This window comes from Chenopodium album, chromosome 4, assembly GCF_948465745.1.
Source record: "Chenopodium album chromosome 4, dcCheAlbu1.1, whole genome shotgun sequence".
Lineage (NCBI taxonomy): Eukaryota > Viridiplantae > Streptophyta > Magnoliopsida > Caryophyllales > Amaranthaceae > Chenopodium > Chenopodium album.
In genome coordinates, this window is record NC_137837.1 from 66,522,550 (window position 1) to 66,583,497 (window position 60,948).

Genomic DNA, 60,948 nt, shown 5'->3' on the forward strand with positions numbered 1-60,948 from the left:
TTGTTTTCGTCATTTTTTTTTAGGGGGGGTAAGTCAGATATTAATCCTCCAATAAATAATAGTACTTAATTTCCTTAAACACATGTACATTATTGCTCCCTAAAAATATACATACCTTTTTTTTTTCTTCTATTTAAATAAAAGCCATAAAGTCAAACTGATTCGAGTCAAGTAATTAAAACGCAAATTGGCTTAATCTACAGCGCGTGGTCAAGAAAGGAAGGACGATTAATCAAAGATAACCTCTTCGTACAAGTCCAACTTTTCGACAAACCGATAGCCCGCAAGAGGAAAGCAAGAGTTATAATGGTAACTCAGGAAGAGGTTAACGATCTCAAGAACCAATTAGCTACTATAACTGAGACACTAAAGCTTCTCGCACTTAAGATCGAGGATCCCGCGAAGCAACAACAGATGGACCTCATGCAAGAAAGCCTAAGCAAGTTGTCCAGTGACTACAAGTTTCAAGAACTCACATCCCAAGGGGTCTCGCTGGATAAGGATCTTCTTCCGCAGAAGTTCAGTGCCAACGACATCCCAAAGTTTAGGGCAATCGACAATCCCTACTTCCATCTAAGGGCATTTGAAACAATAATGAGTATCAAGGGTATCGATAAGAAAATTTTCCCTTCTCTGTTCTCGCTATCTCTCGAGACCGTTTGCCAACAATGGTTCTTTTCCCTTGAAAAAGAAAAGACCTCTACCTGGGAATCCATAGCAAACACTTTCGTTGATAGGTACAAGTGCAACGTTCAAGTCGAAACTGACCATAGAGAACTTGAAATGCTCAAGCAGAAGGAGAATGAAGGCTTCACATCTTTCTTTAACAAGTGGAGAGAAACCTCAGCTAAAATGATTGAGGTACCAAGTGAAAAAGAGTCCGTGAGATTGTTCATTAAAAATCTCCAAGAAAAATATTCAAAACATCTTAAATATCAAAATAACCTTCATACCTTTAAGGTTGTTTATGATATTGGGATTAATATTGAAGATGACTTAGCTAAATCAAAAGCTGCCAACAATAACTCCAACAGTGGCTGGAAAGGAAAGAAGAACGACAATCCTTCTTCTTCCAAAACCGCCCACTCAAATAATGTTAGCACCTTTAATCTAGGAGAAGTCCTTGCCATGAACAACCAAGGACAAAAGAAATTGTTTAGGAGAAACTTCACTCCTATTGGCATGAGTTATGACACCGCATTTGATCGACTAAATGCAAAAGGTCTTATAACTCCCATTGGACCATTTGGAGATCCACATGTCGAGAAAAGGTCGCCTAATTGGAACCCCAATGCACATTGCAAGTATCATCAAGGTAGGGGCCATTCTACCGAAAGCTGTTGGAAACTTAAGGAAGCTATCCAAGACTTGATTGACAGTAATAAACTGCCGTTGCCTCCTGCCAGTAAGAAACCGAGTATTGATAATGCACCTCTAGCTCACACATTGGCTATTTCCGATGAAGAAAGCGAAGTCGACCCCTCATCTCTCATTAAGCCTGTCAGAGTGACCGAAGAAGAAGAAGAGGAGATCTTTTTCGATGTCGAGGATAATCCTCCAGAACTAGCAAATGAGGCAGAGATACGAATACTCACACTATATCTGAGGGAGACATCACAACTGTTACATGAAACTCTCAAAATTTTGAATGAACTTCGCAAGGAATATGATCAGAAATCTAAGAGAGAATCCACACCAGTAAAAATGACTTATGAGGCAAAATGCTTTCCCTTACAAGTCACCGAAAGACCCAAGAAGAGCAATAAAATTTATACTCCAATTGGGATCCCGTATGCACAAATGTTTAAAATGCTCTCCGAGAGTGGCAAGGTCAAACCTCTCGAACCAAGACCATTTGAATCATTAAAAAGAACAGATAGATATTACTGTCAATACCATCAGTCAGGAGGACACACCATAGAAAACTGCTTCAAATTCAAGGATTTGGTGCAGAAAATGATTGATAGAAAGGAATTAGTCCAAGTTCAACAAGAAGAGGATATAAATGTTAATGGAGTATGGGATAGTGATGAAGAAGATGTCTATCTAAAAGACATATTAGAACCTTCACCTTCCATATCATACACCACAGACGATATTTGGGCTGAAGAAGATACATCAATAGATGTCCTCACAAGATCCGGGAGAATACAACCTCCTATTTCAACGCAACCCATGCCTACCGCACAACAAGTTCCCATACCTGTCATCGAGGACAATGACATTGTTAAACAATTCAAGAAGACAAAAGTCGAGATGAATGTATGGAAGCTTCTAGCAACATCTCGAGAACATAGGTTGGCTGTGATGAATGCCTTGGATAAAATTGGGATCGATTCTGATACCACTCCTGAGGGACTAGTTAACTTCCTCACGAGTGATCTCCCTAGTCCAATTAATCTAATCACCTTCTCTGATAAAGATTTACCCCCGGAAGGTGACAAGCACTACAAAGCGTTAAACCTCACAGTAGTCTGTAAAAGAATGAATGTTCCCATGACACTGGTAGACAATGGATCGGCTATTAACGTCTGTCCACTTAGGACTGCGAGGATGCTCGGCATAAAGAATGAGGATTTAACTCCGTCTACACAAGGAATAAGAGCTTACGATAATACTCGACGTCAAGCTCTTGGCAAAATAACCCTAAATGTGACGGCAGGAGCAATAGAACATGCTACTACTTTTCAAGTGGTAGACATCAAAGCCTCATTCAATCTGTTGTTAGGACGCCCTTGGCTCCATGATCTAAAGGCCGTCCCTTCATCTCTCCACCAACAAGTGAAAGCTATAGTTGGAGGAATCCCCATCACTATTGATGCTTCACCAATGAGGATCAAGTCAATAGAGAATCCAATCATCAACGTGGAGCACGACGAAGATGATGAAGACCTATGGGGCTTTAACGAAGAAGTCTCCTTAATCCAAGAGGATGAAAAGACATCTCTTTGCCACGACCCCCATTCCAACATGATTATCAACACTATGCTGAAAAAACAAGGACACTTCCCTAGGATGACCTTAGGAAAGAAGAAAGGGATAGAAAAATCAATAGAGTCACCTGGCCTCCCTAAACTAGATACTTTCGGACTTGGTTTCGAACCGACTCGGAAAGATCTCAAGCGAGCCCAGGACAAATTAAAAGCACGTAGGGACGCTCGCATTCAAAAGAAAGCAATTCCCATGGATCAATACCCTCTTACGCTTAATGGTCAGTTTATAAAGGAAGGAGAGGACTATCCATGCTATGAATTTCCCGAACCATTTGTTGTAAATGGCATACGACAACCAGGATTCAATATTTTCTTGGATTGCTATTTCACTGATGAAATCCCAATTCCCGTCCATAAGGAGAAAGCACCTCCATGTTTTGACTTTAACGTCATGGGATTAATGTTTGGGCGAGAAAAGAATGAATCAGTTTATGAGGAAGACAACTCCTCACTCATTCAAACGGTCCTACAAAGTGAAAACTTCGATCCCTCGAAGCTAATTACTCCAGCTGAAGGATTACTGCAAGGGTGGCGCAAGACTATCAAGGTGATTACTCCAAGTGGGAGGAAGATATCAATCACGACAGGACAAGGGCCAATGTTTGAAGAATCGTCAGGGTCAGAGTCAAAGTCTGAGTCAGAGTCTTTCCCTTTAGAATCTTCTAAGTCTTTAGTTATAACGCCTTCCCTTCCTGTTTCTTCTCCTAGGATAGTTAGTGATCCAGTCCCTGAGGACATATCACTCTTTGATGTAATGATCTCAGAGTATAATAATATCGCTCATTCTTCTTACTTCTCGTGTTCTTCCCTAACTCAAGATGACGAATATTGCTTAGCTAACGATGAAAAAGATAAAGAATTTATTAAAGCAATGGAAACACTTGAAAAGAAAACACCAGTAATTGAAGAGACTGAAACAGTTGACATCTCAAATGATTCAACTCATAAAAGAGAAGTTAAAATCGGACTAACATTGAATAAACAAGAAAGAACCGATTTAATTAATTTGCTTAAAGAATTTATCGATGTATTTGCTTGGTCATATGAAGATATGCCAGGCATTAACAGAGAAATAGCCCAACACACTATACCATTAATTCCAGGAATGAAACCTGTAAAACAAAAACTACGTCGAATGAAACCCGACGTAGCACTAAAAATAAAAGAAGAAGTTCAAAAACAAATAACTGCAGGTTTCATCAAGGTATCCAAATACCCCGAATGGGTCGCTAACGTCGTCCCAGTACCAAAGAAAGATGGAAGGGTAAGAATGTGTGTCGACTATCGAGATCTAAATAAGGCAAGTCCAAAGGACGACTTCCCTTTGCCACACATCGATATTCTGGTAGACAACACAGCAAATCACGCGCTCCTCTCATTCATGGGTGGATACGCAGGGTACAATCAGATTCTCATGGCGGAAGAAGAAATGGAGAAAACAACTTTTATCACACCATGGGGCACTTACTGTTACACGGTAATGCCATTTGGGTTGAAAAACGCAGGTGCTACTTACCAACGTGCAGCAACTGCCTTGCTCCATGACATGATGCACAAAGAAGTTGAGGTATATGTAGACGACATGATTGTAAAATCAAAAGACCGTCCAGGCCATCAAGTAGCCTTAAGGAAATTTTTCGAAAGGTTAAGAAAATATAATATGAGGTTAAATCCCTCAAAATGCGCTTTTGGAGTAACCTCAGGCAAGCTCTTGGGATACGTCATAAGCTCTAGAGGGATAGAGATAGATCCAACGAAGATTAAAGCAATCATGTCAATGCCACCGCCCAAGACCGAGAAACAGATTCGAGGATTCATTGGCCGGTTACAATACATAAGTAGGTTCATATCAAAATTAACAACAATATGTGAACCAATCTTCAAAAAGCTCAAGAAGAATGTACCAGTAATATGGGATGAAGAGTGTCAAAAAGCCTTTGACCGGATCAAAGTCTATCTCGCAAATCCTCCCGTATTAGCGCCAGCACTTCCTGGATTACCTCTTAGGTTATATTTGACGGTTACCAAAGAGACAATGGGAGCCATGCTAGCACAAGAGGTAGAAAACAAAGATAATGCAATCTATTACTTAAGTAAGAAGATGCTCGAATACGAAACCCGCTATACACCACTCGAGAAATTGTGCCTCGCTTTGGTGTGGGCCACAACTAAGTTGAGACATTACATGTTGGTGCATACCGTTTTCGTGGTATCTCGATTGGATCCACTCAAATACTTGTTCGAGAAATCAACACTCAATGGACGTATTTCAAGATGGATAGTCAACTTAGCCCAGTTCGATGTACGGTTTATGCCACAAAAAGCTATTAAAGGATCCGTGGTGTCAGACTTTCTGGCAGACTTTCCAATAGAAGACTCGACACCAATACAGGACAGTGAATTTCCAGATGAGGATTTGATGGTCACTGAAGATGATACTTGGACCTTGTACTTTGACGGAGCTTCAAACCAAAAGGGATGTGGTGTCGGAGTGCTACTAGTATCACCCAAAGAAGAACACGTCCCAATCTCAATAAAGCTTGATTTCGACGTTACCAACAATGCTGCTGAATATGAAGCATGTGTGGTAGGCCTTGAAACAGCCCTGGCATTGGGAGTAAAGAAGTTAAGGATATTCGGAGATTCCTCTCTAATCATCAATCAAATATCTAAAAGGTTGAAAGTTAGGAGCGAAAGCCTAGCTCCTTACCAAACTTATCTGGAAACTCTTACCGATCAGTTAGAGAAGGTAGAATACACATACCTACCAAGAGAAGAAAATCAATTTGCTGATGCCTTGGCAAGACTAGCCTCAATGGTTAGGATTCCTACGGATATCGAGCAAATGCCTCTAACTATCGAAAAAAGGCACAAACCAGCATATATATAGGCTATAGAAGACGATGACCCAATCCAAGACAAAGATGAAGAACGAGAAGAAGAACCATGGTACACAGACATCCTCAACTATGTCACCAATGGAGAATACCCTCCTCATGCTGATAAAAGAGCAAAACGAGCCTTGAGACTTTTGGCTTCTCAATATGTACTCATAGACAACGAGCTACATAAAAGGGTACCTAAAGGTCGAGCTCTCCTATGCGTAGGGAAGGTGGATGCACAAATAATAATGAGAATGATCCACGAAGGAATCTGTGGAACCCATATAAATGGCAAAATGTTAGTCCAGAAAATAATGCGAGAGGGGTATTATTGGACTACCATGAATAGGGATTGCCATCAATATGTAAAAAGATGCCCTAAGTGTCAAATTTATGCCAATTTACAGCACGTTCCTCCATCTTTGCTTTACACCTATACATCACCATGGCCATTCTCTACATGGGGAATTGGCATAATTGGAAAGATCGTTCCTCCAGGGACGGGAGGCCATGAATTTATTCTAGTAGCGATTGATTACTTTACGAAGTGGGTTGAAGCACAATCATATGCTAAACTCACCGCAAAACATGTAGCACTTTTTATCGAGAGAAATATCATTTGTCGATATGGAGTCCCACATGAAATGATAAGTGACAATGGAACTCACTTTCAAGCCGAATGTGAAGAATTGCTACATAAATATGGTATCCAACATCATCATTCGTCCCCTTATAGACCTCAAGCAAACGGAGCAGTCGAGGCAGCTAATAAAAATTTAAAAACTATCATCGAGAAAATGACAGAAAATTACAAGGATTGGCCTGACAAGCTTCACTTTGCATTGTGGGGTTATCGCACGTCAATCCGTACGTCAACAGGAAATACACCATTTTCTTTGGTTTATGGAATGGATGCCGTACAACCTGTCGAACTAGAAATGCCATCTCTACGTATTGCGCTAGAAAGTAAACTCGATGAAGTCGAATGGACTAGGGCACGATACGAAGAATTAATCCTACTCGACGAGAAACGACTAGAAGCTCTACATCACACTCAGTGTTATCAAACTCGTATGGCTAGACATTTTAATAAGAAGGTCAAGACAAGAAACATCAAAATAGGAGATTTGGTATTAAAAGCGCTAAGGAAAAATGTTTTAGATCCAAGGGGAAAGTTTAGACCTAATTGGTTTGGCCCCTACATTGTCAAAACAATCCTGTCAGGTGGTGCAGCAAAATTAATTGACATGGATGGCAATGAATTCTCAAACATGACCAATCTTGACCAACTTAAAAAATACTACCCATAATTACTTGAGTAGGACACCTAAGAGAGCTACGTTCGGTCTGATTCCTTAGGAAAGGATACGTAGGCAACCCATTACGGGTGCGGCCACTTTATTTTTCGACATCTCCGCATTCCAGCACCTACAAATAATCAACAAAAGTCGGAAAAGCAATTGGCGTCGCAGAACAGAGCCTGGCGCCAGTGAAAGGCCATTAGCGCCAGACGACAATATTGGCGCCTGGCGCCAGACCTCAATATCCGGCGCCAATTCGAAATTATTGACGCCAATTCAGTAATAAAATCTGGGCGAATTTCGGTGTTTTTCGGAAAATTTTCGGCTTTCGTACTCGACAAATTTCTGGAAAATCAATTCTTTCGGTTTTTCATTGCTTTAATAAAACAAATTTAAAGTAACAATTTAATTGAAAGCTGAAATTTCATTAATAAAATAAAACTGCATTGTTAATGGAATTTAAATAAAGCTGAAATAAATTAACTTTAAATAAAAGCTAAGAATCTAATAAATCGAAAGCTAAGCAATATTCTAATCTTTCTTCTCCTTCTTTGCTCTTTTCCAATTCTTTTCTGTCTCCTCCTCTTCATCCATTACTTTGGCTAATCGGCATCCTTTAGAGGACCTACATTCAATCTTAGAATGGATTCCATGCTTCTTTTCCACCCAAACCTTTTTGTCTGCAGTGGTAGCTTTCCTCTTCCCCTTGTCTTTAGTAGAATTCTTCTTCTTAGGCATTATAAGTGTCTCGAACTCAATTCTTGCACCTAAGCGTTCCTTGGCCGGTGTCACCCTGTCACCTAGACGATTTTTCACATCAGTCCTACCCTGATCAATTGAAGACTTCTTTAGCAACCACTTCTTTACATCATTAGGCAAAGAAGGGGGAACCTTTTGGGTAATCACTTCCCATAAAGGTCTAGCACTCCAGTACGTGTCAAATTTATCTACTTCTTGAGATATGGGATACTCATAGGGAGGACGAAGATCCCCGGAAGGAATATTTTGAAGCAAGCCATATTGTCTCTTTACTCTGCAGGGATAATAATATGTCATGAGAGACAAGCTTGGAAGACGGCAGAAAGGTTGCTTGTTAACACCAACCATCCTTTTTATTTTCCACCATGGGATGACCCACTTGATAGCAAAGTCACGTGATTCAAAGACTTTCTTCCACCCATGGCGCCCAATTTTAGGGATTCGTTTCTTTCTTCTTACAAAGCAAGTGGGCGTGTAACTTTCAATGTCGTCCGGAGGGCTAATTAATCCTAATCTTTCCATTAGCCACATCTAAAAAAAAAAAAAAAAAAAAATTAAAAAGAGTTAGGAATGCAAATTAATTAATATTACAATACAAAAATATGTTTTTAATTTCTGTAATTAAAAATATTATTTTTCTACCTGTAATAAAATTGGAGAACCGCGAAGAGGTGCTTTTGGGTCCCTTTTCAATTCAGCTAGACCAATCATAGTCTCTCCAACTATTAAAGGCATCGGATTTCTCCCTGATTCAATTTGTTCTAGCACAGTGGTTATAATTGATCGACCCTCGTTAATTTTACCACTACTAAGACAATATTGATTAAGCATGCAGAATAAGAACGCCCTTCTTCTATATATGTGAAGAGATTCAGAAAGCGGTTTATCAAAGTAATAGCGTGCGAATTCCTTTAAATTCACCACGTTGCCATTCACTATCCTTGATAAATCCCTTTCCTTCAAATTAAAGAAGCGCTCAAAATCCTTATAGTAATATGCATCTACTCTAGGGATCACCACCAGGTCTATTGCAGGGAAGCCTAAAATAGCACCAAATTCCTCTGGCAAAGGGCTAATTTCATCATACCCTATTCTAAAACAATGTGTGTCAATGTTCCAATATTCTAAAGCGGTATGAATGAAGTCTATGTCTAGATCTACCCCTTTAATGCCATATATTCCCCCCAAGTGGAATAAATCCAATTCTTTTCTTTCTCTAGCATTGAGAGATCGACACCACTCATGAGAATATTGGGTGAAGGTTTTAGTGGCTAAAGACATGATTACTATTTTTTCTAAAGAGAAGAATAACCTTTTTTTCGCTGGAATTATGTGAAGAATCGGCTGAGCAAGGGGCTATTTATGCACAAATTGCGAGGAATTTCAACCTGACTGAGATACGTAGTCAGCGTCAATTGGCGTCACACTCCTAGAAATGGCGCCTCGCGCCACGCGCCACAGGTTGACGCCAGCTGGCGCCAAGTTAGCAGGACAGCCGCATGTCCTCAGCTTGCGTTTTGATATTAAATTGGAGTCGGTTAATGACTTTATGGCCCCGTTTTATTCTAAATATCTTTCTATCCTTTTCTTAATTAATTAAATATAGCAAATTATTTTTTTGATTTTTATATTAATTTTCAAAAATCAGCTTTTTTCTCCATTTTTTTTTTTCCTTTTTATTTTTCTTTTTGGGGGAGAGAGTCGGATAATACCCTCCATCAATAATAAAATGACGGAATTTTTTCGCAAAATTGTTATCACATTTGCACACACTAACATACACTAAACATAATAATAATACATAATAGTAGATTTACAGAACAAAGTGTCTAAATAACAAGTCAAAGGCAAAGTTCTATAAAAAGTCAAAATAAAATGCATATACAGAAATAAACTACGGCGCCGGAGGACGTAGGCCCATCATGCCATAAAACTGCGCTATTCGAGGAGTCACCTCTCCACCAGCTCCAGCCCCAGCACCAGTTCCAGTCTCCGTAGGAGGAGGGAAACTCAAAACAGGACCGCTCCAGTCAAGGCCAACCTGAGGCTGAGATCGCGGAAGCTGCTGCGATGACGAGCCAACCTCGTACATCCCACCACCTCTGAAAGCTGAGGTAGCCTCTCCTAACGGCGCAGCCGGAACCTCCTCAGAAGAAGACTCTGAGCCTTCAGCAACGTCGGCTCGAGCAGCCTCAGAACGGCCACCTCTACCTCCTGACGAAGTGCGACGACGTCTCGAGCTAGACCTCGCCGGCTCTCTTCGCCCCTCAGGCCTCGTACGGGTGTGAGAAGCAATTGGCTGACCCTGCAAAAAGAAATAAAACAGAAACAAGGTGAAAACTGAAGCATAAGTGCAGAAATAATAAGTAAAGAAAAAGTTACCTCTCGGACGGCGTCGTCTCGACGACAGGTAGCTGCGTTCCTCATCCGGACGAGTTGGCTCCGGAAGGCATCAATGCATCGTGCCATAGCCGAAACCACCTCGCGTGAGAACTGTCAAGGAAAGTTAAGTCAGTAAAAATGCATGATAACTAAATACAAAATTCTGGATTAGAGCTAGACTTACTCTGGTCTGATGACGAGGAATCGACCGCTCCACGAAGCGCTCGCTCTCAGGAGCCGGAGGAATCATCTCCTCGATCGGCCCGTACATCCCCTGGTAATGGATGGACATACGGGGTGGCACAAACTCAGTGGGACCATCCTGATATAACAAAAGAAAAAATCAGTAAGGTATTACTTGGGGGCTACTCAGTGCCAAACAAAAGCTAAGAATCTTACCCTCACGTCCTCGGCCGGCACGGGGGCTGGAGCTAACAAAGGAAGTAGCTCCTCAGCATAACTCCGCCCAAGGATCAGATGGGATCGCCAAAGAGAACCAGGCTCCTCAGCCATGCTCGACAACTCTCTCTCGTCGAACATGTGGCGTGGTGGAGGAGCAGGAACGACAAAGACATCGGAAGAGTGCTTTCTAGCAACTCTCTCTCCTAAATACGTAACTGCTCCGTAGGTCCCCAGAAAATAACGGCGCTCAGCAGAGTACTGTGCGGCTAATCCAGGGACTGTCCAACCACCCCATGGCCGGTATGCTACCTCAGGTCCCTATAAAAATACCAATCGGGTAAGAACATGTGTGAAACATCGCAGAAGAGCAAGATAAGCACCAAGAATCATACCGAGATGATCCGACTCCGGACACGTGCAGTAGACAGGTCCACATGGTGGCCGCCCCAAGAGGCGCTCACCGGATACCCCCTCGGCGATGGTCTCGCCGGCGCAATGGAAGGAAAGTATTCATAGAACCAGATCTACAAAAGGCTAAATCATGAGTAAATGCTAATTAGACATATAAGTCTAAATGTTATAGGGAATAACGCTTACCTCTACAACTTTCCAGAAAGCGGACAAAGCGACATTCGTCCTAAGAGACCGGTGGCGACACGAGTCCCTCAGTGCGCGAACGAAGTTAGTATAGGCCAAGCTGGCCCAGTCATAAGTCCCGATCCGCCGGAGATCGCGAACAGCAGGAAGATAGTAAAGCAATGCCCTACTACCCCTATCAGGGGAGAATGTCCCTGACAATAACATCAGCACGAAGATACGCACCCGCTGCTCTCGGGTGGTCGCATCGTCATCAAGAGCCGCTGCAAGCGTCGAGCGGCGAATCCCTCTAGCACTAAACTGAGTCGTCTCGACCTCAGCTCGGGCCCGAACAGCAATCGGTCCCAGTAGTTCCTCGATCTCTGGAGCAAAGACGTCGATACTGCCGTCGAATGGCAGCGGCACAGAAGAAAACTCCAGTCCTGTGATGAGACTGAAGTCTGTAGGAGTGACCATCATCTCACCCCATGGAAAATGAAATGTGTTGGTGGTGTCCCAAAAGAATTCCACCAAAGCGCGTACTACGTGGTGACCCCCGCTGGAAGCGACCATAGCCTCGGAGGTCTCAAACAGGGCAACCAACCCGTAAGACTCCCATAGGAGTCTCGTCTCTCGATCTCTGGCGATATGCATCCTATACAAATCACCGAGACCATCGCAGCCAGAGCCGTGATGTCGTGTCCTTCCGGGCTTAGTACCCCGTCTCACCCTCTCAGAAATCTGGTGGACAGGGGCAAAGAACAAAGTCTGCTCGTCCCATTCTGGAAGCCGACCAAGCGAAGTGGACGGCGTGGCGTCGTCCTCCACGGGCTCATGCTCCCTTCTAGTGTTTCGGGACCGTGAACCCGAACGTCGTTGTCTAGCCATGCTACATTGTGCAGAATCATCATAAATCAAGGTTCTATAGTATCTAAAGGTTTGCCTAACCGCATGATGCTATGTTCGCAAAAACAGAGTACGTAGTACTAAAACAGAGCACAAATTCGAATTGAGCATGACAAGCATTTTTCAAGCAATCAAACAATTCTTGCAACACTGTGGTGATTATTGAACAAGAATTTCTAGCAAAAATCATCAAGAACGAGCCACATTGTTCTTCACGACCTTAGGAGGCCCAACAATGGCGGATTGCTCATTTGTTCGCCAAATTGAGTCAAACCAGTCTCAAATTACTCCCAAAGCAATATACAAACATAAACAAGCAATTTCATGGCATAAAATTTGATAAATAGAGCAAATTAAGCATTATAAATTTCGAATTTTCATGAAATTCGTGAATATACATGCCAAGAATTCATAAAAACCGGTGTGAGTTTGAGGAAAACTTACATAGATCGGGAATATAGGTGAAAAGAGCTTTGATTTGCAACAAATTTGAGCGAATTCGGTTGAGAAACGAGTGAGCAACGATCAATTGAAGTTTTCGGACTTCTCTCGGGCAGTTTCGCGACGAACCGAGCAAGAAATGAACGAAAAATGGAATTTAAAGAAGATTCCCGTTCTGGCGCCAGCCCCTAGGCATTGGCGTCACGTTCTGTGCTTGGCGCCTAACGCCAATTCCAGCGCCTGGCGCTAATGCCATATGGCTTGCGCTGATTGATTTTCAGCGACGTCAAAGCAGCCAGCCACCTGTTGGGGTTGTACTAGCCTTCTGCAATATATTTTGGGTTCCTTGGTACGCCAGTTAGCCCTTTGAGCAATTTGACATGATTAAGTAATCGGCTTGATTACATGAAGTGATCGACCTGATGAAAAGATCGTCTCACTAAGCTTAAAGCGCCTAAGCATTGGCTCATTAGCAAAAAGCACCGACATACAGGTTCATTAGCAAAAGGCACCGATATACAGGTTCATTAACAAAAGGGCACCGACATATAGGTTCAAGAGCAAAGAGCGCCGACGTACAGGCATAGTAAAAAGCAAAGTTCAGGCGAACTTTTAAAGATCGACGGGCGTGGATCTTCGGTATTTTCCTTTGGGATATTATCGCATCAAATGAGGATGACTTCAAGAGAAGATATCTTCGGCATCATTCCCTAGCTTGCGGAAAGTTGTCACAAACAACTGAAGGTAATTTCGGGTGAAATTGCTTTCGATCATAGTTCCTAAGGCATGGAATGTGATCATAATGCGGATGAGAATTATTTCAAGAGAAATAATTTTCGATGATATTCCCTTGGACGTGGAATATTATCAAAGCGGAGAGGATCGTTTCGGGCAAAGCAATCTTCTAATTTGGAAGCAGTTACAAGGCGTAGCGGTTTTCAAGCGGGATGACATTCTCTAGCTTGCAGGAGGTCATCAAAACAAATCGGTTACTTTCAGAGACGTGTGCTCGACGGTGCAAGATACACGTTTCTTAATTCTTTTATCTGTTTAACTAACATTTTTTTGCAGGTATTGGCGTTATAAGATTGATTTAGGATCGCAGAACGTTCTGAATCATTCTCCGTCCCTATCGATACTTTGGCTTTCGTTTTCGAAACTTGCGTTTCTCCAAACTCAGTCAAAGTGGGGGCTTCTGTAGACACCCATTTGTGTCTCCCCAAAACCAAACCCAGTGATGAGTACCTTTCACGTCGAATCATAATCGAATGAAACGAAAGTGTGGAAAGGTCTAGTGTTGCGGAAAGTTTTATTTCTTTTCCTTTCTCTTCTCTCTGTTTTTGAAAACTTTATTTTAAGAAAACAGCCAATCCAGTTTGGTTGGTCCATCATAAGGTTCCAATAGTGGTGTGGTTGGATAGGGCTTGCAAAGACCTTTCCAACGATATATTATAAGCCCAATTCCGATGAATATTGAGGAAGTTATGGCCAATTTACTAAACTGGGCCCGGTTTGAGTTTTAAGTACGGCCCAATGATCTAGGGGAGGGCCTAATATGATTTATCATTCCTAATGTAATAAGGAATGGTTTTGGTCTTCTAGAACATTCTAGAAGGTCTTATCATTCTTAATTCAATTAGGATTCTTTAGAGTTTTAATTAGATCAAACAGTATTTTCGACTGAAATTATATTATTTTATCTTCCAGTACGGTAAAATTATCATAGTTTCGAAAACGTGTTAAAAGCCGGTTTGGCGTCCAACCCCAGGCCTTGGCGCCTGGAACCAGGATTGGCGCCAGACGCCAGCCATTGGCGCCTGGCGCTAGCCACTGGTCCTGGCGCCAGTGGCTAGCGCCAATGAGCCAGGGCTGGCGCCAAGTTGTTTCTGTGATCTTCAGACTCTGTTTTGATAAATTATCTTTTTTGGCTGATTTTCTTTATAAATATCGTACCAAAAACTCCGTTTTTGATGGATCTACAATCATCCATCACCAATTATCTCCAATCACCGATTATCAATTTTCTACAATCTACAATCAATAATCATCAACATTCTCCAATTCTCTTTATTCATCATCTTTCTTTCATCAATTCTCAATTCTTAGTCTTTTAGCATTCTTTCTTTCTCGCTTTTTCATACAAAATTCCGCATTCACAAGATCTAGAAACACCTAGCCATATTCGAAATTGCCTTCGCCCTAGACGTGAAAGGTTTTAATTTCTGAGGGTTTGGTCCCAAATCTCTCTTTCAATTATTTAATTTAATTGTTTTGTTTATTATTTTTCCTTGAAGTTACTAACGTGTGTATTTTGTTATTAGAAAAAGGTACGAGGCATCCAAGTAAGTACTTTAATGGTTTAATTGATTTTATGATGTAGAAATCATGTTTATATTGTTGTTATGATATTCCTAGTATCATGTCTAGGGTAACTTTAATATTAAATATGATTGTTACGATGCTTCCTATATTCTTCCTAATATTTATTCATGTTAGTATCATGTTAGGGCTAAAGCTTTGATTTTTATTGCTTAGTGACATGCTAGGGTTTGTTATTAATCTTGTTAGTATCATGCCTAGGATCTTGCTATTTTTATTATGCTTTAATATTAACATGATTATGATTATGATTATTATAATTATTATTCATGATGTTATTTATTTATTATGTTGCTTGATATGCATATTTTTATTTATTTATTGCTTGATCACCTTTATTGTATGTTTAAAGGGAATTGGTATTTGCAATCACGCTTAATAAGATAATTAATAATCTTGTTTAGGGTTAATTGTGATTATAATTTCAAGTGATCGCCAATAATAGTTTAATTGTGCATTAAATTCAACCAACATAGATTAAACAGGTTTAGGGTTAATCCTATTGATTGTATGTTAGTCAGAAAGCGCACATGAATACGATCAGAATAAAGTAGAGGCCTATTATTAGGGCAGGTTCAATCTCTTTTAGGTTGGATTTGTACCTTCATCCCCGAACCCTATTTTGGTTCATGACCTTATGGAGTTGACGATCTCTTGGATCGTTAAGGGGTGTAACCTTCACCTCGTGAACGGTTTACAAGTTCCTTAAAAACTTGTTGGCGACTCTTTTGCTCTATCTTCTTCCCTTTTGGACGCCACCGTACTTTAGTGTATGATCACAGTGGGGTTCAAGCTAGTGGGATTTTAAAGGCTCGAAAATATTCCCCACAGTGATGCATCCATTTGTTGCAAGAAATATGTACAAGCGGTAAAAAAAAAAAGAAAAGAGCTGAGAGAGATAGAGACGGTACCTTTGGATTTGATATCTGAAGGAAGGCGGGTCCGGCTGGGTTGCGGAAGAACAAAGTTTCTTGCTCGCGTCTGACTCAAACGGATGACTTCTGCTCTCTCAAAGTTTTTCTCTCTAGAAAATTTTTGAAAACGTACAAAATTATGAGGGTAAAACGACTAGATATAGAGGGTAAATATGGGGGCATTTTCGTAATTTACCCAGAAGGTGAACAGTTACTTTGTAACAGTAAAATCACCGCCAACCGGAGCGTGACATATGTCACAGATGCCACGTGGCGTGCCACGTCACATCTGTGAGGGGCAAATGTTTAGGGTAATTTTACCTCGCCGCGTGGTCCAATCAGAGGATGACACGTGTCAGCCTCAGGATGGCCCAAAGTGGACCAATCCCTGCTCGACACGTGTCATTCCAGAAAATTAGGGAAAAAGGCGGCCTTCAGGCCCAAATCCCGAGAATGCCGTAAAACGGCGCAGCCCACCAATGATTAGGGTTCAGTGACCTAATCAGGGGCAATTCCCCAAGACCCTATAAATAGGGAAATGTCCCTCATTTTGAGGACACGTTTTTACCATTCAGTACCTCTGCATTCTCTTACATCAGAGAAACACCTAAGCTTGGAATCCAAGCATATTCCCACCTAAATTTTTGTACTCTTTATTCCTTTTCAAGTTACTAACTTGATCGTTGGAGGCGGAGCACCACCCAACAGGTGTCTCCGTTTGTTTTGCAGGTACAGCTCATCCCGAATCAGTCTTCGTGTTGTAACTCTCCCGAGGGACAAAAACACCCAAAACACCTTTCACGTCGAATCATAATCGAATGAAACAAAAGTGTGGAAAGGTCTAGTGTTGCGGAAAGTTTTTATTTCTTTTCTCTTCTCTCTGTTTTTGAAAACTTATTTTAAGAAAACAGCCAATCCAGTTTGGTTGGTTCATGATATGGGTCCAATAGTAGTGTAGTTGGATGGGGCTTGCAAAGACCTTTCCAATGATATATTATAAGCCCAATTCCGATGAATATTGAGGATGTTATGGCCAATTTACCAAACTGGGCCCGGTTTGAGCTTTATATGCGGCCCAATGATCTAGGGGAGGGCCTAATATGATTTATCATTCCTAATGCAATTAGGAATGGTTTTAGTCTTCTAGATTCTTCTAGAAGGTTCTTTTCATTCCTAATTCAATTAGCATTGATAAATTGACTTTTATTGACTTTTTAGAGTTTTAATCAAAATCAAATAGCATTTTCGAGGAAATTATATTATTTTATCCTCCAGTACGGTAAACTTATCGGATTTTCGAAAACGCGTTAAATTTGAGCTTGGCGTCTGACCCCAGGCCTTGGCGCCTGGTGCTAGCCATTGGCGCCTGGCGCTAGTGCTGGTGCCTGGCGCCAGCTAGCTAGGGTTGGCGCCAGCTCTGTTTTCTGAGCGTCAGACTCTGTTTTGTTAAATTATCTTTTTTGGTTGATTTTCTCTATAAATATCGTATTAAAAACTCCGTTTTCATTCATCACCGATCACCTATTCTCTCTAATCAATATTTACCAATTATCATCATCTTCATTCATTCACCAATCGATATCATTCATCTCTATTAAACATTCGATTCTTTCTTACTTTGCTTTTCATACAAAATTCCGCATTCACAAGATCTAGAAACACCTAGCCATATTCGAAATTGCCTTCGCTCTAGACGTGAAAGGTTTAATTTCTGAGGGTTTGGTCCCAAATCTCTATTTCAATTATTTAATTTAATTGTTTTGTTTATTATTTTCCTTGAAGTTACTAACGTGTGTATTTTGTTATTAGAAAGAGGTACGAGGCATCAAAGTAAGTACTTTAATGGTTTTAATTGATTTTATGATGTAGAAATCATGTTTACATTGTTATTATGATATTCCTAGTATCATGTCTAGGGTAATTTTAATATTAAATATGATTGTTATGATGCTTCCTATGTTCTTCCTAATATTTATGATTATTAGTATCATGTTAGGGTTAAAGATTTGATTTTTATTGCTTAGTGACATGCTAGGGTTTGTTATTAATCTTGTTAGTATCATGTCTAGGATCTTGCTATGTTTATTATGCTTTAATATTAACATAAACATGATTATCGTTGTTATTATTTTGATAATTATTATTAATTATTATTCATGATATTGATTATTTATTATGTTGCTTGATATTTATTGTTATTGCTTGATCACACTTTTATTGCATGTTTAAAGGGAATTGGTACTTGTAATCACGCTTAATAAGATATTAATAGTCTTGTTTAGGGTTAATTGTGATTATAGTTCAAGTGATCGCCAATAATAGTTTATTTGTGCATTAAATTCAACCAACATAGATTAAACAGGTTTAAGGTTAATCCTATTGATTGTATGTTAATTAGAAAGCGCACATGAATACGATCAGAATAAAGTAGAGGCCTATTATTAGGGCAGGTTCAATCTCTTTTAGGTTGGATTTGTACCTTCATCCCAGAACCCTTATTTGGTTCATGACCTTATGGAGTTGACGATCTCTTGGATTGTTTAGGGGTGTAACCTTCATCCTATGAATGGTTTACAAGTTCCTTAAAAACTTGTTGGCGACTCTTTTGCTCTATCTTCTTCCCTTTTGGACGCCACCGTACTTTAGTGTATGATCACAGTGGGGTTCAAGCTAGTGGGATTTAAAGGCTTGAAAATATTCCCTACACCCATAAAGTCCTATAGAAAGCCCAAACAATTATTATTATTATTATTATTATTATTATTATTATTATTATTATTATTATTATTATTATTATTATTATTATTATTATTATTATTATTATTATTATTATTATTATTATTATATCTCAAAAACAAAAGTCAAACAACTTACAATAAATTATTGGGAAGCCGAGATACAATCTGGGCTCCCACTCCTCTAGCTATAGAAAAGCCTACCCTAGTGAAGATATGAGCTGCTGCACGAGCCCCAATGTCTTATGTCGTCGAGAACCTCTGAACTCACTTCAGCAACGCAACAGCCTCCTTCTCTAATTCCCTAAGAGAAGAAAAAAAGAAGGGAATGAAACCATATACATTCTCCCTACTGTAAGAGTTTATAGGTACTACGCAGCGGAAAAACATGAATCATATTCAATCAAGTATCAATCCCAAGAATCACATGCATAACACACAAGACACATAATCATGCCTTTGACGCGTGAATTCCACGAAGCTATTCGACAGGCAAATCAGGGAGAGAATAGAGCCCCAAGCGTTGCTCCTCTACTTAGTCCACGAGATTCGAACGAGCCGTCCACCAATACTAGATTGGTCGAGTGATTGAGGAAAACTGCGATCACCACCTTTACGGACAACCGACCACCGCACGAACCACCACCACCACGACACACCACCGGCGCCTAGGAGGAGGAGAGAGCCGTGTGAGAGAGAGGACTTTGAGAGGGGTTGGATTTCGTGTTTGCTAATTAGGGTTTGATCACACTGATCAGTTAATTGCTTCCCTACTGCAAACCTAGGCACCTAGTCTATTTATAATCTCATTATAATTAGACTAGGGCACGAAGCCCAAAAATCCTTCTAATCCACTACATGGTCGGCCACCTAGAGTGATGAGGCCCATGATGGGCCTCGTCCTCTAATGCTCGATCTAGCCCCTTTGTGTGACCTTATAGGATCCGTCCAATTGGGCTTTGGGCTATTTTACTAGTCCAAAGATCGTTAGTACCTCTAGCTATGGCAAAACGACGACCCAAATGTACGAACTTAATTATCTCCATAATTTGATCCAATTATATATCTAGTAATTGCACACAACGAGACATAACTCCTTCAATCTCCCACTTGTCTGAGACAAGGGTGCAATATTCAAATTCCTTAAGTCAATATATGTGTCGATTTGATAATATGATTGCATCACATGTCGAGATAATATTAATCTACAAATCGTTTCTTGAAATCTGAGTTAGAATTACAAAACCAAATGATTACTGTGTAATGCATTTGAACGCGGCCACGTATTTTCTGAATTCTCCCTCTTCAAGAGGCCATGACACATTTCCTAATTTAATAAGTAGACTCTATCCAATCTTGTGGCAACATGACTCCCACTCAACTTATGAAATAACCGGGAAACACCCTTTATAATCTCCAGTTACGGCTAGACGTTTGAGTGTACCACAGTCACAACATCCATTGAATGAAATCAATGTTCCACTCATGTCAAAGGAATCCACTAATATATACGGAAGCTCTATACTTGAACTTCAAAGTAGGTCAATAGTTCGATCATGCATCATCCATGCATATCCAAGTGATTGACCGAGCATCACTATGCCCCTATAGCCCATGAAACTGCGCTATCTAATCAATCTTACATGCTAGTTCTTTTATTGAAATCATTTATGTCCACTTTAATGATCTCAAACTAGGAACTTAAATAATGTATGAATTTTGTTCACCTATGGGGTTTCAATTCACCAGGTCATCAACCTGATGAGCCCATCAATTCATAATTATTTTGGACATTTTATTTAATTTCCAAAACCATAATTAAATAAGAGAAATAATAATTTCTATTTTAAACATAATTCTGCAAATTGATGCATTTCTCATGTAATATGTTTTCTCAAAACATATACAACTTAAATTACATAACTTGCTTCAATCCTAAGACTTTAATATGACTCTCATATCTTAGTCCATGGAAGAGGTTTAGTGATTTCTCACTCATAATAAAACTTTGCAGAACACGACCTTCCGCTGGTCAATGATCTCACAATTGAGGTGATATCTCATATCCTTTTGTTTGGATTTGTGATGTGACTCTGGCTCCTTTGTTCTTGGGCAAAGGTGACCTGTTAGTCACATGACATTCTAATCCGAACTTCCTCTGTAACTATCTGACTATAGTTTAATACACATATTCTGACATTGAGTATGCAACAGTGCTCTGCTTTGAACTCTTCAAGCTCACTGTCCTTTTCCATCCAGACACAAATATGCATTTAGATCACCATCTAGAGTCATCTTGCCTGTTTGGAAAAATTGCATTCATGTAACCTTTTGACAACTTGCTTAAATTACCATTTAACACAATAGCTAGAAGAATTCCTTTTAGTGCTTCTCAAGTACTCAAGGATCTGTTCTTGGTAATTCTCCGTATGCTTATTCTGAATTTGCTTGAATTCTGCTACACATGCACAAGTCATATGCAACATCTTGCATTGTACATTTCATGGCACATGTAATGGATCCTTTTGCAGAAGCATAAGGTACATTATCCCTACAACTCAACTCTTTTAGCTTTTGAAGGCACTGAGTCTTACTGAGTGTATTACCATGAAACATGGGAAGATATCCTATCTTAGAGTCTTGCTTCATGAACTTGTCAAGATCCTTATCAACATAAGTCTCTCGATTCATTCCAATCATTCTTCAAGATTCACTTCATGGATCTTAATTCCCAATATGTACTCAACATCTTCTAAGTCTATCATATTGAAACAATCTTTCTAGCCATTGCTTGACTTATTCAAGCATTGATATATCATTTCATATGAACTGTATGTCAACTACATACTAGACTAAAAGACCAATTGCTCCCACTAAACTTCTTGTTTCTACAAGAATTCTTTCGTTCTACTAAGGGAATCAAACTGTTTGATTTCCTAATCAAAACGAATGTTCCAACTCTCTGATGCTTACTTCAATCCATAAATGAATTTCTAAATTTTGCAAAACTTTCTAGGAATTCCTGGATTTCAAAACTCTTAGGATGTATCATATACATTCTCACTATCAAGAACATTTCATGAAGGTGATTTTGATATCCATAACTAGAGTAATCCAAATATGGAGTCCATACTGGATTTCATGGCTTTAGGCCATTTCCTGAGTTGGCACTTATCCAAAGCTTGCTTGTAGGGCATGGATTCTAACCGTTCTAATAAGAAAATTTTTAGAATCCACCTTTTCTCAGAATTTCAACAAACTGTTTGTTTTGATCCCAAGTCACCTACGATAGGTATGAGCGACAGTAGAATTATTCTCTTCAACTCTTTGAAGTCTTTCATTCTAGTGGGACGATAGAAGCCTCGCTAATGGAATTAGCTTGCTTCGGCACATATTTTATCAAATTAGCTGATTTCATATGCCTTCGTCTCTGATGTAGTGTTATCCACATTCATTTGTTGCTCGTCTCGAATCTCATCGAGATCTAACTTTACTCCCACTTGGCTTTGTAAGAAGACATTCTTTCTATAAAGACACTATCGCGAGCAACAAACATTTTGTTTCTACGCGATTGTAGGAATAATACCTCTTAGTTTCCATGAGAAAACCCATAAAGAACTATTTTTTTTATTTAGGGTGTATTATGTTATCTTTGTAAACATTTTACATTGATTTCATAACCCTTAATCCTGTTTAGGAAAGATAACTTTTGGAACATTTCCAAATCATAACTCTTATGACATCTTTTCTTCTGCTTTGATTAAGTTTCTTGTTTAGTATATTCGCAATTGTTGTTGTAATGTATGTTCTCAAAACGATATTTGTAAATCATTAAATCTTGGATCGAACAATGGCAAGCAAAGTTTGATTCCTTCTTCATAAACATACAATTTAATTGTAATGTTTCTAGATTGTGAATTAATTCAACAATTCCCTCTAGATGATCATTCCTTTTGAGCTAAATATTTATCACAACAATCATATTGTGGTGTTAAATTGTTTATCTCAAACTGATTTTACATTTCATTTTGGAACTTTGAACATTTCAATGTTTCCAAGCTTTACTTCATTAAGTAATTATCGATATATTTACTTAAATCGTTAGTAAAAGCAATGAAATAGTTAAATCTCTTTGCTAATTTTGAACTTATTGGTTCACATACATCATATGTATGAGTACAAAAAGGTCATTTAGCTTCTTTTACCCCTTCTACTAAAAGGCAACATGGTCATTTTAACTTTTATCAAGCATGACTTCTAATTCTCAAGTGATTCATAATCATATAAGAATATGAGTCCATCCATAACTTTGGATGTGCAAATGGTTAATGTGACCTAACTTTACTTGTTGTAAGTAAGTGTATTTTGAATCATCTAAATTATTTTGTGATCTACTTATATCAATGTCATAAAACAAAATTAACTCATATCTAGCAAAATGAAAACAATTTATTACCTTGGTCATGGATCAACACTTGTCCAAGCCAAGTAAACCAAATTCACCATTCAAAACAAGAAAACTGAAATATTGTCTCATCAAAACTGGAAATTGTTCTAAAATCATGATAAACTAATCAAAATTTAAAACTATGAAGCTATCTTTGGCCACTTAAACACTTCTAGTGAACCTTCAAGCTCCATTTCCATGCTAGCTTCACTTATTTGCAGTTCCTGCGCAACATCACTATGTTAAGCACTGCAACTTGGTATCACATACCTAAGTGAATGTTAAAATGTTTATAACATTATACCTGAGGTTGATGCTCCATTCTTCTTGAGGAAGTCATGGTATTTCTGGCAATTTCGCTTCCAATGCCCCTTCTTCTTGCAGTAAAAGCATTCACTTTCACTTGCAGCCTTGGGCTTTGGAGTCGTCTTAGGCTTCTCAGGAGCCTTGGCAACTTGCTTGCCCTTGCTCATAGCACTAGCCTTTTGCCCCTTCTTCTTGAACCCCTTTCCCTTTTGAATCATAAGAACTTCCTTCTTAGGTTCCTTAGGGATTTGTTTCTCAGCACTAACCAGCATTGCATGCAATTGATTCATAGTCTTTGCAGTGGTAGTCATGTTAAAATTCATGATAAACTGGTTGAAACTTTCTGGTAGTGAATGGAGAATGATGTCTGTTGCCAAATCATCACTATATGGGTGCCCCAGTTTCTCCATACTTTGAATTAGGCCGATCATTTTGAAAACATGATCATGAACTGTGGCACCCTTCTCCATCCTACAATCCAGAATCTCACGATGGAGCTCATACTTTTCAACTCTAGCTTGTTTCTTAAACAAAGCTTTGAGTTCTTGCATGATTGAGTAGGCATCCTGGTCCTCAAAACGCTTTTGAAGACTAGGCTCCATGGTAGCAATCATTAAGCAAGTGATAGGTATAGCTCTGTCATGAGCTTCCTTGTGCTTCTTGATCTCTGCCGCAGTTGGATTTTCTGGCAGAGGTCCTGGTAATGGGGTGTCAATAATATCCTCTTTACCCTCAGATTTCAGAACAAGTCTCAGCATTCTTTCCCAAATGGAAAAGTTCTCCCCTGTCAACCTATCCTTCTCAAGGAATGGTCGAAGGTTGTAAACGTTGTTGTCATTGTGGTTACGGCTACCCATCTATGTCAAAATAAGGCAAAGTTTAATAATTATGTTTAATTTAAAATTAAAGTACCATAAACGCATTCATTTGGTAACTTTAAAACACTTTATTCAATAATTAATTGATCCCAATTGAATTTAAGTGATTCCAAGATCCTTTATTTGTGCAATAATTGACCGGACTTTGGCCCTACCATCAACCATTACATTTTCAAGGTGAGTAAACTCTTTACTGATTACAACTCTTGTAACTCTTGGTTGAATAATTAATCATCACATGTTTAATTATTTCCCTTTGCTTCAAGGTTCTAAACTCTTTAGGTAACCTTGTTGAGCACAACCAATTAAAAGTGTAAAATTTGTTTTACCCCCACTCCCCTAAGATATAATATGACACCCAGCTTTGGCATGACCCATCATAAATATCAAAGGTTTCATCGGGTTTTTAATTGGAAAAGAAATCTCAATATTACTGGGACCTAGATTTATTATGTTGTGATTATTTAGTGAACTCTAGCGCATCATCAATCAACATAAATAAAATCTAACATGCATAATCTACTAATGCAATAAATCATGACATAGTATGGCCCCTTAGTCCTAAGAAAACTAGAAATGAAAAAGCTCCCACTTGAATCATCATGGATCTCCATCCACCTTGCTCCTTTGGGCCTTCACTTCATTAGCTTCTTTGGACTAACACTATTTAAATAACTATTCTATTTACTTTAAATAAAAGTTACAAAAATACTTAACGGTACGCAGACCGTATTTAGATTACAAAAATACATCACGATGCGCAGATCGTATTTAAGAATCTATGGGTCATACTAGTCTATATATAGCAACATAATATCATATATTATAAAAGTGCAATATAATAAATCACTCAACATGCTTGTCTAAACTACAACATCGAATGTTCATAATAAAGTCAACGCATTTCCTAAAATATCTCATATTTTAATCATAATTAGATAATATCATATATTATTCATGACCGTTTATAAAATATCATATATTTAATTTAGTCATGAGATAGAATCAAATCATATTTTAATCTAGAAAGATAAATCATATTTAATCTTTCATGATTATCCTAACAAATTTAGGAGATTCTATCCTAATTACTAGCCAATCAAATAATTTTAAAATCAATTATATCCTAATCTAATTATGGGATAATCACATTATTTAAATCAATTATTATCCTTTTGGAATATGCTCAGAATATCCTAGTCAAATTTATCCAAAATTAACCACTTTAATTAGGATAATTACCAATTTAACAACTTTAAATATGGATAATATCAAATATAACAACTTTTGAATATTTGATTTTATCCTAAAATAAAAGATTTTATCCAAATAAAACCAACTTTATCTTTTAAAAATAAAAGATCATATTTTCAAAATATTCTATCTTATCCAAAATAAAACTGATTTTATCCCAAAATAATTCACAATTATCTTGAAATAATTTTAAAATAAGATAATTAATTTTTTTTTTTTTTTTGAAAAACCGCAAGCCACCACCGCCGGCCACCGTGGTTGGCTAGCCTAAGCTAGCCACGGTGGCTGGCTGCCATAACAGCAGCCACTGCCGCAAGGCAGCAGCGGGCAGCTGCTCTGGCAGCCGTGGCAGCAGCCGTGCAACGCTTCCACGCTGCTGCCCACAGCCACCCCAGACCGCCTGCCCTCCCTCCCTCCCTCTCGGACTGCCACCTGGTCGGCAGCCGCCATGGCTGCGCCACCCAGCCGCGGTTGCCGACCACCTAAAACATTTTTTTTTGTGTGTTTTAATTTAATTAAAATAACATTTATTAAAATTAAATTAAATCAGTCCAAAAGATTAAAATTAAATCACATTCAATTTTAAAATTAGGGTTTATCATAAAATTAATCCCAATTTAATTCTAACTTTTAAAATTAAATTGATGATCATACACAAAACACTTTTATGTATAAATCAATCTGATTAAAATTATGAATCATAAAATAAATCGAATTAAATCAAAATCAAGCACAAAAATCATATTTTAGGGCTAGGATTTTCGAAAAATTCGAAATTTAGGGTTAGGGGGTTCGAAAATTTCGAACATATTAGGGCTAAAATTCGGTCTCTTCATGGCTATTTTGAGCATAATTAAATCACATTTAATCGATTCCAAAAGTTTAATCACATTAAATATAATAATTGAACCATAATTAGATTAATTTCTCCCTCTTAATTGATTATAAAATTAACGTGGACATCAAATAATCGTATTATTATGATCAAGCGCGTTCATGCAAGAGGCTAACTGATACCACTATAAGAGTTTATAGGTACTACGCAGCGGAAAAACATGAATCATATTCAATCAAGTACCAATCCCAAGAATCACATGCATGACACACAAGACACATAATCATGCCTTTGACGCGTGAATTCCACGAAGCTATTCGACAGGCAAATCAGGGAGAGAATAGAGCCCCAAGCGTTGCTCCTCTACTTAGTCCACGAGATTCGAACGAGCCGTCCACCAATACTAGATTGGTCGAGTGATTGAGGAAAACCACGATCACCACCTTTACGGACAACCGACCACTGCACGAACCACCACCACCACGACACACCACCGGCGCCTAGGAGGAGGAGAGAGCCGTGTGAGAGAGAGGACTTTGAGAGGGGTTGGATTTCGTGTTTGCTAATTAGGGTTTAATCACACTGATTAGTTAATTGCTTCCCTACTGCAAACCTAGGCACCTAGTCTATTTATAATCTCATTATAATTAGACTAGGGCACAAAGCCCAAAACTCCTTCTAATCCACTACATGGCCGGCCACTTAGAGTGATGAGGCCCATGATGGGCCTCGTCCTCTAATGCTCGATCTAGCCCCTTTGTGTGACCTTATAGGATCCGTCCAATTGGGCTTTGGGCTATTTTACTAGTCCAAAGATCGTTAGTACCTCTAGCTATGGCAAAACGACGACCCAAATGTACGAACTTAATTATCTTCATAATTTGATCCAATTATATATCTAGTAATTGCACACGACGAAGACATAACTCCTTCCCCTACAACGAGCTTCGTACTTAACCCGCTTCCGATGAGCCGCATCAGCCACAACTCGTCCAAGAATAAAGTCAGCTAGCCTTGTCTGTGTCAAAGGAAAAGACCCTGTGAATTCGACACATACATCACGACCAATCCCATGAATAAAGTAACACATCGACAGGTCTGAGGGCCCCGTCATTCCCACCGGACAATCCTATGTCAACCTCCTTTTTTGCTGAAATCCCAGATCTGTAGCAAATATCAACAAGGGTATCCCGAACAACATTATGTCGATGTCTAATAACCACAATACCAGAACATGACACCGTGTGGTCGCTGAAAATATCCCCAGTAAAAACCCGGGAACAAGCAGAGCACAGCGTCCCGACATAGAATAATGGAACACCCATCCGGTAGCAGCACACATCGGTATATCTTCCCGTTCATCGTCTAACCCAACCCAAAAATAGGGACAGCCCGTATCCAAGAAGAGGTGTGAACTCCTTGCTGCGATCTCCACAATGCTGATTGACGAGGAGACAAAGAGAAGGTGGATTCTACAGATGGGGTAACCTTTGTGAAATATATATCTGCCAATTTCTTCATGAGTTTAGGGGCAGCGACCTCACTAGGATTACTCAGAATGTCATACTCAACCACTCCATTATAAAGAAGCAACGCATCCGTGAAGGCTCGACCAAGGCCAACAACGCCAGCATGCCGTAAAAGCTTTGTCTGTAACCCAGCAGGCTGTAACCGAGAGGCAAAAAAGGCACAATGACGAACATCACCTGCGGAATAAACACCAAGTCCGCCAAACGCAACTGGTAAGGTGGCGAGTCGCCATTGCCAATCGTCAAACCCTGGCCCCAAAGTAGTAACGATATGATCCAAGGAAGATCAAAGAGCCTCGTCGAAAGTGCGTTGAGCTACCTCAAAAGTACTGGGAGGACAAGTACTCAAAGCAAAGTAGAGTTTAGAAACTCCGATACATGCCCTAAGCAACAACAACTCAAACTAGGGATCATCGAGCTTAGCAACCCTCCCCATTACAACAATGGTCTTGCCCTGCATCACAAGGTCACCTCCAAAACCGGGATCAGAACTAGCTGGACCACCAAGCAACTTAACACCATGTGAAGGTTGAGCAATAGTAGGCGGAAAGACACCCACAAGCCTGCTTTGAGGGTCCTTTAAAGGCCAGAAAACTTCAGTTTTTTCCACACTAAGATGTAACCCAAAAAAAGGCTCTTCCTCCATGATCAACTCCAGAACCCTCCCCACCACCAAAGTGTCACCAATAATAGTGTCATCATCCAAATACCATGCCTGTAGACATAATTCAAAAGCATCTTTGATTTTACAAACTAGGGGCTGTAAAACCAAAGCAAAAAGTAGAGAGCCAAGGGGATCACCCTGCTGCACCCCCTGACACGACCATAAGGATTGGTCCCCATAATACAATCTGGCTGGATTTGAATAGCATAATTCAACCCATCGCAAAATCCCCGGAAAACGACAACAAACTTCATGCAACATGCTCGTTCAATCAACAAGATTGAAGGCATTTTGAATATCCACCAATAACATAGAAAGACCAACCTCATAACCACGATCCTCAATCAACCGATTCACAGCATAAATAATTGTCTTACTACCTGAAAAAACCCCAACGCCGAATTGAAGACCATCAAAGTAACTTCCTAAAGACTAACCAACCATAACAACACCCACCTTTGAAATCAGTCGCCGCCACATAGTACCCACAGCTATAAGACGAATACCACACCTTATTATTATTTATATTCGAATAATTATTATATTGGAATTTATTATTATTTTAGAAACACACCTTATTATTATTATTATTATTATTATTATTATTATTATTATTATTATTATTATTATTATTATTATTATTATTATTATTATTATTTTTCTAGAACACAACCTTATCTAATATTCTGAACATTGACCTAATATTCCGGCATTGACTTGGTCACATGAAAGACATGTGCTATTAAAACCACCCTACTTTAAACCCCCTTTTTCCCTTTATTTTGCATTTCCCTCCACTAGGGTAATTTCTGAACTAACATATTTAGGTCTTGATATTTACTTATATACATTTTAAATAATAGGTTAGTTTTTCACTCTTTGTTACAGAGTATCAATATTTTTTAATTTTTTTTTTTTGACAAATAATACGAAGTATCAATTTAAAACTATATTTAAATATATAAAATAATTTGGTCCTTAAAATATTACAAAGTATTTTTTTTTTATCTTTTATGACTACATATCATATTTTTTTTTTATTCAAGATTTCTTCTATTTTGAACCTTGATGATGACATATTATTTTTAATTTTATTTAATTTCACATTTAGTAATTTTTCATTCACCGATTATACATGGTAGGTTGAAAGTTATATATTCATGATTTTGTTATTACTATAAATAATCATTATACATTTGAAAGTAATTACTTATGTAGGAATTTATAATTACATTAAAAAGTAATTACTTATATTGGAATTTATATTAATTTATGGTTAGATATCTAAGTTGGTAAATATAATATATATATATAACTTTTTTTTTCCGAAATTTTAAAAGAAAACTTTTGCATATATTCTTTATCAATTTTTAAAAAGTTTTCTATTATAAAATCTATTAAGGACACACCATAATATTACATGTTTCATTGCAGGCGTGTCTTTTAGTATATGGGTATCGATGTACTCGTATGTAGGAAATGACTTATTTCTTAAATTTGAACAAATTGTCCAATATAAAATCCAACTACATACAATTTAAAGAAATTTTTTGCTACATGATAACATATATAGAATTAGAGTCAGGGCATGTTCTAATTTATTGAATAGAACTAAACTAAATTTAACTGATAAGAGCTCAATTGAACTAAACTAAATTGAGCTGAATAAAGCTGAAATAAATATTAATTGAAGCTGAACTAAACGGAATTGAATTGAAATTAAGCGAAAGAGAACAGACCCTTAGGCCCTGTTCACTTTCTGTTCTCTTCACCTAAAAAAAATATTAAGTAAAATTAATTTCAGTTTAGTGAAAATAAGTTCAGTTCGGTAAAAATAATTTCAATTTAGTAAAAATAATTTCACTTTAGTCAAATTCAGTAACTATAAAGAAGAAATATAATAGAAAATCAGTAAAATTAATTTCAGTTCAACAAAAATATTTAAGTTCAGTAAAATTAATTTCAATTCAGTAAAAATAATTTAAGTTCAGTAAAAAGAAGGCAAAGTAAACGAGGCTTTAGTTTTACTATATATATATATATATATATATATATATATATATATATATATATATATATATATATATATATATATATATATATATATATATATATATATATATAAATTATTTATTTAATTATCAAATAGGTGTGTAAATTAATATGAGCAATTAATTGAGTCAATCAAATATATTGAATTGTATTGAATTAGTTTTAAACATTGGACTAGTTGCTCCTCTTACCTCCCACCTTCCCAAGCCAACCTACCTCTTCAATGGCAAACCCATAATAAACGACCATCACTTGACCCCTACCTGAAACCCCAACTTTACCAACCCTGCTCTTCTCACATGACCACAGAACTCCAACTTTGCCCTTCTCAAATGACCACCGATACCCACCTGAACCTCCCACCTAACCACTTAAAACTGCAGCCTTTCAACCCTAGTAGTTGGCCCTCTCGCAAACCCCAGTTTTGACCCCATCCAATCCCACCTTATGACCTAAGCCTCGCGAAACCCCACTAAAGCCACGTAAAACCTTACCGCCTCTTACATGACTCATGAGCCTCGTGAAACCCTATTTGAGCCATGTGAAATCCCACCACCTCTCACCTAACCACCCACAAAGCCCCACTTAAATTGAACTCCCTCCCTCACTCCCACCCTTGAATCGAAACGAACTGCCACCCAGTTGCTTATTTGGATGAGGGAAAGCTTACATGCCACTCTAATGGAGAATAATAACTTGGAGCATGCTTCAATGGAAGAATAGGAAAGGGAATGGGGGCTAGATTGTGTTTAGTTTGGTGGTAAAAGGGGTGGGGTTAGTCAGTGAGGAAAAGGGTAGGGTTGGCTTCGGCGGGGAAGTGGGGTAGCCATGGTGAGGGGGACTAGTTTTAGCCAGGGATGGGAAGAAGGAAGGGGATGACTTATTTTTTAATTATTAAAAAATAAAGGACTAAATTATTACAGCTAAAGTGTATAATGATTGATAAATTAAAAAAAGAATCACCCTTTACCCTCATTTAATTCTAGGGGTGTCCGTTTGGTTTTCGGTTTGAATTTAGGTCAAATCCAATCCTATCCAAAATATAATTCGGTTTTTAATTTTTCAATACGATCCGATCCGAAATACTTTTCTAATCCAATCAGAATTAAAATTTGGCTATTTGGATCCGATCCGAAAATCCGAATTAAAGCTTTTATTTTTAACATCTAATAGACTCATACAATAATAAAAGTTAATATAAATGCAATTATAAAAATCACATTTGTCCTAGCCTTAATATTAATATAAATTTCGAAAATAATCGTGATTATATAAAATAATTGTTCAATAACATTAGTACACCCATAAGAAAACACCATTACAATCTTAACAACAAGCACCAAATAGGCAAATATGAGCAGCAAGTAAGAAATTTTAGCATGTTAGCGCCAATAACTTTCAACAATGGGTAGCAACTAATGTATGGTTGGTGCACCCGGGTGTACCATGCGCATGGTGCACCCGGAAAGAACATTAGGTATATTTAAAAGAACATGAGCGAAAAAAAGAACATTATAGATATTTATAAAGAACGTGAGCATAATATGTTCTTTAAATTTGATTATTATGTTCTTTGAGTTTGAACTATGTGTTCTTTATATTATACAATATGTTATTTACTGTATGTACATTTAAAAAAAAAAAAAAATTCAATCACCCGAGTAACTAAAAAAAAGAACATGTTCTTTACTATATTATCATGTTCTTTTTGTAAAGACTTTATGTTCTTTGGCTAGAGGTGATCAAAGTTAGACCGACCCGGCTTGATTTTGGACGGGTTTTGGGCAGAATTTTTTCGCCCCCAAATCGGGTCGGACCCGGCCCGTAAATTTAAATTTTTGGGCTGGTTTGGGATTGCGTTTTTATGCATTTTAGTTGATTTATTTTTACTCAACCCGAAAAGCCCGCACGGCCGGACCATTTTGGGCAGGTTTGGGCACAAAAACTTCAGCCCAAAACTTGGCCCGACTCGAGAAGTGAGCTGATTTTTAAACCTTGGCCCGGTCCACCCAATGATCACCTATATCTTTGTCAAACACGAACATGTTCTTTTTTGTCAAATATAATGTTTTTTTTCAAACACGTTCAACCACCCAAGTAACCATGAAAAATAACATGTTCTTTTTGTAAAGACTTTATGTTCTTTGTAATGTCATGTTTTTGTCAAATACAAACATGTTCTTTTGTCAAACACAGGTATGTTCTTTTTCAAACACTAACATGTTCTTTTTTTTTCCCATGTTCTTTAAAATATGTCTAATGTTCTTTCCGGGTGCACCATGCTCATGGTGCACCCGGGTGCACTATACTATTTTCAGGTAGCAACATCATTTTAAGACAACATGCAGTCCATAATCCATATTTGAGTCCATATTCTTACATGCTAATTCGATTCGATCCGATCCGAAAATCCAAATTTTAAAAATTCTCAATCCGATCCGATTCGATTTAAAGTTCGAATCTGATCCGAATTGATAATTCGGTTTAGATTGAATTAAATTTCGATTTTAATCAGAATTATGAACATCCCTATTTAATTAAAAAACCTAAGACAAAATACATTAAAATTCTTTAATGAATTCATTTAGAAATTTTCAAATCTATACACTTTCCAATCACACAAATTCATGCACATCTCTATCCATCATATTCCAAGAACAAATTCACCAAACCACCATAAAAAAATTCCATACGGAGTGGAGTACTATTTTTTTGAGGAATTTTTTTATTTTTTTAAAAAGAAAAAAATGAATTCTCCCACCAAAAAAATCTTTCTTCTCTCCAAAGTTTCTCATCTAACACCAAAGTCCAAAGATTAAAATTGACGGTTACCCAAACACGCAGGTAACTCTATCACCTCACCCTCCCATCATCCCTCTCTTCCCAAGTCTCAGCCCCAAAATTCTTACTCTCTGACTCTCTCTCTCTTTCTTTCTCTTTCTACATTTCTCCATTTTCTCTCTCTACAAATTCTCCCATTTTCTCTCTCCTCCATGATCATCCTCTTCCTCCATTGCTGATGTCTCTCACTAGATCATTCCTCTCACGTCGTTCTTCTTCAATCCGTTGTTTTTCTCTCTCCTCCAAATCTCACCGTGAGTCACCGTCAACCACCTCCTTCTCGCTCGACGCCGGCAACCACCACAACTCTGGCGATGAATCCGACGGTGGGAGATGGTCAACTTTGTTGCCGGAGTTGTTGGCGGATATCATAGCTCGCGTTGAATCTACTGAAGATAAATGGCCGCTTCGTCGAAACGTCGTTGTTTGTGCTTGTGTTTGTAAGAGATGGAGGGATGTTACGAGGGAGATTGTTAAGTCTCCTCTTTCTACTGCTAAGATCACCTTTCCTTCTTGCCTTAAGCAGGTTAATTTTATTTTTCATTTTTGTTTGATTTTTGAATTTGGGTTGTTGAATTAAATTGTTTGATTTTAGGCGAAATGTGGAGTTCTGTTAATTTTGTTTTGTTGGATTTTGTTTATATTGTTATTGTTTTGATTAATTTAGTATATTGTTAATTTGTTGACGATTTAATTGGAGAAATTTATTGTTTTATTGTTACCATTTTGAGGTTTTTTTTCGGAAAGTGGAGTTTGATTTTTGTAAGTAATTTCCTGTTTTGGAGATTAGTTTACAAAATTGAGGGGGTTAGTAAGATGGGTGATCGTTTTAAGCTAATGGGTGTGAATTTTTGACTGAAGAAAGCTGAAAACTCGAAACTTGACTTGTTACATCAAACGAATGGTTGGGGTAGACTTGGTGTTTATTTAGGTTTGGTTTCGGCTAATGGAGCGGTTTTTTGCCGAATTTGTAAAGGAACTCTGCGGTTTACAGTGCCTGTTGATACCAAATTTAATGACTAGATAGGAGACATTGGACTATAAAGAGGGATGATCTTTTTTGAGCTAATTGGGTGTGACTCTTAAACTAATGAAAGCGTAGTCTTAGCTTGATATCCTAAGTTTTAACTATTATTGTTAAGGCAAAAGCTAATGAACGGCTTGGATAAGCTAGCTAAAAGAAGAAACATTAAATTAAAAATTAACATTAGTTACACCGATCGACGCGTGATTTTGTCATGCTTTCCCAAATTAATACCACTTTAGGTGATATTTGAAATGCTTATCCAACGCCCCTGGGGCGTTTGTTAGCAAGATCCTATTATTAATCTCAGCTTTTTAGGGCTATTGGCGTTGTTGGGTATTTATTCTGTTGTTATCCCTTGATGTCGATGGTGAATACGGTTACCAGGGAGAGATCAAGAGGGCGATTTTAGAGTGGTTGCTTTTGCACTCAAGTTTCGAGTTTAAGTTTGGTTGTAGTTTGAAAGTTGTTATTTTCATTTGTGGACCATTGCGGTATATTGACTATTGAATATTGATAGTTGCTTAGGGAATGATGGGAAGCATATAAAATAAACGTAACCGTTTTCAGATTTCTGTAGCCAATTTTCCTTGAAGAGTTACGTTGCTGCCACTTGTACTGTATGAAATATTTGTAGTAGGAGCTTTAGCGTTGATGATGACTTAATTTCAACTTTCTCTAATGTTGTCTTCTGCTTCTTCCCCAAATTATTAGTGAGCTTTTTTAAATCTTGGAGATATAGTGAGTAATTATGTAAATGTTTATGCAATCTTGTCTGGTTCGCAATGTTACCATTTGCTTGAGCAAATGTGGACCTGCCATTTTACAATTTTGGATAATGGAGCAAAGTTTTTCAATACTTGAATCTTCTGTATGCCATGATAAAATCACATCGTTGGAGTAGCGTAGGTGTAGAGGAGACCTTAAAAAGAGTATTCTTTTTGTTTCAATATGATATTCTTATTTTCAAACATTCATACCCTTTTATTGTATCATAGTAAAAAATACAATATTGCTGGCTATGGAAGTACATAGGTATTGTTTGGTTGACATAAGAATTAATTTCCTATAGGCATATGTATTTCATGGGTATTAAAATCCCACATCAAATTTCCTAGGAATTAACTTAACTAGATTGGTTGTTATATAGGTTTTTACAAATCATGGGAACTTCAAGTCTCTAAGGGAGAACTTGGTAATATAATCCCATGTTTTGTGGAATTGGAAATTTCCATGAATTTGCACTTCCCACATTCTCACATTTTATGGTCTACCAAACAAGCCCTCTATTTCCAATTTCACATGAATTTTTAATAACCCCATTGTTTTGTGCAACTGAAACAACACCTGTATGCTTTAATATTAATTTAGCACAAATATATTCAGAATTTATATAAAATTTAAGCAAATTTGAAAATTATCTACTTTCAGCAAAATATTAGGTTCTGTTTGGAAACACTTTACAAGTAGCTTCTGGAGTTCCACATAATTATAAACTCTGTCAAATGTGAAAATGGCTTTAATGTAACTTCTATAGGTTGAGACTATGCTTTGGAGAAGTTAAATTGTCACTTTTTTCATTAATTAATTCCTCATCTACTATTGTTAAACACGATATTGTTACTTTTGCCGTTAGCAAGCTTCTAGATGTTGGACCTTAGAGGTTTTTAGTGGTTTTAGACATTTGACAATGTCTAACTTCTTATACTTGATGTTGAGATCTGAAAGACCAATCTATCCAAAAACATTCAACAGGAAGTAGTGTCTATTACTTTATAAGTTATATTTTTCATATCACTAACTTGTTGAAATTGGGCCCTTTTTGGAGCTGTGAGAACCGGAAATAATTGCAGTTTCTTTTTAGAGTTGTGAACTTGTGACAACTATATACCATACATTACCATCATAAAGTTTAACGTTGCCTCTTAGATACATAACTGAGGCAACCATTTTATTTATTAAGCCTAGAAGTTTAGGAAAACTTGATTTGACTCTTTCTCAATCCTCATGTTCTCTGGTTTATGACTCTATATGGTTAGGGTCTTTTCTAGACATGGTTACGCTGAGTTTATGCTCTACTTTCTGTAGATTATTTATGAGCTGTGCCTGTGCTCCATTATATTGTTTGTTGCTCATATATATATGTATCCATACTTGTTTACAAGTCAGGTGTTTCTTACTGATTCCGTGAATGGTTTCTGACTGGTGCAGCCAGGGCCACGTGAAAACCCACTTCAATGTCTCATAAAGCGGGACAAGAAAAACTCTACGTTCTATCTCTATCTCTCTGTATCACCATCATGTAAGGAAATACGGCACCTTGATCTAGTAGATATGGGAATTTTTATTTTTATTTTTTCAGTTTCTTGAAATTATATGTTTAGTATGCAGTTAATTATTTGTAGCCAATTTTTTCATTTAGTTATTCATTGGAGTGTGGAAACAACTTATGGAATAGGTGTTTTCAATCAATTTTATGCTCATAAGCCTGCAGGCAGTCTCATGCTGTTGTCAAAGATTTTTTAATCAAGTGTTGAGACTAATTTATATTTTTTTCTTACATGCTATTGCTAAAAATGTATCCAACAGATTTTGAAGTCCCTGGAAATGATTAAAAATGTGCTGGTGATTGTTTCTGAAGATTTTAGCAAATTATGCTTACAGAAAACAGAATGTGAAACACTGCTTTCCCCTTTTTTAATATGAGTTGGCTCATGTACTTTGGGCTGTTAACTGAACATGGTTCAGAAGATAATGTCTTTAAGCTTAAATTTCACTTCCCCCCCCCCCCCCCCCCTCGAACTCCTCTATTCCAGTTTTGATTTCTAACTAAATCTTGCACTTAGTTGGCGCAATTACTCCTACCAACCTACTTGTTTATGTGGCTGATTTGGAGTATGTCCTTGTCCAATACTGCGTTATCAATTTTGGCTGTTGCTGATTGTATATCTTGATTGCAGCATTTTCAGAAAAGGGGAAATTCCTCTTAGCTGCAAGGAGATATAGACGTGGTGCCCACACTGAGTATATCATATCACTTGATGTCGATGACCTATCACAAGGAAGTCAAGCGTATGTTGGGAAATTAAGGTATGGTTTCTATATTGTGAATTTTGTTTTGCTGTGAAGTCAGAATTTATTATATGTTTGTTTGGACAATTTATTACTCTACCCAACTGCTTATGCCAAGTGATGAATTCCAAATTAGATAGAGAGAGAGATATCTAGAAGTAACTTGGTGGACAAAGGCGGGGGACGTGTAGTCTTGTAAGACTGTCAGGTCCACAGAAGTGCAAATTATTTCACTTTATTATACTATTATTGCTTTATTAATTTTGTCATTTTCAGATTGTCAGATAAACCACATAATATTTTCACGTGCTCCCTGAGCTTTTAAGGGATGATTAGTTGGGATTTTTTTCATGGAGAGACTAAAGATTCCCAACTAGTTCAGCCAACCTTAAGGAATTCTATGTACTTATGTCTCTCAGTCTGTGTCTTTTAGTGCAATGGTTTAATATTAAGATGTCATCATACTCCATATATCTATAATTCTATATCTAGAGTGTAACACTTGCACTTGATTTAATTAGTAGAACTCTTGCCTGTCTATGTTCAGTAAGTTAAGTGTTTGATGAAGGCGCAACCTTCAATGCTGATTGGCTCATGTTTTCAGGGGTTTGCATTCTCATATTAATTTCAATTTGCAGTTCGGATTTTCTTGGTACAAACTTCACAATATATGATAGTCAGCCACCCCATGATGGAGCAAAACCATCAAGTAGCAGATCAACTCGTCGGTTTGCTAGCAAACAGATAAGCCCCCAAGTTTCTGCTGGGAATTTTGAAGTCGGGCAAGTTTCATACAAGTTTAATCTCTTGAAATCAAGAGGTCCCAGAAGGATGATTTGCTCCCTTAAATGCCCTGGGCCGACGGGGACCATTTTGGATCAGACAGAGGATGCCAAAACTAAGTTAGCAGAGCTGGATTCTAGTTACACTGTTCTGAGGAACAAAGCTCCAAGGTGGCATGAGCACTTGCAATGCTGGTGCTTGAATTTTCATGGCCGGGTAACGGTAGCTTCGGTCAAGAACTTTCAACTTGTAGCGACAGTGGATCAAAGCCAACCAGGTGGAAAAGGTGATGAAGAGGTAGTTCTCCTCCAGTTTGGAAAAGTAGGAGATGATACTTTTACCATGGATTATCGCCAGCCACTTTCAGCCTTCCAAGCATTTGCAATTTGCCTAACAAGTTTTGGTACGAAACTTGCATGCGAGTAAGTTGCCATCTTTGGTGCCAAAATCCATGAAATGGGTGTCCATATATGTTGTTTAAGTGTAATTTTGTTTTTCTTTGTTTTTTTTGGTTTTTATTTTTATTTTTTATTTATCCACAAAAAGAAGAAAAGAAAAAGAAAAGGATGTATAAGATTTCACTCTCCTATGTAGCTCCTCTTTCTTCATTTTCGTTCCCAAATCTGTATTTTTTCTGCTACATTTTGTTGGTTAGATGAAGGATAATGTACATGCCGCCGCCGCGAATGTAACTTGTATTTATACACTCTCATGTCAAGTGTTAAAAGTGTAGAATATAAGCATGTGCTTTTGCAAGTGAACCTATATTCTCTGCTGAGTACTTTGTTATTGTTATTCTTTGTAAGTTTGATATATTATACATTATGTCTAAGGCCTTGTTAGTTCATCTTATTTTTACTTATTTTTGAAAAAATAAGTTCATACTAGATCTGAAAAAATAAGTTCAGACCAGATCATATAAGAAACAATAAGTTTAGATCAGATCATCGCTTTATGTGCAGTTTTTTATCGCTGTAATTTCGTAATGAAAAAAATTATGAAAATTACATGTTAATAAAATACACATTATTACAAATCTAACAAGACACCACTTAATATATATTTTTTCTTATAATTATCTTATATTTAAGGTCAAAATTTTGTCAAATTAAACAATCAAGATCAGATAAGTTTAGATAAGCAAAAATAAGGTGAACCAAACAAGCCCTAATTCAACTAAAATAATAACATTTTTTTTTAGGGGAAGCGAGGCTAATGCATTAATTCTTGGACAACGTGTCCGAGAGTACATAAGGGGAAATCATTGGCGAGCAATGTGTAGACATCTACTTTTGGCCTCCTGTCCCGATCGGAAGTGTTATGACAATAAATAAAACCATCTTTGTGTTTGATCAACGTGAGAAATGCTTATGGACAACTGATTAAGTCACAAGAATACAAAATAACTAGCCTAACTCAAAACAAAATGAATTAAAGTCCAAACTAACTAAGCCCGATCATAATTGGCTTAAGCCCTAGGTTAAAACCTAATTATGACGGATTTAGAGGGGCCTAGGTTAAAAATCAATGCTGCCGCAGAAAAATCCGCGCGCATCTCAATGAGCTGGTCTGGCGCGCGCAACTCACAAGGTTGCGCGTGACACCCAGCGCAACGTCTAGTGATGCGCTTACGAAAGATTCAGAATTTCATAAAATTGAATCTTACCATAATATCGCGCGCAAGACATCTTGTTGTGCTGCCTTGAGCAGTGCATCTAAATGACTTGCGCTGGGCTGTCGTGCGCAACCCATTATGATGCGGGCGACACCTACTGCGACAAAATACGCGAAATCCTAAATACATACATTCCCTATAAATAGAGGCTTAATACGAGGCTGAAACAGAAAAAAAAAAAATTAACCTAAAACTCTGGCAGAAACTTTGTGAACTTGTGTACTCTTAACCATCTTGTCCTAAACACTCACCCCTTCAATACTTGTTACTACGGTGGAGGTTTCCGAACAAGGAGTCCATAAGTGTTCTAAACGAAGATCTAGCAAGGAGAAGTGTTAAATTCTCGAGCACTTAGATCAATAACCTTTGTTTTCTTATTTAAATAACCTTTAATTAATTAATTAGTGTTGTTTGATCACTTTAAACAAATTTTTAATTAATTAATTCCACATAGTATCTTGCGTTAAGAAGAATAGAATTAAATAATTAATTGTTAATTGATCACCTAAGTCAAGCACTAGTAGAAAAAGGCAAAAAGGCACCGCTCAATGGCCACCGATTTTTAAAAACCGGTGGGAAAAAATGCATGGGCAAGGATAGTATTGCCACCGGTTCAAACCGAACCGGTGGCTTTTTTATATATATAAAAAATTCGCCCCTTTATGAACCGCAAACCGTACTCGTCCTCAGCCGTTTCTCTCTCCTCTCTCCCCTCTCCTCCTTCTCTTTCTCTATCCTCTCCTCCTTCTCTTTCTCATCTCCTTCAATCTCTTCTCTTTCGATCTCCACCACCACCACCAATTTTTCCACCACCACCGCAACAATAGCACCATGAACACATGCATGAGTAACACCGACTTTAATCGAGGCTAGGGTTTGATTTTAATCGATTTTTATTTGATTTTAATTCGATCTTTATTTTATTTTAATCGATTTTATTCGATTTCATCTTGGTTTTTATGGGTTTTTAAAACGAAATTTTCTGGGTTTTTAAATCGAATTTTTCTGGGTTTTTAAATCGAATTTTTCTGGGTTTTTTAAATCGAAATTTCTTAGTTTTAAAATCGATTTTAATTTGATTTTAATCGATTTTATTCGATTTCTTCTGGGTTTTTAAATCTAATTTATCTGGATTAAATCGAATATTTATGAGTTTTTTAAATCGAATTTTCTGAGTTTTAAAATCGATTTTACTTTTATTTTTTATTTGATTTTAATCGATTTCTTCTGGGTTTTAAAATCGAATTTTCTGGGTTTTTAATCGAAATTTTCTGGGTTTTTTAAATCGAATTTTCTGAGTTTTAAAATCGATTTTAATTCGATTTTTATTTGACTTTAATCGATTTTAATTCGATCTTCTGGGTTTAATTCGATTTTAATTATGGGTCCATGTTTTTTTTCTGGATTTTTTTTTTAATGATTGTAATCGATTATGCATAGTGTTTTGAGTTTTTTTTTTTTTTTTTTTTTTTCCGCAGCTTATGTATTTTATTTTTTTGTTTTAATTGATGTAGGTATATTGATTTAGATCTTAAATCGAAGAAGCAAGATTTAGGAATATTGATTTAGATGTTGTATGAGTTTTTTTTATTTTTTTTTTATTTTGATGTTGTAATTTTTTTTTTATTTATATTGTAATTTTATTTTTTATTTTTTATTTATTTATATGTTGTAATTGTTCGATACTTTGATTATATTAATTTATATTGTTTTTTTTTTTTATTATATGTTGTAAGTTTGCAATTATATTGAATGATAATATGATACTCGATTTATATTTTGATGTTGGAAATTTTTATTTTGATTTAATTTTTCTATATATCAAGTGAATAAAAAAAATATTACATGGAAGTATTGCCACCTGTATGGCATTAAATTTAATATAAAAAAACAGGAAATGAGTATTGCCACCAGTTAATCGGTGACAATAATTTATAATGCCACCGGTTAACCGGTGGGAATAATAGTTTTTGCCACCGGTTTCGAACCGTTGGCTTTTAAAGGAGGTATTGTCACCCCCCAAATGACCAACGGTTCAAAACCGGTGGCATAAGGGGATTTTGAAGCGGTGGCTTTTTGCATTTTTCTACTAGTGAAGGTGAATCTTGTTTATTCATCATTTCTTTCACGAATATTGATTAAACAAGAATAACGACTTTTGCTATGTAATTCCTACGTGATTGATGCTTGTAAATAAAATCAACTAACTTAGCTTTTAGGTATCACGTTGCATATATTGTTTGGTGATGAAATTGTGAAAAAAGGAAGAGCTAGTAGAGGTTACTAGGGCTAGGATAGCGATTCCCCCCTAAAGGGAAGGTTATTTTAGTATCCTCGCTCCCGAACTCATTCTGGTACACGTAGACCAATTTGGGCATGGGTAAACTTACGATTCGTGCTAAATATCCCTTGAACTCTACTAAAGAGAGAGAGGCATGAATGAGGTTTATGAGTTTTCCTAAAACTCATTGGCGACTCATACTTGTTTCTTACAAAAAAGCGTAATGATATAATCAATTCTGATTCAAGGTCCCCCAAACTGTCAGGAATTCAAATCCTAGTAAACCCTAACAAGTGTAAAGTCCTAGGCTTTTAAAGGGCCATGGACATTTAAGTTGAAGGATCCCTAGCTTATGATGGGCACACACTCCTTACAGTGGCGACTCCACTGGGGACTTAGAGGTTACAAGATCAATTTTTAATTATGGTCCAAGGTTTCCAACACTAGGTTGCCTATGGGTTGTAACGGGAATTAACTTGGATAATCTCTAGTTAGAGAGCGAGACTTGAATGCATAATATCTTCCTTTTTCACAAAAGTAAAAACCAAACAATCACTATTGCATCATGCATAAATAATAGCACACTATAACCTTTGGTGATTGGCTCATTGACTAGGGGTTGCCAACATTATGCTTCTATCCCAAAATCAATAACAATCATCCCACCCATATCACCAACAAAATGTTGGGAGGGCTATGTCATGAGTCAAAACGTTGAGTGATTGATTTGTGCATCGTTTCTTAAGATATGATACCTTTGGATACCAAAGCTTTTGACCTTAGAAAGACGTTATGTGAATCTTGGCTTATGGTATGATTATATGACTATATGCGACGTGTTTAGGTTAGCTTTTTTTTAGTTTGGTTAGGTTCCCAATTGCAAAATTCTCCCTTTGTAATTTTGAGTCGCATTCGAAGGTTATCATATAATTGTCCCTTTCGCACGCAACCTGGTTATTTGCGTGCACCTACTGTTTTGAAGTCCTTTTGATTTCTCAAAGAACAATTGACTTGTACAGACAATATCATTATTAATGAATTGTTTGACGTGATGTTATCCATTCGAATGCATCTTGCGTCTTTTTCTTTTTCTTTTTTTTTTCTTCTTTTTGTCTTTTAAACAAGCGTATCGATTTCCTTAACCTTTCGTACTTCCTTTAGGGCCGGTTTCCAAGATTGGGAACGAAGACCCCCGGGCACTCGTATTCTACGTTTACCACCAAACAATTCACTCCTTTCAAACCACCTTCCCTCAAGAACTCACTCTAGTCCAACAACGATGTCAACCATAGAGCAACACCAAGAAGAGATTGTTCGCTTGAGAGAGGAAAGGGCTCAAGAGGCCGAGGAGAGAAGAATTAAGAAGCTAGAAAAAGCTGAAAAGAAAAATGCCGAATCTTTTGCTTTGCAACAAAAGATGGATGAACTATCTATAAAAGAGAAGTCCTTAGAGAAGCCTGTTCTTCATTCCACAATGGGGAACAAGTACTTTGATGCAGAAAAGTTTGCTCCTCATACAGGACTCACTTTACCAGAAAAGTTCGTAACTATGGACTTGCCACTATTCAAGGTGACCAATAATCCAAAAAACCATTTAATGAGTTTTACTGGCACCATGGCTTTAAAGGGAGTTGATCCTAAGCTTTATGCTTTGACTTTCCCTTTATCTCTAGACCCAACCGCGAGAGAGTGGTACTATGGGCTAGATGCTAAGTTTAAGACATCATGTGAAGATATAGTTTCGGCTTTCATCACCCAATATGAGAGTAAAGTAGAGTTCAATTCAACTTTATGTGAACTTGAAATTCTTAAGCAAGACAATGATGAAGGTTTCCTTGCTTTCTATGGTAGATGGCGAGAAAAGGCGGCCCACCTTTCCCAAAGGCCACCTGAACTCGAGTTAGTACAAAAGTTCATTGACAATGTCATGAAAAGTATAACAAACATCTACGCTACCTTGGTTTAGACACTTTTCAAAAGGACTATTCTGTGGCTACTAGGATTGAAGATGATCTTGCTAAACAAAAAGCAAATAAGTCTCATCATCATCAACCTAAGAACAATTACAAAAAGTGGAATGATAACACTTCATCCTCTATTGATGTATTTGCAACTTCCATGCAATATAATAGCACAATGCAATATCATAATAATGACCCTCAGAAAAGATGGAAAAGAGAAAAAATATTTACACAATTTCTTGTGAGCTATAAAGAGTTGCTAGAAAAATCAAACGAAAAAGGATTGCTCGCACCAATAGGGGCAACGCCACCCATTTATCCAGAAAAAGAAACTCTCAATGGGATGGCAATGCCTATTGTGCTTATCATAAGGTGTTGGATATGATACTGAACGTTGCTTTGTCCTAAATCACAAAATTCAAGATCTAGTAGACGATGGAAGAATTCCCACGCCTAAACCCAACAATAATGTATCCCCATTGGGGACATTTCACATTGATGAGGATTATATGGGAAGTGATACGTTTAATCGTTTGAATTATATCACTCCCATAGGGAAGCCTCTAACCATTACACTCATAGGGGTAACTAATGAAGTGTGTAGGTTATGGGACGACGACTTTCAAAATTTTATATGTCTCTAAGTATGTCGTCGTCCCACCTCCACCTTGTTTACAAAAAGAAACAAGTGGAGCGCTTGATTGGGATCATTTCTTGGGGAAATCACAAGATTTATCAAATTTCTCCTTGGACGAACAATGGCATCAAACACAACTCATGGAGCATATTGAAATGGAGACGCACTCAAAACCCTAGAAGAAAATTGGTTCATGAGTCCTACAACTAACCCAAACGAGATAGATGATCATTCTGGGTGATTTTATCAAACACAACCAAATGGATCTTCGGCCACTCAAAATCAAGTTCAAAATCCAGTACTACCTCCACATGAGGTGGAAGATCTATTGGTCAAACAACTTCGCCAATCTAAGGCGAATGTTAGCATTTGGGAACTCCTAAGTACTTCTAAAGAACATAGGAATTCTCTTATATATGCTCTAACAACTTTGTTTGTAAGTAAAGACACAACTCCACAAGATTTCGCTAACTTGCTTACTAGCAAAAATCCGACAAATGAATCATCTTTACTAGTGATAATTTGCCCTTAAAAGACACTACCCACAACAATGCATTATACCTAACTATAGGGGACAAGGGATACAACATCCCTCTTACTTTAGTTGACAATGGGTCTGTCGTAAACGTATGCCCATTACAAACGGCAAAATATTTAGGTCTTAATCCAGGAAAAGACCTTCAATCAACAACACAAAGCATTAAGGCCTATGACAATTCAAGGAGATCGGTGTGTGGGACTGTTAAGCTACTAATTACCACAGGCCCAATACAAAAGATGGATGAATTCCATGTCATGGACATTAAACCTACATTCAACCTTCTTCATGGACGTCCTTGGATACATGAGCTTGGAGCAATACCATCCTCGCTCCATCAAATTATTAGGTTGAACTATCAAGGTCTTTCTATGACTATACATGCTTCTCCTCTCAAATTAGCAATAAATGATCAATTACTTCTTGAAATAAATCATGATAATGATAAGGAGGACATGTAAGGATTCGCCGCCGGAGGCAATCTGCACACTAGAAATGGAAGAAAGACTTGAAGAACCATTCAAGCTTGATCCATATTCCACCCTAATAGTAAACAAGATCTTGTTCAAAATTAGTTACTTTCCTGGGATGCCTTTGGGAATAGAAATAAAGAACTCTCATTTACTTCCTATCCCAAAGAAAAGCTTCTCTTTTGGATTGGGATATAAGCCAACCAAAGAAGAATTTGAGTCTCACGATGCTAAGATCAAAGCACCTAGAGACAATAATAAGAAAGGGATAATCTCTTTACTCCTATCCTACAATCAAATCCTCAACGGACAATTCGTTAGGGAGGGAGAAGATTTAACATCTCAATTTCCCCAATGTATTTATCTAGACCTTCCTTGCAGTCCCTTTCGTGTTAAAATAGCCCTTTTCAACCCATGCTTTACTTGTTACCTCGACAATGATTCCTTCATACAACCAATCGGATTTTTTGTTCCTTCTATCCTTTGCTTCCTCTTCCTCTCTCATTAAATCATCCAACGCTACTGACTTCTCACTTACAACGTCACAGCCAACACCAACACCCTTCTTCATCGCCTTCTTCCCCAAACATGTCTCGACATTTAAGACATCCTCCAACACAGCTGTAACACCCTAACTCCAAACAAATTAGGGAAGGGCCTATTGCCACGAAATGCGCATCAAGGGCCAACAACTGTCCTCACAAACCAATACGAGTCCTTTCGGCACATTTTGTCCTCACTTATGCGCGCCCCGAGAAAACTTCCCAGGAGGTCACCCATTCCAAGACTACTCCTAGCCAAGCAGGCTTAATTATGGAGTATCTTAGCATATAAGCTCCCTAAAAGGAAGATGCATCTTGTTGGTATGAGTAGTATATTAAACTCCTTTAAAGCAATCATAAGGGGTATTACAACAAATGTTCCAGCATTATCTCTTCTCGGAAAATCAGTAACACAAGTTGATGAAGGACTACCTTAACCAAATGAAAATGAAATCTTCTTGTTCTTGACAATCTCTGGTTCCATGGTCTTTTCAACATCAATCTTCATTTGCCACCCGCTCAATTTGTTTCGAAATTTGCTCCTCCTGCTTCTCTTCCTCTACCAATAAGGACTTGAACAGCTTAGCCTTCTTCCTCTCATAAAACAAAGCTTCAGAATCTCTCACATTATAAGTCAAAAACCACACTTTTTCTGTCTTCCCCACCTTACACTTCCCTTTCCTACCCAAGTGCATCACAAATTCTTTCAAAGTAAGCCATTTAGTAGCATTCATGGGCACATGTTGCTTGTAAGAGATGTACACATTGTAAACTATCGTGGCCGCGACTAGGGCTGTGCCATCGGTCCAAAACCAGACCGGAACCCGGGATCGTTTTTTTGGGGACCGGGACCGGACCGGAATCAACCGGTCCGGGTTCCGATCTAGACCTATTTATTCTGGTCTGGTCCGGTTCGAATTTTGGACCGGAATGGACCGGTTATATTCTTTTCTTTTCTTTTTTCTTGCATTTTAGTATATTAATATATATACATACATTTTAAACGTCTTGTTTTTGTTTTTGTGTTTTCCTATTTTGCACCTAGAATTTATAAATTACAAGTTTTGTACCTAAATTTTTTAGAAATTTAAACATAAAATTTTGAATTTTCACCCAAAAAATTACAAAAATACACTTTTCGGTTTAGACCGGAAATCCGAAATAGCCAATTAGTGAGGACTCAAGACCGACCCGGAATCCCTTAGTCCAGGCCGGTCCAATCCAATTATGTCCAGTCCCGATCAGTTTTCCGGTCCAGGTCCATTTTTGCACACCCCTAGCCGCGACACGACTAAATCTATGGCTACGCCTCGTATGCTCTAAAAAAGCATTCTTAAAATTCCCAGGAAAACCCTTCAACAAAATTAACAGGATTTTGCCCAAAATTTTGCATTTGAAGCAAGTTACCTTTGCTTATAAGCTTTTGTAAGCCTTTCAATTTCATTCTGTTAGCAATTGCCTTTGGACCAAAATTTCCTTCTATGTATTTTCGATTGCAATTACAAATTCCAAACTACTCCGAATTTTCAAAAGGTATCAAACTAGTCGCTCCATCCTCGTTTAAAGCAAGCCATCTAATGGTAGGTGCCAGCCACCAGATACAAACTTCACTACGAGCATTCGAATTCTGCTGAGAACTGCTATGATCATCCCCTAAAACCCTCCAGACTTCTTCAAATCTAACAAGGAGAAATTGATAGATGTTGATTGGATTTTCCTGAGCTTTTTTGAAAACAACATTATTCCTCCAACGCTAAATCCACCATATAGTGATCGTGAAATACGTTGGCCAGACCTTTGGAGAAAGATCATTTCGGGTTTGTACCCTTATGTTCGCAGCTATCCATTATTGCAATGTGCCTGTACAAAAGTTAGGGGCTAGAGCTGGGCCTCCTACATATCTCCAAGCGTCTCTTGCTGCCTTACAATCACGTAGAGCATGCAAGGTTGTTTCTTCATGGTTATTACAATTTGAACACCATGGGCTATTAGAAAGACTTCTTTTCACTCTATCAGAGTTGGTCATTATACGATCATGCATAACAAGACATAGGAACACCTTCGCTCGCTGTTGCACTTTTAACTTTCCAAATTAAATTCCAAGTTTTGTCATTACCCAACTCATCCTCTTTACGAATAATATTCATAGCCGTTTAGATAGAAAATTCATCTTGTGGAGATCCACTCCAATACAACAAGTCCCCTGTAGTAGGGTCTTTTCACAAGGCATGTGCTTCTATAATTCAAAGAATTTTGGCAGGAAGAAAATCAGCAAAGAGCTCCCACTTCCAACCTAGACCTGATTAATGGACGGGTCGTGCGGGCTTTTCGCGCCATTTTCGGACCGGGCCAAAAAAAGAACTAAAATAGCTTTAAAATGTATTACCAAGCCCGTCAGAAAATGCTGCCCAAAACCCGCCCAAAATCGGGCCATGCTTGTTTTGATCAGCTCTATTCCAACCATTACCCCAGAGTTCCTCAACAGTTGCCCCATCAAGATCATTCGGAATCTCCCGAATGGCAGCAGCTCGCAAAGGCTTTTCCATAGCCCAATTATGATCCCAAAATAAAGTCGTGGTTCCATTACTAATTGCCACCCTCGACCCCTCATTAATGAGCTTTGCATTTTCCAATATACCCCTCCAAACGTTCAACATATTTGCCTTAGGTTCAAACATGTCAATATCACAGCGTCTATTTGCAATATTTAGCTCTTAAACAGGAGACCAAACGACATTTGGTTCAGTTAGCACTCGCCATCCCAACTTGGTCAAGAAGGCTGCATTTGTTTGTTGTGTGGATCTTATTCCCAACCCACCTTTTTCCTTCGGTTTTTTTAGGTAGTCCCAAGAAAGAAGGTGGATTCTTCTCTTTTCCTCATCACTCACATTTTTCCTTTGGTTGCTTTTCGATATAAAGAATACATGTTTTTAATATTTTTAAAAATAATATATGTATATATCTTACCTATTTCGTGTTTAAGACAGACGTTGGAGTCATTGAGCAATTTTCTGCCATGTAATCTTTTTTTTAGAAATCTGCTATGTAAGCTAGATTACACATTATCATTTTTTTTTTATTTAATTACCAAAAAGGTTTCTCACTATAAAAAGGTTTTAATAATTCAATTTAAAAATATTTTTAAAAAATAATCTTATCATAACTCAACCAAAAAATTGAAATGCTGTTTTCTTTCTACCCAAATTTCTTTTTACTATTTTTTTTCTGAAAAAAAAAAAAAAAAAAAAAAAAAAAAAAAAAAACTGTTTATCCAGTGGTATTTTTATAAATAAAACGAGTTATTCACAAAAATGTCACGCTCGCTAGAATTTTATGTTGATTTAATTACGAAATTAACTAAATAAACGTTTCGTAAATTGAAAAAAACAAATGTAAAAGTGGTTGTCCTACCAATTATAAAGATGCACTCACTGCAAATTGCAAAGAGTGTTGTTTTGATTAAGATAAACCTTTGTAAACAGATCATATTTACATTACTTTTTTGATAATTTACTACGGCTTTATTGAACATTCCATAGTTTTTTTTTGGTTAATTAAGCCAATTAGCTTTACAATATACAAACAATTATCATATTTGCTCATTTTGAGCAATTGAAAAAATTTAGCAAATTCAACCAAGAATCAGCTACGGAGGGGAATGTAGTCACAATGAATTGTTAAAGCCACACCACAAGGTACACAATGCAAGGATTTCATAGGCAGCATCCAACCAAACATATTGTGGCAAGGAGCAAAAGATCAAGCATCTGCAGTGTTATTCATATCCATAGATTTAGTCCAAGCCACACATTTATACAAAAACAACAGTTGGAAAGTGATTTACATCAGTTTCAAACTCCCTGACACATTAGAAGAACAGTTTTAGTGAAAAGCTTTCAAATATCTGGGTTTGTTATTCAGTCTACTTCTTTCCGCGCAGTTTCACCCCAAGAGCACGTTCCAGTTTTCCAATGATCTGCTGATTTGGAATGGCCTTTCCTGACTCGTATTCCTGAATAATCTGTGGCTTCTCATTGATCACCTGCAACCAAATACCTCGTAAGTTTTGTGAGTACAACAATATGAAGAACTTACTGGAGGTGTGAAACTGAGCCTGAAACCAAACTTCTTTATTGTAAGGTCCTGTAATTCTAGCCTTCACTTGACCACCGTCTCTCCAGTTTTGATGGTTTGGTAAGATAGCAGATACATTGCACAAAGAAATAAAGAATATGGGAGACGAACCTGAGCAAGTTGAGATTGGGTGAGCTTCTTATCAGTTCGAGCCTGCATGATGGCCTTCTTAAGTTCGGTTGGAACTCGATCATCTAATGCAAAGTTCAGTCAAATGAAAAGTCAGCTGAAAAGTACACAGAACACAAAATCTTTATCTTCACAAAGAACTTTTTGTGCCAATGCGTAAAATTTTCAGTTTACAGGTATTTGTTCTTTTTGGAATTAATTTTTTTTTAAAGGGTGGCATTAATCTTTGCATCTTAATTCAACTCCTTGATCTGCCTATCTTAATTCTTAACCTTCCAACTCAGTATTGTTTCTATATCGTTTGCATCTTTTATTTTAAAATGAAATATACAAAGCATGAAATTATATACATTTCATAAAACATATCCTTTTTTTTTATATACATTTCATAAAAACATATCTTAAATATTAATTACCATTTTTAGAAAAATTTAAGAAAACATAATGTACATATATAAATTAAGAAGGAAACAACATGTGCATTGCACATACCACAAAAATTAGTGGAAAACAAAAGGAAAATTCCTTCAACACATTGCATAGACCACAAAAATTAGTGGAAAACAAAAGGAAAGTTCCTTCAGCAAATTTTAGAAACAAATTATAAACACAAGTCACTGAAATGCACTGTTATAAACAGATTGCATAACTAGGTTAAAGTAGACAAAAATACTATGCTTTTGGACAGGGCTTTTCCTGAAACTTAAAAATCCAATCACATTACAGATTGTCCCTTCTGTAAACATCAGTATTCTTTAAAGCTAACAGAAGCATTTCAAAACAATTGACCCATATAAGATTTCAAAAATCTTATTCATACACTGGACGATAAACACATTGATCTCAGAAGAGAATTCACCAAATGATATGTCGGACATGACAGAATGATCATCAAATTAGTCAAACCGAAGAAGAATTGTTCATCTACTAAAACACAGGTAGTCTAACAATGCATCAGTTGCCAAACCTACAGAAACACCATAACTTGTTTGATAGATAACAGTCAACAATGTAAAATGAATACTCCTCTGTCCCTTAAAAAAAACTCACTTTTAACTTGAGGTCATCCCAAAAACATAGGCAACAAACCAACCCAGCAGGCAACTCAATCTCTGAGATCTTGTTAGCCAGCAAATTTGAGACAAAACTAAGCTAAATCTTGTTATTTGCCCTTTTTGACTCTTAACTTAGTACCTTTAATTTAACTCTAGTAAAGCATAAATAGAAAAGAATAGCAAGTTTTTTCTTCAACTCTACAACTTAATAACGACACCAAGCAAATGTGATGTGGCAAAGTATTCAAGGATGATAGAGCTATAGAATAAATGGGACTTAATCCACTGTTCTGAAAAACATAACAGCCACAAAATCAAATGTATTTGAGAAATTAAGACCAATCAAAAGCATAAAAGAAGGCACTCACGAGCAAGATTCTCAGTTTCATCATCCAGCTTTCGAGTGTTCAGAGATGTGCCACTGGATGCAGCTTTGTTAGTCCCAGCAGCCGCTGCAATCAAAACCCGGCAAAGTTAGGAAAATCATCAGAAACATTGATTACATCCGAAATACATACTTGCAATGCAATCAATTTGCTTTCTGTAGTTCAGGTGCAAAATTTGACCCATACTATACCCAAGTCGGCTTCGTATTACAATACAATCCAACAACTCCTAAACGAAACTTCGAAAAATAATCCAAACACGAATCAAACCCGATTAACCACATGACAGTACAACCAGCCAAACTGAAACCTCCCTTACTAATACCAAACTTCAACAAACCCTAACCATATACATCAATCAACAATCATTAAAAATCCACAACAATCAACATATAACAGTGTGAGTACTAACCATAATTAGCACAATACATATCAAATTCCAAAAGTTCATCCTAATTCCTAAAAATTAAAACAAAAGGGAATGAAAAACTAGTGAAAAACTAGTCAATCAGCAGAATAATCATCCAACAAAGAAAAGTAGCCCTAGCGTTAAATACACGCATCCGAACAAAACCCTAAAATCAAATTCACTAATTCTCAAAATCAAATTAACAAATCCTCCCAAAACCCTAATTACAAAAATCCATCAAAAAGAGGGAAATCACCAAAACAGCATAAAACTCCATTGATCTAATTCAACCCAAAAATTAGATAAAAGCAATCATATTTTAAAATCAAAAAATGAAAAGGGTAGTAGAAAAATGGAACCTTTGCGAACAGTTTCGATTTCGGCGCCGGAACGACGGGCGGCGTTGACAGCCTTCTCGTCCTTCTTGGCGGCGGCGTTGGGGGTCTTCTTGCGAATAACAACGGGCTCCCAATCCTGCGACATGGGTCCAACTCCTGCCATTGATTCTCGAGCTTTGTAAAGGGTGTTCTTCTGAAGATGATAGAGATAAAGATAGTTTTTTTTAGTGTTGGAAGATTATATGAGAGTTGTTTATGATGTTTTCCAGTTCTAGGGCTACATTCGTGTTCTTATATATAGACAACAAGTTTCTCTTTTATGACCTTATCTCGTTTCATTGACATCGATCCAAATCATGTTACTCGATCCGTCTTAAGATAAAAGTCTCATTTATTCATTATACTATACAATACGTCAATACGATATGTTTGGGGTAAGTTGGTGAGGTTTTGTTTGATGATTGAATAAAAGGTGAATAAAAAAATAAAATATTTAGCTAATGTGATTTTGTTGATTAAAGTGAATGCATAAAGTGATGGTGGAAAAAGGCTTTTATTTAGGGATAATATGACTTTTATTTGGAAATGGAAGGATTAGAAAATACAAATTAATAATCATGTTGTAGATTTTGCACCATATAAAGTAGACTTGAATTTTGGTTGATTAAATGTGAATAAATTAATGTATCAACTTAAGCATTACAACATGTAACTCATGTAAGATAGTGGACTAATAACATACATGATTGTCGCTAGGCCAAGTTAAAGATGAGGCTCTACATAACAAGCAAAGCACGTAATCAGCAAACCTAAGTACATGCACATTAATAGGAAATGAACACACTAACAAAAAATTATACTCTGTAGAATACACAAATAATATGAAGTATAAATACATTAACCAACAATACTTGCTCACAAAATACTTGACTCGCTTAACTTACTATTGGACATGTCTACATTCCTTCTATGTCCATAAAGGGACCTAATTTGGGCGTTAATTGAACTAGTAAATTAAATTATCATGTCATCATGTGCTACTTGAAAAGTGTTAAAAACGAATTATAAATAAAAGTATAGCATCTTTAACCCTAATAAATGTCATGATTAATAAGAAAATAAACCCCATTAAACCCCCCCCCCCTCCCCCTCAACTATTGGATTATTCTTTTGGACAATTATATACCCTTCTTTTTTGTTGAAGAATGAACCTCTCAATAATCATTTTCATAACTTGGCTTGCTTCTCCCACATTGAACAAAAGATGATCATGACATTCTTAGAAGTACAAATAATTGTTGTTGTCAAAAAAAAAAAAAAAAAAAAAAAAAAGACATTCTTTTAAAAGATTACTTTTTGATTTTTTTTATTTATATAATGCAATAAAGTACAGTCAAATGCACTATTGTACTTCTAATCATCGGGATTAAAAAATCACCAAATTCCTTAATTTCCGCGAAAAATTAGATTTCGCACAAGATGAAGGGGCAAAAGAGTATAATTACTTAATTAATGTTCTTGAATGTGATTATGTGAATTGGCTGTTGGGGAAATTTGTGTTTAAACAAGGGTCACAAAAATAGCAAACAAATTAGAACGGAAAATCTTCGAGGCGTGAACGGAATCACTTTCCCAAAAGTATAATTCCGACCCTATACTACCACCGGGTTTTCACGGAAATTTACTTAGGAGATACAACGAAGAACAATTGTAATCACAAGTAGGATGATTACAATTCAATGTATAAAAGCTTGTGTAATTATGATGATGATAATTAGAATTGCAAATGAAGGTTTCAAGAAGAATTAAGAAAATTGCCTTACTTTTTCTTCTTTGAACGTATATTCCAACATATGTACAGTAGTACATATATATATTAGAACCAAAAAGAAAACCAACAGCCATGAAATAACTGCCGACACTTGAAGGAAACCGTCTCAATTCAACCACCCAGACATGCGCGCCCGATCAGGCTGCCACCGCTCGATTGGGCGGTTCTGGAGTGACGATTCACAGCCCTTCTCGCGCCCGATCGGGTGAAAGTATCTCGATCGGGCAAAAACCCAGCAAAATTAAACCTCCTTCTCGCACCCTATCGGGCGGTGGCTGCCCGATCGGGCGGTGGAGATGGTAAAATTTCAGCCAACCTCGCGCCCGGTCGGGCGAGCACCACCCTGAACGGGCTGCTGATCGGGCACTAAGAGGACATACACTTTGTCTTCTTTAAAACAGAGAAACATGTTTCTCGTTGCCGAGAACATAAATTTCCTTCAAAATTATTTTGCCTTTAATAATCTTTATTAATTAGTTTACAACACCTTTGCCTAAGTAGACTAATTAATTAACGTGGATTTGTCTAAATTCTCAAAATTATTTAACAATCCACCCCCATTTTGAGAATTAAACTAGACACATTGCAAAAACATCATCATCACAAAACAATCTTATGCATAAATGAAAGTGTACATAGACTTGAACTCCCACTTAGTGCAATATACAATTCAAGAATCCGTATCCATTTGGTATCGTAAAACGTTTGAACCAAAAGCAACACATTTGGAAACTTGAAGATATTACACACACGAGATTAATTACTTAAATACATATTAGCTTGACACTATAAACCATGTGTCCATATCTATTCATAAGTACATCAAAGCTACACCCCTAATAGCTTCTTGAAGCGGCTAAACCTCGTACTTATATAGGTAGAGTTCCAACATGCTCCTGTGACCAAAGCACTTTTATCAGGAATTCTATTAAGTTTAAAACCAACCTCTTTTCATCAAAGAAAACCGGAACTTTAACTTGGATGAATAAACAAGTTCCCAATCATCAATTAAGAGAATTAATCTCATTGAACTTAAGACCCAACGTCTTATTGGGCGTTAAGTTGAGATTCTCCTAATTGTAATTATTTAGGGCTCCAATCCTAAACCGATTGCCATCCTATTGTTAACATCTCTAGCCAATGCCTTTGTAAAACAGTCGGCGAGATTAAGATCCGTTCGAACATAATCAATAGTGATCACATTATCCTTGATAAGCCCTTGGATGTAGCTATGTCGTACTCCAATGTGCCTTGACTTACCATTATAAACTTGGCTATAAGCCCTTGCCAAAGTAGCATTGTTATCACAATGAATCACTATTGGTGATATCGGTTTTGGCAACAAAGGAATCTCAAACATGAGATCCTTTAACCATTCGGCTTCTTTACCAGCCGAATGCAAAACAATGAACTCCGATGTCATTGTGGAGTCCGCAATGCAAGTTTGTTTCTTTGAAGCCCATGAAATGGCACCTCCCCCATATCGGAAAACCCATCCACTTGTGGAGGAATGATCTTTGTTAGAGATCCAACTTGCATCCGAATACCCTTCTACAACCGAAGGATATCCACTATAAGACAAACCAAATTCCTTGGTTTTCTTCAAATACTTCAACAAGCGTTGAACCGCTTGCCAATGTAGCATACTAGGCTTGCTAGTGTACCTTCTCAGTTGACTAACTGCATAAGCAATATCTGGTCTAGTACTTGTCATGACATACATCAAACAACCTATTACTCTAGCATATTCAAGTTGTGAAACCGCATAACCTTCATTAAGTATCAACTTTATGCTAGGATCCATAGGTGTTGAATAAAGAGAAGTAGTGTCTTCACTCACATTGAATTTCTTGAGCACTTTCTCAATGTAATGAGATTGTGACAAGATCAACTTTTCTTTTTCCCTCTTTATCCTTATGCCCAAGATGACATCCGCTTCCCCCATGTCTTTCATGGAAAACTTTGAACTAAGGAATGACTTTGTCTTTTCAACTTGTGACAAATCGGTTCCAAAGATCAACATGTCATCTACATATAGACAAATTATGACACCTTGACCGTTGTCATCAAATTTGCTATAAATACACTTGTCTGAATTGTTCAACTTAAAACCATTAGACAACACAACCTCATTAAATTTTTGATGCCATTGCTTAGGTGCTTGCTTTAGCCCATACAAAGATTTAATCAACTTGCAGACCTTTTCTTCCTGACCTTCCACAAGAAACCCTTCCGGTTGTCGCATGTAAACTTCTTCCTCTAGATCTCCATTGAAGAATTCTGTCTTGACATCCATTTGATGGATCACAAGATTGTGGATAGCCGCAAGTGCTATCAACAATCTTATAGTTGAGATTCTAGCAACAGGTGCATATTACCAGGTTTTTGTGTAAAACCTTGTGCCACTAACCGGGCTTTGAACTTTTCAATCGTTCCATCAATCCTCAATTTCCTTTTGAAGATCCATTTGCACCCAATTGGTTTACATTTTGGTGGTAAAGTAGCTAAAACCCAAGTATTGTTTTCCATGATGGATTCCATCTCATCATTAATAGCTTCCTTCCAAAATGGAGCATCACGAGACCTCATAGCCTCATCATAGGTCAAAGGATCATCTTCCACATTAAAAATGTATGGAAATTGTGTTAAAACAGATTCCCTTGATCCTTCAACTAAGTACACATGAAAGTCCGGGCCAAAAGATTTTTCTTTCCTTGCCCTCTTACTTCTCCTAGGTTGTGATGATGATGTAGATGCCTCCTCTAAATGAGTTTGGTCATCCACCTCTTGATCAATGACAATTTGATCAATACTTTGTGCATTGGCATTTGGAGTTATGTCCTTTGGTCTAGGAATTGAAGAAAATCGATTTTCATTAAACAATGCATCCCTTGACTCAATGGTGGTGTGAACCGACCAAAAGTCATTTTTTTCTATTACATAGAACCTATAGGATTTGCTATGATCCGCATATCCTATAAAAATGCATTCAACTCCTCTTTCACCTAATTTTTTAGGTTTAGGTTCCGGCACTTTTGCCCTACAACCCCAAACTTTGAGATGACTCAAGTTTGGTTTCCTTTTATACCATAGCTCATATGGGGTTACATCTTTCCCTTTCATGGGAACACGATTTAACACGTAACAAGCCGTTAAAACGGCTTCACCCCAAAATCCATCACTTAAACCTGAATATGACAACATAGAATTTACCATTTCTTCCAGTGTCCTATTCTTCCTTTCCGCTACAACATTTTGTTGTGTTGTATATGCCGCGGTAGTTTCATGTACTAAACCTAAAGATTGGAAATAACTTGGGTCATAGTATTCACCTCCTTTATCGGTTCTTAACTTTTTAATCTTTTCATTGGTTTGCAATTCTACTTCACTTTTGTAGATTTTAAATTTATCAAGGGCTTCATCTTTAGAAAATAACAAATAAATGTAACAAAACCTTGAATAATCATCAATAAAAGTTACCAAATATTTCTTGTTTAGGGTAATTTTACCCTGCCACGTGGTCCAATCAGAGGATGACACGTGTCAGTCCCAGGATGGCCCAAAGTGGACCTATCCCTGCTTGACACGTGTCACTCCAGAAACCTGGGGGAAATAACGGCCTTCAGGCCCAAATCCTGAGAAAGCCGCAATGCGGCGCAGCCCACCAATGATTAGGGTTCAGTGACCTAATCAGGGGCACAAATCCCGAGGACCCTATAAATAGGGAGATTCCCCTCTTGTGGAGGACACGTTTTACCATTTATTACACATTGTCCCTGTGATAGAGACATCTGAGCTTGGAATCCGAGCAGATACCCACCTAAATTTCCGCACCTTTTTTCTCTCCCTTCAAGTTACTAACTTGTTCGTCGGAGGCGGAGCACCACCCAACCGGTGTCTCCGTTTGTTTTGCAGGTACAGCTCACGCCGGATCAGTCTTCGTGTTGTAACTCTCCCGAGGGACAAAAACACCCAAAACATTTGGCGCCGTCTGTGGGGAGAGTACCTCGAAGATGGTTCAAGAGTCTGTACCACCCCCTAACCGTCTGGGCGATGACCAAGAAGTCTTTACAGACCAGGAGGATGAAGATCCTCAGGTCGAAACCTTTACAGCCGATGATGGATCTCTCAGAATCAAGCGCATCCGGCCCAGATATACTCTGGAGCGGGGTGCCACCCAGGCGGGTACAAGTCGACCCCCTGGGCAGCCGAAAGGGGAAACCCATACGACCGCAGGATCAACACCTGTCACCCGAGACGAACTTATGAGATTCATGACAAGTTTCAAGGGTGAAATTAAAGAGCTGATCCCCCAGAGCCGGGCTGGCCCGAGTAGAGGTCAGTCGGCCAAGAAGACTCCTCTGGAAAAGGGGAAGTCAGTCAAAGATCGGCAGCCGACTCCCCACCCAAAGGAAAAGGCAGCCGGGACCATTGATAGGTCCAAGATTCTTCTTCCTAAGAGGAATACCAATAATACCCGCCGGACTCAACAGCCGGTGGGAAGTAAAAAATCATCTCTTGATGCCCGGGAAATAATCAACCGGAAGAGAAATCAACAGCTGTCTGAGTTAGCTTCAACGTCGAACTTTCCTGACAGCTTCAACAACACTTCTGCAGGGAATGCTCTCTCCCTGCATGAGAGCCAGACAGGCGGTAATACCGTCCATTATGGCCCTCAGATGATTGGAACTGTACCGTATGTACCTACTCAGGTTTACGGTCAGTATCCCCCTCACTTCATGCAGCCGGCTCTCTTCGGAGGTCAGGCGACACATCAAAATGTCCAGCCACTGGACTGGCAGCTCCGTCTTCTACGCCTGGGTGAACAACCTTCTGCGTTCACCCGGGAGATAACCGAGGCGGCACAGCCGACCAAGGTTAAGAATGTATTGGTAGGTACCTATGATGGTACCACCAACCCGGAAGATCACCTTATGGCATACACCAACCTCATGTACTTACAGGGGTTGGATGATGCCACTTGGTGTCGATGCTTCCCGGCTACATTGAAGGGCATTGCCCAACAATTGGCAACTTGCCGGCTGGGTCCATTGACAGTTTCAGGAATCTCTCCTTCCTGTTTGCTTCCAACTTCTTAATGAACATCCCTGCTAAGAAAACGAGTCTTGACTTGAGCACTGTTAAGCAGGGAGAGAGAGAAGGGTTGCGCTCATATGTCAGGCGGTTCAATCTGATCAGAATTCAGATTCAAGGACTGTCTGATGAGGTAGCTTTTACAGACTTTTTTAAGGGTCTGAGAGACGGGTCGACCTTTAAGTTCGACCTAGTCAGAAAAGGGGCTTTCACCTTACAGGCGGCCCTGAGGGAGGCGGGAAGCTACATTCAAGCTACCGACCTCTGCTCGCCTGGTAACCAGTCGGACTCCAAGAAGTCCGACAAGCAGAAAGACAGTCGGCCTGCTCAGCCGGCCAAAAATAAAGAAGAGAGCAAGAAAAGAAAAGAAATCTGGGCGGTTAATGACTCTGACCAGCCGTCCCAGAAGAAAAAGAAAGAGTTTAAACCGTACGTTCCCAATTACGAGTTTAACAAGGACTACAACTCCATCCTCATGGAGATTAATGACCGGTTGTCCCTAGAGAAGCCGAATCCAATGAAAAGTTCCATTCAATCAAGGAATAAGAGCAAATTCTGCCAATACCATGAGGAGGTTGGCCATGACACCAACGACTGCTTCAGCCTACAACGGGCGTTGGACCGTCTGGCTGACAAGGGGATGTTAAAGTCTTACATTTCTAAGTCCCCAGCCGGGGCAAAGAAGAAGAACAAGGGTCAGTCCTCCAAGACTACCCCCCAGCCTTCTAGTAGCTCGGATACCGACAAGGAGTCGGTCTACACAATAGCAGGCGGGTTCTGCTGTGGTGGCCCTACCATCCGGGGCACCAAAAGCCATCTTCGAAAGATGGACAAAGATGATGATGAGCAGGCATCGGCAAGCACCTCCTTCCCAGACTCGGTTGTCATTGAATGTAAGGTTGTCAACCAGCTGGTTGGACGAATCCTTATTGACACCGGCAGCTCATCAGACATCATCAGCCTCCGATGCCTACAAAAGCTGAAATACAATGTCAGCAGCATGCATCCGGTCACCCACCCCCTGGTTGGTTTTGGGGGTGGGATGGTCTACCCAGCCGGGAGAATTGACTTACCCATCCGGTTGGGAGAGAAAGGCCAGGGACGACATACTGT

General features: G+C 37.9%; 2 protein-coding genes and 1 pseudogene across 2 annotated transcripts; 1 reads left to right on the top strand and 2 right to left on the bottom strand.

Moving 5' to 3' along the window:
- The first annotated feature begins 33,478 nt into the window (after positions 1-33,478).
- Positions 33,479-38,919, top strand: LOC145629212 (tubby-like F-box protein 7). Its single transcript, XM_081681758.1, has 4 exons — positions 33,479-34,002; positions 36,712-36,802; positions 37,461-37,590; positions 38,211-38,919. Exons 1-4 carry the CDS (start codon positions 33,655-33,657, stop codon positions 38,779-38,781), a joined length of 1,140 nt encoding a protein of 379 aa, XP_081537884.1. The 5' UTR covers positions 33,479-33,654; the 3' UTR covers positions 38,782-38,919.
- Positions 38,920-46,281: 7,362 nt separating this feature from the next.
- LOC145628045 (KIN17-like protein) lies at positions 46,282-49,137 on the bottom strand (annotated as a pseudogene).
- A 1,078-nt stretch (positions 49,138-50,215) lies between these two features.
- LOC145629213 (multiprotein-bridging factor 1a) lies at positions 50,216-53,193 on the bottom strand. The gene is made up of 4 exons (XM_081681759.1): positions 52,932-53,193; positions 52,146-52,229; positions 50,705-50,787; positions 50,216-50,501 (listed from the first exon to the last, which is right to left on the bottom strand). Exons 1-4 carry the CDS (start codon positions 53,071-53,073, stop codon positions 50,382-50,384), a joined length of 429 nt encoding a protein of 142 aa, XP_081537885.1. The 5' UTR covers positions 53,074-53,193; the 3' UTR covers positions 50,216-50,381.
- Positions 53,194-60,948: the final 7,755 nt, after the last annotated feature.

Coding starts and splice junctions, on each gene's coding strand:
- LOC145629212 (XM_081681758.1), top strand. CDS start 33,655: ATGTCTCTCACTAGATCATTCCTCTCACGTCGTTCTTCTTCAATCCGT. Junction 36,803..37,460: donor TCTCTCTGTATCACCATCAT/GTAAGGAAATAC, acceptor TCTTGATTGCAG/CATTTTCAGAAAAGGGGAAA. Junction 37,591..38,210: donor GCGTATGTTGGGAAATTAAG/GTATGGTTTCTA, acceptor TTCAATTTGCAG/TTCGGATTTTCTTGGTACAA.
- LOC145629213 (XM_081681759.1), bottom strand. CDS start 53,073: ATGGCAGGAGTTGGACCCATGTCGCAGGATTGGGAGCCCGTTGTTATT. Junction 52,230..52,931: donor AATCGAAACTGTTCGCAAAG/GTTCCATTTTTC, acceptor TTTTGATTGCAG/CGGCTGCTGGGACTAACAAA. Junction 50,502..50,704: donor CCCAATCTCAACTTGCTCAG/GTTCGTCTCCCA, acceptor ATTTGGTTGCAG/GTGATCAATGAGAAGCCACA.